This window comes from Arvicanthis niloticus, chromosome 30 (assembly GCF_011762505.2).
Source record: "Arvicanthis niloticus isolate mArvNil1 chromosome 30, mArvNil1.pat.X, whole genome shotgun sequence".
Taxonomy (NCBI): domain Eukaryota; kingdom Metazoa; phylum Chordata; class Mammalia; order Rodentia; family Muridae; genus Arvicanthis; species Arvicanthis niloticus.
In genome coordinates, this window is record NC_133438.1 from 11,013,813 (window position 1) to 11,085,901 (window position 72,089).

The 72,089-nt window shown below is 41.6% G+C and overlaps 1 protein-coding gene and 1 long non-coding RNA gene across 3 annotated transcripts; both read right to left on the reverse strand.

The window, feature by feature from the left end:
* Nucleotides 1–436: 436 nt before the first annotated feature.
* On the reverse strand, nucleotides 437–3,025 carry LOC143440691 (vomeronasal type-1 receptor 4-like). Its single transcript, XM_076927469.1, has one exon. It carries the CDS (start codon nucleotides 1,454–1,456, stop codon nucleotides 509–511), a length of 948 nt encoding a protein of 315 aa, XP_076783584.1. The 5' UTR covers nucleotides 1,457–3,025; the 3' UTR covers nucleotides 437–508.
* Nucleotides 3,026–31,882: 28,857 nt separating this feature from the next.
* Nucleotides 31,883–51,298, reverse strand: LOC143440960 (uncharacterized). 2 transcript variants are annotated; one of them, XR_013108247.1, is made up of 7 exons: nucleotides 51,209–51,298; nucleotides 46,160–46,343; nucleotides 45,901–45,971; nucleotides 43,337–43,386; nucleotides 42,376–42,524; nucleotides 40,250–40,482; nucleotides 31,883–34,919 (listed from the first exon to the last, which is right to left on the reverse strand). It is a non-coding gene; the product is annotated as an uncharacterized LOC143440960 (long non-coding RNA). The 2 variants fall into 2 exon arrangements; XR_013108248.1 differs by lacking the exon at nucleotides 51,209–51,298 and adding an exon at nucleotides 50,020–50,479.
* Between the last annotated feature and the right edge of the window lie 20,791 nt (nucleotides 51,299–72,089).

Consider the following 72,089-nt stretch of genomic DNA (forward strand, 5'->3'; position numbering starts at 1 on the left):
AAAATAATTATTGGTGACTCAAAGCCAGCTATGATAAAAGGACAGTCATTAAATAACTGCCGTTTGTTCTATATAAAAGTCTTACCTACAGCAGCATTCGTGGTCCTTGGTAGTTAAGAAACAGAAATTCATTTGTTCAATGTTTCAAAGGTGTTCCTTAGAACAGAAAACACTGTAAAACGCATAACCCAAGCTCCAAATTGTATTTCAAAATTTTGATTAGAAGTATTTTAATAGCCAAAAATCAGAAAATGAATATTGTTCAAAATATTTAAAATATGTTTATTTTGGACAAAGTGTCATAGTTTGAGTGGGTAATAAATATTAAAATTATTAAAATTATGTACATGGAGTTGTATTCAAAAAATGTTCACTACCTGAATTTTTAATAGTATACAGAATGTCTCAATTGTAACTAATGTCATTTCAGGCATTCAAGACCACGTTCAAATTCTGTATTCCATGAAATCAGACACTGTTTTAACACCAATAAAGTGTGGGTTTCAGTTTAGCCATGAAGTGAACTTTGAAAACAGGACATTTTCAGTACAGAAAATGAAGAAGTGCATTGCAAAATAACTTTATTATTCTTCATGAGTAAAAAAGGGCAGATGGTTGGGTAACATGTTGACAAAATCGCATTAATTGACTCCAGTCTTGGAATTTTATCATTAGTATAAAAACCATAAAGGGTCACGGAGTTGTTCAACCAATAAATGAACACAAAGCAGCTCAGCAGAGACAGGATGCTGTGAGTGGCTTTGCGCTCAGGAGATGACTGGGAGGAGAGACTTGGGCTGTGGAGATGCTGGGCTCTCTTGCGGTGTCTGTAGAGGAAGATCACCATATAGAGGCTGGCCCACATCATGACGGCCACGTAGAAGAGATCATAAGTGATGATGAGGCTAAAAAATGACCCTGAATGTTTTTTCCCAAAGTGCGTGTTTTGACAGTAACCATCTGAATATCCATGGCCAACATGGGAATTATTGGTTTTGGCCATTACCAGGTCAATCATATACCCATAGATAAGAAGATTAATGAGCCAGGAAAAAAGTAAGGAATAAAAAATCCATTTAGAGAGTCTAGGCTTAAGCCAAGCCCACTTAGAATTACTGGGAGTGATGGTGATGACTTGAAATGTGCTTAGAACAGAGGTGGTGCAGATGGACAGACCACGGCTGACTCTGAATGAAAACAAAATTGCCTTACAACTGGCATTGTCCAAAAACTTGGGTACTCCAAAGGATAACATGATATCTTTTATCAATGTGAATATGATTGTCAACATATTAACTATTGTCAGGTGCATGAAAACTAAATCTATCAACTTTTTAAAATGAGACTTGAAGAAAAAACTGTATATATATAACATTAACAGTGCTGAGTTCCCTGAGACACCAAGACAAAACTGGAATATGAGAAAAATCTGGAAGATGGCGTCACTTGGAAGCATGATGTTAAAGGGGGTCAGGATTTTTAGGTCTATAGTGCCAAATAAATGGATTGTATTTTAAAACAATTTTAAAATTGGCGTTTGTAGAAAAATATAATGAATGACAGCAAAGGAGCAAGAAAAGTGATGAAATGTCCAACTCTTTTCTTTCCTTTCTTCCTCCTCTTCCTCCTCCTCTTCCTTCTTCTCTTCCTATTTGTCTTTTTCCTCCTCCTCCTCCTCTTTCTCTGTGCTATTTCTTTTGCTTTTGCAAGTCAGGGACTCTCTGTTTTGCCCTGTGTGGAACTTTCTCTGTACATCAGGCTGGCCTCAAACTCACAGAGATCCAAATACCTCTACCTCCCAAGTGCTGATAACTAAGTTGTGGACCACCACCTTCTGGAAAAATGTACAACTCCTTTCAATGTTAGATCCAGAGATGACACTTTAGCAACTTCATTCCTGAGATTTTTGACCATTTTAGAGGACAGAATAAAGTATTGAGAATAATAAAATGCCAACTCCACCCAAAGATCCTGAATTCTGTTACGTCAGACAGAAGGATATGTTAACCTATGTGAAAGCCAAAATTGAATGTTATGAGGAATGTAAAAATTATTTATTTTATGTGTACCAGTGTTTTGCCTGCATGTCTGTGCATTAAAAACATGACTCAGGATCAAACCCTGGATCTCTGGAAGAGCAGCTAATGGTCTTTAACTGTTGAGCCATCCCTCCAGCTCTAATGAATTTCTATTCATCAGTCAACATTATTTTTTTAACTTAAGTATTAATGTTTTCATGTTTGCAACAATATTTGCTTTTATCACATATATAGTAATGTGTGTACTTAGCCTTTACTATTTGGGCTGCACATACATTTCTGTCAGCTTAGTGATGACTAAATTCTTAGACTTGCCATGTGAGACTCTGCCTCTCATTCTACTCTACAGGTTAATCAGCAATGTTCTGAGGCATTTCATTTTATCTACTTATGTTGCTCACAACTTAGAGCTGAACAGATGAGAGTCAGAACACAAAGGCCAGGATGAGACTACATATCCCACAGTATTGAGCACATCTTCACAGATTGTGTTTTCTGTGATATTTGGTGACCAGATCAACCATGCTGGTTTTGATTGATAAACCCACTCTAACAAAGACTTGTATATTTCATTATTTTACCATCTGGATTCAATTCCACTTGAAGGTTCTTTTCTATTTGTGTTATAGTGGCAGAGTTCTCAAAGTCACGGTTACAGAGAGAACAACAATGACACAAGATTCATGAACCTTGACCTTGAACTTCACAACATTGCTATGCCACCCATGTTCTGTGAATTTCGATGTATGTGTGTGTATGGTTGAAGTATATTAACTTTAGACTCATTCCTTCACTGATCTAATTATTTGTGTTACCTGAAATACAAATCTTTACTTCTTGGAGGATATCTATGGATTCCTCAACAGTCTACTTTATCTTGACACGGTCTATTAGACTATTCCTCATGTGCTAATCTGAAACTTCCTTAAAGACCATGACTCACTACTTAGGCAGGAGTCCTTAGTACAGTCAGGATATTCTAGTGTGAGTGAAATACATTTGAATTAAAGAGTGAATTATATAGGCACAATGCCTTTCTAAGAGTAACAAAATTATTTTCAAATTTTGTACCAATATACAAAGATTTATTCCAATGAAAACTTTAAACTTATATCAATATGTAAATTTTGGACCAATGTAAGAAAATATAATTTCAATTTATATCAAAATTTAGAGATTTTTATCAGTGTAAGATTATGGCTATAAAATATTTTCTTTAAGAGTAAATTTTGTAATTCATTACCACAACTCATTCAAGCAAACAAGGCTTAAACACAGTCCTTCTAATATCTTCTATTACAAACTGTTTAAGACAATTACATAATACAAGTTAAAGGTCAGATAACAAACTCATGGTAATATAAGACTCGGATTTAATTACAATAAAGTGTTTTCAATACTACTGAAAGACTAAATATCTAAGAGTAATCAATATTATACTTGACAATTCAGTTATCATATCTATGTAGAGAGATGGCTTTCAAAAATATCAGTGATCCACACAGTACAACATTTATAATCATTTCTCTATTAATAAATTTCTTGACCAGGAGTCAGTTCAGCTCCTGAAAGGACACACATTGTACTCCAGAGAAGATATTGAACATCATTATCTTTATATAGAGTTGCTTAATTGTGACAAGCTAAGCAATGTGCAAAAATTGCCATAATTCATCTATAGACAAAATATACTGTCCAGGAAACAACATACAATGCGGGCTAGTCAACCACTTAGCTCTGCCAATACATGGTAAAATAGTCCTTCAACTCCTACTTCTTTTATTGTCTGTCACATGGTCTGAGCCAGAAGACTACACATAGATGATGTAACTCTCTGAGAAATATAGGAGACTGTCAAGGCAGTCAACTGTTTAAGTTGGAAGCTATGTCTTTGGGCTTCATACGTAGGTAATATTTATTGTCTTCTCAAATTTCTGAAGGGGTTGAGAACTAGTTATAGTCTCATAATAAAGTTAACTCATTTAGCATTAAAAAAGATGTTTTAGATTTGAAAGAATGGTTTTCAGATGGTAATACAAGTTAAAAATCAACATAATTCAGACACAAAATTATAAACTGATTAAGTTAGGATAAATGGTAAAGTACTATATTTAAATAGACACAATTTATAGATTAGGTGTTAAATATATACCATACCTTATGATTTACAAAATTGTCATAGTTATGTTCAATTCATATCTGAGAGCAAAGAGCCTTTTAAAATGGACTACACTTCAGAAATGTAGTGGTTTTGTCTAATGCTGTTCATATTGTATTAATTTTGGTCTCCAACATTGTTTGCACAGAATCTGCAAGTCCATGTGTAAGACCTTGAAGGACCCTGTCCCCAGGTAGGTCTGATTGGTAAACCAAGTTGCTAGCAACCAATGGCTGAGCAGGACAGACAGAGGCAAGAATCTAGAATTCCTGGGCTATGGACAGTTAGAAAAGAGGAGGAAGAAGGAGATCCACTATGCAGGGAGTAGGAATTTAAAGGCACTGTGCCTGTGAAGATACCGGACAAAGATCATAACAGTCATATAGGAGCAGGGGGAGAGTAGCTCCAAGAGGGCAGGGCAGGGCAGCAAAGATGGAATATAGAATTTAGTAAGTAATAACTTGGGAATATCAGAGGGTGGTGGAGTAGCCACATGGAGGTTAGGAAGGAGCCCAGCCATTGAGCTTTAGAGGCATATTAAAATATAAAGGCTGTTTCTGTGTCTTTCATTCAGGAACCCAGAACTTTGGGGCAGGTAGTAAGGAATATGCCTCTGGAGGGCTTGATTTGAGTAATTGATCGGGTACTGGTACAATACCTTATCTATTCAACAGTAGCCACCAAACTCTAAGCTTTGAACACACATCTCACCACCCGTTGCCTTATGGATTTTTTTAGACTCACATTTATTTCATTGGTATCACTCACACCTTCCCATGTTTTACCCAAAACTGATGGTTACTCTCCTCACTGTACAACAGAAATTTGTTTTTACGCATCTGTTCTCCTTGTTCTGTATCTACCCTTAGATTCCTCAACTTTTCATACTTTTGTCTCCTAGTACAGTACTGAAAACTCCCTCCACTAGCTGTGTCTTTCATTTTTACTCTTACAAAGAATAAGAGTTCTTGAATAAAATACCAGACTATCATCTCAACAAAAATGGAACAGACTCACTCTATGACTAGCACAGAAGATACCATCAACGAACAATGAAAGCCCAAAGGGTAGCATGCACTATTTTGACATTCAAGAGAATGGAATTTAAATACTGATAAACAGATATAGTAAAATAAAAAAGAAATGAAAAGAAAAGAACTGGCTTTCCACATGTCAAAAAGTGATGAATTCAAATAAATATCATTATATTTGATTGTATACATGTGTGAAATCCTCAAGCATAAAGAAAAATCACAAAAATTTAAGCCATAGCCAATATACAGATGTGTTCCAAAAATTGAGCAATGAGCCATCAAGTTGTACAAAAATACATCTAAGTAATGGAAAATAAGAATGATAATTTTAACTCAATCACATACACAGTCCACAAAATACAGATGACACATATTATTTAGGACAAGCTATTTAAATTTTACTCAGAACCAAGTTGAAAATGTTCCTTTTTCCCGTGAATGAAACTATCTGCATGTTGGCATGTTGGAGAAAGAAGGAAAAAAATCCACAGTCTAGGTAATTGCTAAAAGTCTCAGTGCTTTAGACCACTTGAAACACATGTAGAATTAAGAGAGGGAAAGGTCCCTTTTATACATGATGATCAGCATACAACTGGAGTGTTCTAATGTATATCAGAAAAATTACTCCACTGCACTGTGTATGTATGAGATTCAACTCTCAGGAAGATGTAGAACAAATCAAGATAAAAAAAAAGATGGAGGAAGAATTTTAAGTTAACTAACAAAAAAATTTCACCTCAAACAGTATATATTTCACAAAAGAAATGTTACAGAAACACATTTCCTGCATGTTAACAACCCTTTTTCTGCAGCAACATAAAATTAAACTTGAGGATACAAAATAATGTAATATCTATATATAATCAGGCTCAGAATATGATAGGATGTATAACAATCACAACCAATGTGATGGGTTCGTATTTTTTTTTTTTTTTTTTTTTGGTTTTTTGAGACAGCGTTTCTCTGCGTAACCCTTGGCTGTTCTGGAATTCACTCTGTAGACCAGGCTGGCCTCGAACTTAGAAATCTGCCTGCCTCTGCCTCCCAAGTGCTGGGATTAAAAGCATGCTCCACCACTGCCCAGCGTGATGGGATTTTTTTGAGACAGTTTTTTTTTTTTTTTTTTTTTACTATGTATGTAGCTTTGGCTGTCCTGGAACTAACTATATAATCCATTCTGGCCTTGAACTCACAGACATCTGCCCACATCTACGTACCTGATGTTGCAAGTGAAGGTGTGTGCTGAAATGCCCACCTTGATGGAAAGTCTTAACAAAGCCATCTAGCATTTCAGCAACCAACAGAGAAAAGAGAAAATGGGTCTAACAAATAGAGCTAGATAGAGCCCCAGTGTAATGAAATGATACACAGTCACACTAAAGCAGAAACCCTTTGCCATCAGGTACATGTGCATTAAGGAATAAATGGGCTGTGTAAGCAACATTAAAGATAGGATCATCAATGGTTTAGTTTGCTTTTAGATAAAATCTATGTTCATAATATTGTGTTATAAAAGGAACATAATGGGGCTGGAAAGACAACTTTGAGAATAAAGTGCTCATCATGCAAGCCTCAGAAACTGAGTTCAGCTATCAAGCCTCAATGTAAAGGTTGAAGGTGGTGGGTTGGGCAGGGTAGTGACAGCCCACAGACCAGCTCCAGGTTGAGTGAGTAATCATGTCTCAAACAATTTGGAGGAGACAGTAGAAGACACATGTTGCCAATGTCTACCCTTACACATACATGAACAAGTGAGCATACTCATACATGAACATGCTTCTCTCAAAAGAAACTGAATACCCACCTGATTCACAGCATGTTATATTGAATGCAAGTTTTGGCAATCACATGATAAAAATATCCATTAATTACATAAACTGCAGTGTGTCTCCTGTGAAAATGTGTTTGTGAAGTAGATAAGAGATGTGAGAAGACAACAGCATATTTAACAGGAAACTTAAAATGAAATCTAAGATAAAGAAGTCAAACATATAAAAGCAGAACACTAGCAAACAACAAAAAAGCCAACGCCACTGTCTTGTAGAGCATATGCTGACATTCCTCAGTGAGACTGTGTTGTTTTCTAGAAGAAAAGACACAGCACCAAAATTTAATGTTGTGTATAGCACCTGGGAAAGTCCTAATGCCTGTTAAAAGACTACATTATGACTACTTAAGCCAAAATGGGGCTTTAAGAGAAATGTGCAACGTTCTACAAGAAAAAAACCTCTTTCAAAGATTTTAGAATTATAAAAATTCAGATGGGTTTTGTTCTCATGAGATTGAATCTTTGGATCAAATGCCAAAGTATTAACAAAGAAAAAAATGGGTGCTTGAGATGGCTCACTGCTTAAAAGCACTGGCTGTTCTTCCAGAGAGCCTGAGTTCAGTTCCCATCAACCTAGGGAGGCTCTTACCTGTCTGTAAGACCACTTCCAGAGGATAGGACACTTGCTGGTTTCCTGGAGAACTGCATGCATGTGTTTTACAGACATGCATGTAGGAAAACCAATATACACAAAATTACATGAATAAAAAATTAAAGGAGAAAATACATTTCTGAAGACCAAGAGCAATACTGTACAGAAAAATAAGAAAGGGAATGTCGTAGGTTGACAGAAAAATTGGAGAAACGCATATCTGAAAAGCAAAACAAAATCCCCACTGTGTAAGGTAGTGTAAGGTATTATAAATGGAATGGTAGACTAGGGGATAAGAACAGTGGAGAGACTGCCATACCTCCTCTTACCCTGAGTGCAGCCTGCTACAGACTCTTGTTCATGGCAGTGTGCATCCCACAGACATGAAGCATCACAGGCATGAAGTGTCTTGGGAAGGCTGCCTCACAGGAGCCACGACTAAATAAGGTACAGGATAGGAGGACTCTCCCTCCCATGCTGTCAACGACCTTGTTTACTGTGCATCATTTTAATGCACTCCAAGGAGAACATTACTCCAGATACAATTTGATCCCCGTGGTAATTGATTAAGCCAAGTAAATAAGAGCTCAGTCTCTGTCTGAAGATGTGCATTTTCCCAGGTGAACTACATCAGAAAGGAAACTTTACTATCTAGGAAATCATTCAAAGTTTCCAAGCAGATATGGAAATTATCACATTATCATCTGAGGCCAGAAATGTCTACATTTCCCTGTTCTGTTCTGCAATGATCCACTGTTCATTTAAAGTTGTAGTGTTCAGTCTTCAAATCTTTGTGCAGAGTCTGTTGCTACTTATTTCTGGTTTTCTTATACTATTTTATAATAAGGTACAAGTGGTTACACTGGTTCTTTTGACTTTATATTATTAATAGTAGCATTAGTAATATTATTACTATTATTATTGTGTGTGTTTGCTTAAGTGTTGCCAGCATGTTACCTGTCCACCACATGCATGCGGTGCTCATAACGTTCAGATGAGGGTTTTGGATTCTCTAGAAGTTGTAGCACATGCTTGTGAGCCACCCTGTGGGTTCTTGGAGTTAATCAAACCATGGTCCTCTGGAAGAGCAGCCAACTTTGTTACCCATTGGGCCATGTCTCCAGCCTCCACATATCTAATTTTATTAATTTGGATATCTTCTCTTTACATTTGTTCATTAATTTTCATTAAAGTTTGTTCATCTTAGCCAGACAATGGTGAAACCCGCCTTTTACCCCAGCACTCAGGAGGCAGAGGCAGGTGGATCTCTGAGTTGGAGACCAGCATGGTCTACAGAGCTAGTTCTAGGAGAACAAAGTCTAGCTAGCCTCTCAAACTTTTAATATTTTTCATTTATTTTGCACACTTAGTATTTTGAGTATGTCCTGAAAACTTTTTGAGAAATTTTGAGAATTTCTTTTCTGGTCCTATATATTTGGAGTTTTGTGCTTCTTGTATCTTGATAGAAACTTTCTTCTTTAGACTAGGAAAACTTTTTTATGGTTTTGTTAAAAATATTTTCCATAATGTTGAGTTGTGTTTCTTCTCCTTTCCTATCTTGATCATTCACAGATTTTGTTTTCTTTTTTAATGGTGTCCTGATTTCCTCAATATTTTATGCCTGCATTTTTCCTTTAACTAAGTTATTTATTCATTTCACACCCTGGCCCCTCCTCACACAATCCTTTCCCCTCCCAATCTCCTTCTCCTATGTGAATGTGGGGACCCCTCTTCATATCTCCCCATCCTGGCACATCACGTCTCTGCAGGTTTAACACCTGTATTTTTAAAATACTTAACTTTTTTTTTGTTTTTTTTTTTTTCGAGACAGAGTTTCTCTGTGTAGCCCTGGCTATCCTGGAACTCACTCTGTAGACCAGGCTGGCCTCGAACTCAGAAATCTGCCTGCCTCTGCCTCCCAAGTGCTGGGATTAATGTCGTGTGCCACCACTGCCCGGCAACTTAACATTTTTTTGATTGAGATATCCATTTTTTCTGTCTTCAACTCCCAGGATTCTCTCTTCTCTGCTCTGTACTCTCTTGGTGAGATTAACCTTTGAGGTTTTTGTTTGAAATCCTAAATTTTTCATTTACACTTTTTTTTTTCAGTTTAGATTTTCTTTACTGATCTATTTCTACCTTTACATCTTGAAATGCTTTCATTATTTTACTCAACTATTTCTTTGGTTTTCACAGACTTCATTAAGGGATTTATTCATACTCTCTTCAAATTCTTTGAACATATTCATAATAGATATTTTGAAGTCCTTGTCTACTGCTTCCACTATATTGCAAATCTCAGAGCCTACTATCATACAGATAGTGGTTTATGGTGGAAACATATTGTTTTGCTTATTCTTTTTTTTTTTTTTTGTATTTTTGAGCATGTGGAGTTATGATGCTTGAGGTCTTTCTTGATGTTGATAACTGGTCTTGTCTTTGTTGGGCGAGAGTTCTGTTCTTTGATTTCTGTTGCCCTCTCTGGACCTTAGGCAGCTGGAGCAGCTCTGGAGTCCTTGGTAGAGAATGCTTCTGTAGGTCATTGGGTGTCAGAAAGGAAGGGAGGTGGTTTAGGAGGAAATACAAAGAAGGGATTTAGGAAAGAGGTAGGGGTCAAGTCTGCACCACCGAGAAGTGGAGTACTCAGAGAGTGGACATGTGGTGGGAAGAGGGGGTCCTGCAAGCAGTCTGCTACAGGATTTATAGTAAGTTGGGAGACAGTGTAATGGAGAATGGAGAGAATAGTGAGCATCTCCTACCTAAATCCCAGCCCTGTGTGGCCCTGGGTATGTCTGAAAGTGTTTCTGCACATCTGTGGCTGACAGGAAGAAATGAAGATGGCAGGAAGGCAAGGCTGAGAGGCTCAGCAGGAAAGACCTAAGGTGGGACTGCCAGGCATTTTAGTTTTAGATTATCAAGATTGGGAGTTTTTTCCTGGCTCATTCCTGAGCATGCTCATTATTACTGCATATAAAAGTTACTAACTTTTGTTTCTTGATATTGTACCTTGCTACCTTTATTAAAGTTATCAAAAATAAGTTTTCTAGTAACTTCATTAAAGGATTTAAATTAAATATTCATGTCACATGTAAACAGGCCTAATTTGTCTTCTTTTGAATTGCGTCTCTTATTTTTTCCTCATTTCTTATAAATTTGTCTAAGACTTCAAGTATTACAACCAGTAAGAACTGAACAGTAACGCTTGACTCATTCTGATGCTATTATTATTTTATTTCTATTTTTATTTATTAATCATTCCATTTGTATACATCTCAAACGATATTCCACTTCCCAGTTACTCATACACAAACATCCATCCAACATCTGCCCTCTCCTCCCTCCCCTTTGCCTGTATGATGGTGCTCCTCCAGATACCTACCCTCTCCAGCCCCACCACTCCAGCATCTACTTACACTGGGGCATCAAACCTCCACAGGACCAACGGCCTCCTCTCCTATTGCTATAAGGCAAGGCCATCTTCTGTTACATATGTATAAGCAGTCATCGATCCCTCACTATAAATTACTTGGTTGGTGGTCTAGTTTTTGGAAACACTGTGTGGTCTAGCCAGCCCATGTTGTTCTTCCTATGAGGTTACAATCCCCCTCAGATCCTCCAGTCCTTCTGCCAGCTCCTCTATTGGGGTCCCTGAGCTCAGTCTGATGATTGGCTAAAAGCATTCACATTCACATTGACTGGCTGGCACTCCCAAAACCCAGCCACAGCATGTTCCTGTCAGCAAGTGTCTCTTGGCAAAGGCAACAGTGGAAGGTTTGGTGTCTGCAAACAGGATAGAGATCCAGGTGGGGCAGTACCCAGATGATTCTTTTTTCAGTCTCTGCTCCAATTTTTGTTCCTGTTCTTCTTTGGACAGGTACATTTCTGGGTTAAACACTTTGAAATGGGAGGGTTGCCCCATCCCACCACAGGGGCAGTGCCTATCTCCTAGAGGCAGTCTCTATCTCCCACTTCTCTGTGCAATTTGACAAAAGTCATCCCCTTTTGTGTCCTGGGATGCCCTTGTTTCCCGTGTATCTGGGACCCTCCAGTGCCTATCTCCAGTTTGCCATCCTCCATGTTACACATTTGTATTCAACTTCCGGACCCTTAGTACCTCTCTCACATCCCCTCCAGTAAGTGATACTGCCCCCTTATTTTCTCCTCCTCTTCTCTCCCTCCCACATCCCGCCTCCCTCCACCTCTCAGGATTATCCTCTTCCCCCTTAATGCAGGACTAAAGCATCCACATCCTGGTCTTCCTTCCTACTAAGCTACATATGGTCTGTGGGTTGTATTATGGGCATTGTGAGGTTTTGGGCTAATATCCACTGATCAGGGAATACACATACCACTTCTTTTTAACTGAGTTGCCTCACTCAGGATATTTTCTTGTTCCATCCATTTGCCTGCAAATTTCATGAAATCACTGTTTTTAATTGTTGAGTAGTATTTCATTTGTACCACATTTTCTGTATTCATTTCTCTGATGAGGGACATCTGGGTATTTTTCACCATCTGCCTATCATAACTAAGGCAAAGAATGTAGTGGAGTATGTATCCTTGTTATATGTTTAAACATTATTTTTGGTATATGCCTAATAGTGCCATAGCTGGGTCTTCATGTAGAACTATTTCCAAGTTTCTCAGAAACCACCAGAATTATTTGCAAAATTAGTTGTACCAGCTTGTAGTTCCAACAGCAATGAAAAGTGCTCCTCTTTCTTCACATCCTCTCCAACATCTGCTTTCATCTTAGTTGTTTATCTTAGCCATTCTGATTGGTGAGAGATGTTGTGATTTGCATTTCCATGATGACTAAGGATGTTGAATATTTCTTTTAGTGCTTCTCAGCCATTCAAAATTCCTCTGTTGAGAAATCTTTGGTTGGCTCTGTACTCCACTTTTTATTAGGGTTATTTGGTTCTCTGGAGTCAAACTTTTTGAGTTCGTTCTATATTTTGGATATTAGCTCTCTATTGGATGTAGGGTTGGTAAAGATCTTTTCCCAATATGTGGGTGGGTTGTCATTTTGTCCTATTGACAGTGTCCTTTGCTTTACAGAAGCTCTGCAATTTTATAAGGTCCCATTTGTGGATTGTTGACCTCAGAGCATAAGCCATTGGTGTTCTGTTCAGGAAGTCTTTCCCTGTGTCCAAGTATTTGAGACTCTTCTACACATTTTATTTCTATTAGATGCAGTGTATCTGGTTGTATGTGGAGGTCCTTGAACAATTGGACTTGAGCTTTGTACAGGGAGAGAAGAATAGACTAATTTGCACTCTTTTACAGGCAGACTGCCTGTTGAACCAGCACCATTTGTTGAAAATGGTGTCTTTTTTTCCATTGGATGGCTTTAGCTGCTTTGTCATAGATCAAGTGACCATAGGTGTGTGGGTTCACTTCTCAGTCTTCAATTCTATTCCATTGATCTACCTGCTTGTCTCTGTGTCAATCCCATGCAGTTTTTATCACTATTGCTCTGTAGTATAGCTTGAGATCATGAATGGTGATTCCCCCAAAAGTTCTTTTATTGTTGAGAATGGTTTTTGATATCCTGGGTTTTTTATTACTCCAAATGAATTTGAGAATTCCTCTTTCTCGCTCTATGCAGAATTGAGTATTTTGATGGAGATTGCATTGAATCTGTAGATTGCTTTATGTAAGATGGTCGTTTTTCTGGATTAATCCTGCGAATTCATGTGCATGGGAGATCTATCCATCTTTTGAGGTCTTATTTGATTTCATTCTTCAGGGCTTTGATATTCTTGTTATACAGATCTGTCACTTGTTTGGTTACTGTCACACATAGATATTTTATATTATTTGTGACTATTGTGAAGAGTGTTGTTTCCCTAATTTCTTTCTCAATCTATTTATCCTTTGAGTAGAGAAAGGCTACTGATTTGTTTGAGTTAATTTATATCCAGCCACTTTGCTGAAGTTGTTTGTTAGCTGTAGGAGCTCTCTGGTAGAATTTTAGGGGTTGATTATGTATACTATCATATCATCTGCAAAACGTGATACCTTGACTTCTTTGTCATCAGTATTTATCCCCCTTGATCTCTATTTGCTTTTGTTGTCTAATTGCTCTGGCTCGAACTTTTCTTATGGAATGCTTATTAACTTGACAATAACCTATTATTATCACTCCCTTTAGGTTATGTTTACATAATGATAAAACAGTCACAGCATCAGTAACCATAAAAAAAAAACACTCCGTTAAAATAAAATAATCACTTTACAGAGATATTTTTGAGAAATTGTTTTTTAATAAGACTTTTAAAATTTTTATTTTATATGTATTTTATTGGATATTTTATTTACATTTCAGATGTTACCTTATTACACCATTCCCCCCCCCCACCCAGTAACCCCCTAACCCACAACAGCAGTGGCCGCTCCAGCCGCTGCAACAGAAATAGCAGTAACAATGGCAACTGTTATACCAAAATCTCTCTTGGCTCGAAACTGTGCCAAAGTATTAGGGGCATCCAGTGGGATAGGGACCCATCGAGGTAGATGGGCAACCACAGCAATGGTAAACTTACCACTCTCCCAGCACATGCTATAAAAGCAATCAAGATTACTACAAACTAATTGGCTCCTATAAGGCTGAGTAGAATTACTAACAATAAACACAAAAGGTGCCCAAACACAAACAGGAGTAGGACTAAAGGTAATATTTTTTCCAAACCCCTTTCCTTCAACTTTCTCATAAAAGGATGGTTCATAATCAATGCCTTCATTGATCCCCTGTACATCCAGGGAGGTGGAATAAGAAAACTTTTGTACTCCATGAGATCCTCCCCCAATCATAACAAAGGGTGACAGATCTGTGCAGCTACCATTCACTCCACAAAGCAGCCACACCTCAAAAGGATTAGCAGGCATAGCTATCCTGCCAAGTAAAATTAAGGCCAGCATAGCTGGCATTAAAACTAGTACCAATATCTGGTGAAAAGGTAAAAAAAAAATTCTTTTTTGTTTTATGCTAATACGTATGACGCTCCGCAGCAGAGCGACCTGTTACATCAAGTTGTAAAATATTTAAAGTAAAAAGAGCAAAAGAAATACGTTCTCTCGGGGTGTGGCTATAGCCAATTCCCCCTTTTTGTTTTAATAAACATTCTTTAAGAGTATGATGGGCTCTTTCCACCATACCCTGACCTTGTGGATTATTTGGTAATCTATGTTTTATAGACACTTGCATTTGTTGACAAAAAATTTAAAGGAAGCAGCTGTATAGCCAGGGCCATTATCAGTTTATATTGCTTGGGGTTTTCCCCTCACTGCTCATGCATCTAAGCAATGAAGAATGACATTCTTTGCTTTTTCCTCTGACAAGGGGGAAGCAAAAATAAGATCTGAACAAGTATCCACAGATACATGAACATATTTTAATTTTCCAAATTCTGAAAAATGTGTTACATCCATTTGCCATAACCATAAAGGCAGCAATCCATTTGGATTCACTCCCACCCCAAGGGGGTGAGTATAAATGTTACAATCTGGGCAATGGACCACTATTTGTCTAGCTATTTCTTTGGAAATTTTATACTTCATTTGCAATGTTTTGGCATTAACATGAAAAGTCTTATGAAATTGGGTGGCCAGCGCTACTGGGGAATCAAGAATACTAGTAAAAATAAACTCTGTGCGTAGCCATATCAACTTCATTATTAGCAGCACTAACAGGCCCAGGCAAGCCTGTATGGGCTCTTACATGCTGCACAAAGAAAGAAAATTTACATTCCCATATCAATTTTTGCAATATTGTTAACAAATTATAAACAGGACTGGTTAATTTTGCCTTACCAGTAGCTTCTAACATCTTTAAAACATTTACTACATACAGAGAATCTGATACTAAATTAAGAGGTTCTTTAAATTTATCAAAAACGTCTATTACAATTTTTAATTCTATAATTTGAGGAGAGGCAGGAGCAAATTGAATCACCACAGGATAAATTTATATGATCCACATCCAGTTTTAGAACCATCAGTATATATAACAGCAGCACCAATTAAAGGGCTACTTTTAGTCATTTTTGGAAAAACAATAGGATGGGATTCAAAAAATTGTATTAATGAATGCTGAGGATAATGATTATCAAAATTTCCAGCATATCTACATTTTAATACTGCCTAATCGTCTATGGCAGCACACAGATCCTGCAATTGATTATTATTAAAAGGTATTATAATTTTAGATAGCTCCATACCAAAATATTGCAAACACTGTTGCACACCTTCCAAAGCTAATATTGCAACAGCTGTAGGATAATATTCAATAGTTCTGGTTATTGATATTTTAGGATGAATCCATTTTAATGGCCCATGCTGCCACAACACAGCAGTGAGTTGAAATTTTGTCTTAAAAATTATTAGCTCCTTTTCTACTATCTTTAAGGCTTCTTACCCCTTGAGGGTTAACTCTCTGGTCAAAAAGACTCTCTATACCCTCCTCCCCCACCTCTTCCTCCACAAGGCTCAAGACAGCTGCAGCAGAGCAGGAGGGGTGATTGGGGGCAGAGTTTTACTCACCAAAGGCACAGCCTCCTCTTTCTTCTTATTCCCTCCCCCTTTCTTCTTTCTGTTTTAAACTGTTAATGATTCCATTTTGGCTAACAAAGCTTCCAAATGTTCTATTTTTTTTTCTATCTCCTCTTCTGACTCAGAGCTACTCTAATTCCAAGCAAAATCTAGATCTTTTCCCAATTTGTCCCAGCTCACCAGTGTTAAATGACCTGAGTCTGCAAATCAGGGAGCAATCCTATCTACTTGTTGCAAAAAGGTTGTAAACACTCCCCTCTTCTCATTTAACACCTTCATCTCCAGCAACTCCTGAAGAGCTACGAGAAGCAGCTGAGACTGAGAATTTCCTATGCTTTTCACTTTAACTATTTTATTTTATTGTTTCGTTCCCCCGGAAACTTTTTTCTCCCCGTTGCTTTTTGTGATGGATAGATCCGGACTTTTAAATTGCCTCTTTACCGAGGACTTTTGAATCGCCGCTATACCTCGGACTTTTGAATCCACTCTTTCCAAGGACCTTTTCTTATTGTCCCATTTAACCTGGGAACTTACCCGGTACCACCACTTCTAAGGTGAAGAGTTCTGGATCCGCGAGAATTTCTCCTCGGGTCACCTGTTTTTCGGGTTTCAGCACCACTTGTTGTGCCCCACTCGACCAGCAAGGAAGATGCGAACAACGGGATCCTTCTCAACAGCCTTTATTGCAGAAGCGCTTCATCAATCTTGCAGGAGGACCCCGAGTGCCCAGGGCGAGCTGCTTATATACCCTCAGCCCTGGGCGGGGAATGCACATGGAGGTGTGCGATTTGTCAGAAATGCAGTGCCTCATTAGCATACCCTGCTGGGGAGAAGGTAATGGATCAGGATTGCAGTGCCTCATTAGTATATCCCGCTCGGAAGGGGTTGGCGCAAAAACTGAGTTGGCCCAAGGATGATCGCATGCGCAGTGCACTTGTTTACCAGTAGATCACACCAGAAGCCGGCGCCATCTTGACCAGCCAAGTTGGGTCGGCGGCCTACACTTCCTCAGGAGGGAATGCCTTCTGACAAGCTCACAATACTCAGGTGATATCATCTAAATCTTTTGACCATTTTTACTGGTCAAATAAAGACTTGAGCCTGTAATTGGGCAGGGGAAGTAAAAGTTGGGATGGGAAGTCTTAAGAAGAGAGTTGGAGGAAGAGAATATGGAGCAGAACCACATGGCCAGGACAAATTGCAAGTAGCAAGGGTATCGTAGCTAGGGGATAGGCTGGTCTGATGATAGGGCTCCCCAATCTAGGCTTATAGCTTCTAAATATAATAACTGGAGTGTGTGTTATAATATGGGTTTATTGGGGGTGAGAAATTATTGCAGGAGAATCATAGAATTAGATATAACCCAATTCCCTTATATTGAAATTCACTTCAAATGACTTAAAGACTTAAATGTGTAAATTGAAACATTGCATCTGCTAGAAGAAAACATAGGTTGTACCCAAAATGATATTGTTGTGGATACGGACTTTCTGAAGATAATGCAATTTGTCCAGGAATTGAGAATAATTGACCAGTGAGATTTCCTGAAACCTAAAAGCTTCTGAACAGCTGAAGAAACACTTGAGTAAAGAATGAAGCCCCAGAGTGGGAGAAAACCTTGACAATGTGTGCATCTAACAGGAGATGAATATTCAGAATATATAAAAATATTTAAAACAAGTAGTCAAAACACTCATGATATACTGAACCAAAGACCTGCAATCTGAGCAGATACTTCATATATAAACAAGGACTAATAAATATCTCAAAAATCCATTACCATACTTAATAGTTAGGGGAATTCTAATCAAACCAACTTTGAGATTACAACTTACTTCAGTCATAATGTAAAAAACAGTAAACACAAACATACAAACAAAAATAATTCACAACAAATGCCAAAGCAGAAGTGGAAAAAGGGAACCTGTATTTACTGTTCATGTTACTCTACACTGTTCCAATCACTATGGAAATTAAGGTGGAGAATTCTCAAAAATTCTTTCATATGACCAACGTTATCACGTGTTAACTTACACCTCCGGTTTCTATCCTCTTATACCTGCTCGGCTACATTCACTGCTACTCTATGCACAATATCCTGAACCTGGCAACAGTCTACATATACTTCAAATGGCAAAGGAATGGTAAAAATTGGTATACACACAATATGGAACATTGAGTTGTAATGAGAAATAGAACCTTAAGAATTAAAGGGAAATAGAACTAGAAAGTCTATTGAGTGAGACTTGGAAGGACAAAAGCTGCACATTTTTTCTCAAGTGAGGCTTTTAGCTATGAGTATTCAGATCTGAGATTTGAACATGAAATAAGCACAAAACAAGGAAATAAAACAAATACAATGTGTTGCAAGGTTTAGAAGTATATTATAGAGGGTAGCAGCAAGAAAAACAGGTAAAGAAGGTAGAAGTGAGAAAAATGTTGAATTTTGTATTTCTTTCCATTGGTGACAATAGGGTGTTACAGTCTTCCACTCTTAATGTTTTTTTTTTTTTTCCTAATGTAGATGCCTTTGCATCTTGGGCACTGATGTTCAAAGGAATGTCATCTTGGTGCATTTCTTCTTGGATAAGTATGAAGTGTCCTTCTGGATCTCTTTTGAGAAATTTTGCTTGAAAGTAAATTTTGGTAGATATTAGAATGGCTACTCCACCTTGCTTTTTGGATCTGTGTTCCTTGAAAACTTTTTCTCCAAACTTTTTCTCTGAAGTAATGTCTATTTTTATGGCTGAGATTTTTAGTTGTGGTGGTGTTGGTGTTGTTGCTGCTACTGATGTTGTTTTATTTTGCTTTTTGGTTGTTATTTATCTACTTATTTATTTATGCAGCAGAATGATGGATCCTGTTTATGCATCCATTTTCCTATCCTGTGTGTTTTTAATGGGAATTGAGTTCATTGCTGTTGAGATACATATTAATGACCAATGATTAGTAGTTCTTTTTATTTTGATGGTGGCAGTGTTAGTCTGTGTGTGTGTTTGTGTGGGGGTGTATTTCCCTATTTTTCTTTTTGGTATTGTAGAAATTACTTGCTGAATTTTCTTGGGTGCAGTTAATCTTCTTAGGTAGAAGATTTTTTTTCTAGAATTTTCTGAGGGCTAGATTTCTGGGTAGATATTGCTTAAATTTGGTTTTTTCATGGAATATTTTGATTTCTCTAACTATGGTGATTGGGAGCTTTGCTGGATATAGTAGTTTAGGTTAGTTAATCTGTGGATCTTACAGGCTGTAGGACTTCCCAGGCCCTTGTACCTTTTAGAGTCTCTGCTGAGAAGTTGAATGTAATTCTGAGAGATCTGCATTTGTATGTTGCCTGCCTTTTATCTCTGGCTGCATTTAAATATTCTTTCTCTTTTCTATAGATTTTGTATTTTGATTATTATACTGCAGGAAGATTTTCTTTTCTGGACAAGCCTAATTGGTGTTCTATAAACTTCTTGTATGTTTGTAGGCATGCCTTTCTTTAGGTTGAGAAAGTTTTCTTCTATGATTTTGTTGAAAATATTTTCTGGGCCTTGGAGCTTGGACTCTTCACCTTCTTTTATTTCTATTATTCTTAGGTAAGGTCTTTTTATGATATCCCAGATTTCTTCAATGTTTTGTATCAAGAATTTTTTAAATTTAACATTTTGTGACTGATATATCAATTAATCTATTGTAAGGGAGAGATTCGTAATAAATTTTACAGTCAAGAGGTTAAAACACACAATATGTAAATCAAAAATTCCCTAGAGAGTTGACTCAGTAGACAAAAACACTACTTACTCCATCAAAGGTCCCAAATTCAATTCTCAGCACTAAGAACAAGACACAGAATGTGTACTGGATGCAGCTGGAGATGATCATATTTCAAAACTACAATATAAAAAGTATAATATGATTATTTTATGGCATACCTATGATTGAGATATTTTACATATCAGATTATCACATATGTATAGGTAAAATATTAGAACTGAGAAGACCCCATTGAATGAGAGGGTTGACAGGAGTGGAGAGTCCAGGGAAATGGGAGGATTTGAGAAAAAACAGAAATGGCTATTGTATATACTGGTATTACAATGTCTCCATTAAATCCAGTAATTATTCACTTGGAACATATATTGAAAAAGAAAACCCCTTGTCATTTAGTACCCTGACGGGAATTCCCTAACTCCATGCAAAGGAAAGATATCTTCAAAGTAGACAAAATGAAGATTAATCTTACATTAGAATTCCTTTTACATGCTATGTATACATCATACCATATGTAGTCCATGCTGTATGTATATCACAGTGAATTAAATTTTACTTTTCTTTTTTAAGAATCATCTTATTCATTTACATTTCAAAAGATATCCCCCTTCCTGGTTACCCCTCCACCAACCACCCCAACCCATCCCTGCTCTCCCCACTCATTGCCTCTATGAGGGTGTTCCTCGACCCATTTTACACAAACCTGCCTCACCCCACTAGCATCCCCCTATGCTGGGACATCAAGCTTCTCTCTCCTCCCCTTGTGTCATATAAGGCCATCCTCTGCTACATATGTATCTGGAGTCATAGCTCCCTCCATGTATACTATTTGGTTGGTAGTTTAGTCCCTGGGAAATCTGAGTGGTCAAGTTAGCTGATACTGTTTTTCTTATGGGGTTGCAATTCCCTTCAGCTCCTCAGTCCTTCCCCTAGCTCTTGCATTGAGGTTCCTGGTTGGCTGTGAGTATCTGCATCTGTATTTGGTCAGGTGCTGGGAGGGCCTCTCAGGGGACACCTATATTAGGCTCCTGTCTGTAAGTGCTTCTTGGCAACAGCAATAATGTGAGGGTTTGGTGTCTGCAGCTGGGATGGATTCCTAGGTGGGGCCATCTCTGGATGGCCTTTACTTCGGTCTCTGTTCCATTTTTATTTTATTTTATTTTTTGTCACTGTCTTTCCTTTCAACAGGAACACTTTTGGATTAAATATTTTGAGATACAGGGGTTGCTCCATCCCTCAACTGGGTGCCAAGCCTATCTGCTGGATGTGGTCTCTACAGGTTCTCTCTCCCCTTTGTTGCATATTTCTGCTAAAGTCATCACCATTGGATCCTGGGAGCCTCTCTCTTTCCTGGAGCCTGGGACTTTCTAGTGGCTACCCCCAGTTCCCCATCCCACTTGCTCCATGTTTCTATTCAATTTCCTGATCCTCTGTCCTTCTCTCTTGTCCCTTCCAATACTTGTTCCTGTCACTCATTTCTTCAGGTCTCTTTCTTCCTTTAGCTTCTGTGATTATTTTGTTCCCCATTCTATGTAGGACTTAAGCTTCTATACTTTGTCTTCCTTCTTCTTAAGCTGCAAATGGTTAGTAGGATGTACTGTAGGTATTCTGAACTTTTGGGCTCAACAACTGACAACTGGGATCTCATCAAACTGATAAACTTCTGTAAGGCAAAGGACTAACAGCAACCCACAGATTTGGAAAAGATCTTTACCAACTCTACATTCCACAGAGGGCTAATATCCAAAATATACAAAGAACTCAAGAAGTCACACTCCAGAGAACCAAATAACCTTATTAAAAAGTGGAACACAGAGATAAACAAAGAATTCTCAACTGAGGAATCTTGGATGGCTGAGAAGCACCTAAAGAAATGTTCAACATCTTTAGTCATCAGGGAAATCCAAATCAAAACAACCCTGAGATTCTATTTCACACCAATCAGAATGGCTAATATCAAAAACTCAGGTGACAGCAGATGCTGGCAAGGATGTGAAGAAAAAAGGACACTACTCCATTTTTGGTGGGATTGCAAGCTGGTATTGGCTTTGGTGGTATTGACTTTAGAAGTCAGTCTGGCGGTTCCTCAGAAAATTTGAAATAGTTCTATCTAACGACCCAGATATAACACTACTGGGGATATAACCAGAAGATGCTCTAACGTATAACACCAAGACATGATCCACTGCATTCATAGTACCCTTATTTATACTAGCCAGAAGCTGGAAACAACCCAGATGTCCCTCAACAGAAAAATGGATACAGAATATGTGGTACATTTACACAATGGAGTACCACTAAGCTATTAAATGCAATGACTTCATGAAATTTGCAGGCAAATGGATGGAACTAGAAAATATCATCCTGAGTTAGGTAACCTGGACACAAAAGAACACACATGGAGTGTACTCACTGATAAGAGGATTTTAGCCCAAACACTCAAAAATTTTACTTTTCAAATTGTAATGATTTCAAATACAATAAATGTTTCCTGGTAATATAGAGTAACTTTGAGTAATCTAGACCTGTAGGTAGACATACTTGAGATACTTATCACAGTCTCTCCCATTGTGCCAGTGCCCCATGTTTGAGTGGAACATACCTTAATTTGTTTCATTATGCTATTTATTTATTTACTACACATCCTGATCTTATCTCTCCCTACTGCCCTCATCTCTTACCAGTCCCACCTTCACAAATCCCTCCCCCATTATCTGCTCCGTTTCTCTTCAGAGAAGGGGAGGTTCACTTTGGGTACCACCATGCCATGGGATATCAAGTCACAGCAGGACTAAGGGCATAGTCTCCCACTGAGGCCTGACCAGGCAGTCCAGCTAGAGGAATGGGATCCATTGTCTGGCAACAGAGTCAGAAAGAGTCCCTGATCCAATTGTTAGTGGGGCCCACATGAATACCAAGCTTTCCTTCCCAGATGCACCTCCCTGCAAAAGGTATTTAATCTTGGGTCTACCGTGAGAGGTTAGGTATGCACCCATTTTCCACCATGAACAGTCAATAGATAGTTTAGAACCATGGATTGTCTATTTTATCCACCATTCCACAAATGTGTAGGGTGTCTAGGTCCAGCCCCTGCATGCTCTTCGGTTGGTGCTTCTGTTTCTGTGAGCCCCCTTGGATCTAATTTAGTTGACACTATAGATCTTGTGTTGCTCTTGACCCTCCTGTGTTCCTCAATCCCATCCCCTACTCTTCCAAAAGATTCCCAGAAACTATGCCTGATGTTTGGCTGTGGTTTGCTGCATCTGTTTCGATCAGCTGCTGGATGACACCTCTCAGGAGACAGTTGACAGTTATGCTGGGTTCCTGTATGCAAGAATAGCAGAGTATTATTAGTAATGCCAGGCATTGTCTCTCTGCCATGGGATGGTGTGGAATGGTAAAATCATGTCAAGAAGATTAGTGGGTAGAGCGGGTTGAGACCTGGAGATTGAGCACTTACCTGAGAAGTGGGTGACCTCCATGCCAGATTCCTGGCCTGGAACACATGCCACACTCCCCACGTAAGGAAATGGGAGAGTTCCTCCTGGAACCCAGATGAAGAAGTACACAGGTTACTGTCACTGCTGGTAGCACTGCAGACATGGCCCTGCCACCTTTTTTCCGTCTAGAGCCATCAGGTGTGAAAATAAAATTTGATAGCAGTGTTGAAACAATAACAAAAAATTCATCATCAGCAAAGACCACCAACAATTTGTTAAATTTAGTCATAATAAAATATTAAGTCCCTGCAGGGGCAGGGTGATCAAAAATAAAGGCATGCAAGGGCATGCCCAGACAAGTCCAAACAAGCCCAAGTGAGCAATGGGCTATCTGGTGTTTACTTCTCTCTCCCTCCCTTTCTGGGAGGTCCGAGGTTCTGCAAGTTCTGCCAGTTCTGCAAGTTGCTGATGTTTGAAATATCCAGTCATGTGTAGCCTCCCGAAAGTGCAACCAATCATATGTAACCACGCCAAATTTTCCCGCTCTCCCCAATCCCTAAATATATCCCAAGTTTCCTGGGTTTCGGGTTGGAACCTCTATCTCCTGCGTGAGATATGTTCCGGCCCGAGGGCCCTCGTCATTAAACCTCCTCTGCAATTGCATCAAGATGGTTTCTCGTGTGTCCTTGGGTTCGTGCAGGTCTGGACTTGGGTGAGGGTCGCCTTTTGGGGGTCTTTCATTTTGGTGCATTGGCCGGGAAGTGTGCGACCCCAGGACCCACGACAACCCCTTGGAGGTAGGTCTGTATGAGTGGAGAGTGTGTCTGAGTGTAGCGCTGCTGTCTTTGTCTCTGTGTTTTGTTTTCTGTGTCTGTGTCTTGGTTTTGGTATGGGGCAGCTGTCACTATAGGCCGTGAGGACTTGGTGACGTGCGGAAGTGGATGCGAGTATCGGGCTGCAGGCTGCAACCCTAGGGGACACCCTAGGAATTTGTGGGGAAGACAAGAGGCCTTCCAGAAGGTCAGGGGATCTGACCATCAGGTTTCAGGAGATGAAGTGCTCCTACTTGGGGAGAAGATGTGGAATCCTTCTCCATCTGGGGTCTCGACCAAATGTGGTTAAGTGTTATTTGTGTCACCCGTGGCAGGGGTGAGCTATCTGTGTTTTATGTGCCACCCGTGAGAGGGGTGAGCTGTTTGTGCTGTTTTTTTATATGTGTGTGTCTTTTCTTGGCAAATCATCTGTGTGTTAGCTGTTAATCTCCTGTGTTAAACATCTTGAGTTAAAAATAGGTAACATGATCGCCGGCAGAGAAAGCCACCGGTGCAAGAATACAGCTGCAGAAGGGCGGGCAGATCCTTTAATAAAGGGCATCCACCGCAGTCCGTGTTCACGGTTTGTGTTCCGACAGCCCACCTACTGCATGTAGGGTATGCTCTAGGTAACAGTACATGGAGGGCGCCCTCGCCCAGCCCGCACTTGGCTGGCGACAACTCGTGGTTCCCCAGCACATCTACAGCGTGCGACAGCTACCTAGTTTGGTGTATGTGGCTGTACTAGGTACCTCGGGGTCACTACTGTAACAAATCGGCGGTTTTCCACCTGCTGCCTATGAAGGTAGAGAGAGCCCAGGTGATAAAAAAAAAAACCTGGCAGGGGAGCCAGGGCAGCTGGACAAACAGCCCCAGCAAGATTATTCACCGGAGAGTTATAATTATATATTTTTTAAAGTGGTGAGTGAATAGCGCTGAGATTTTTAAGAAGGGAAAAGTGAATAAGTATCGCTGAGACAAGTCACGTGACGTGACTCTGGCTTAAAAGTGCTGAACCAACAAACCTGCCTGCAGACAGGTCAGACAGGTCAGACAGGTCAGACAGGTTGCCTGCTACAAGAAGTTAAGACTGTCCTGTGTCAGAGAGCCAAAAGAATAGGCCTCCATTTTTGGTACAGATACAAAGTTATAGTAAAAAGTAAGTTAATAATTAAAGAAATAGATAGTCCAGGATCCCTCAGGCACCTAGATCTAGTGCCCAATATAGTCACTAGATAAATCTAGTGGAGGAATACTCTTCCCCCCATAAAAGCCTTTCTTTCACAAGACCCTTGCAGGTTCTGGTCTTCAGAAGTGAAGAATAAGAGGGGACACCGGAAAAAGAATGTTCCCTCAGACATGGAGACATTGGGGACCCCATCAATTGATCAGGCTGTGGTCAGCAGCAGGTTAATTCGGACCAGATGTGACTGAGACCTTCATGTGACAGAAGGTAAGGGACACCCAAAGGCCCATGCCAGATCCCGCTGATAGATCTTGAGAGAGAGGGTTACATGAGACCCCACTAATTTTGATCAAGACACATGAGGTTAAGTAGAGATCAGATAAGTTACCCACAGCCTTTCTAGACTAGCTCATAGAGACATTCTGTCAGTGTAGACAAGGCTTCAGAGGCTACAGAGACTACAAGATAAGTCATTGAAATATTTAGGAAGTATACTTATATCAGGGAGAAAAGAAAGATAAGAGAGATGGGATCATAGACAGGATTAAAATTATTGATGGTAATAGCAAGTGAGAGAAGGTTTAGCCTAAAAGAAAGGAATAGAGAAGAGGAGTAGAGAGGGTTTGATGTAGGTCTAGAAGAAAAGAGTAGAGAAGAAGAATAGAGATAAGTTGCTTGGAAAGTCTAGAGGAAAGGAGTGGAAAAGATAAAGGTTTAGTGTAAGATGGGAGGTTTACTATAAGTTGCTATGGAAGTCTGGAGGAAAAGAGTGGAGAAGATAGAAAGTCTAGAGAGAGGTGAAGAAAAAAAAGGTGACAGGAAAAGAATTTACAGAAAGCAGAAACGAGGGACTTCAAAGAGAGATAAGAAACTCCTTGAAAAAAGACCAGTGTGCACATTGCAAGTAAAGGGGCCAGCTTTGGGGTCCAAGAGGGCCCTAACAAGTAGAAGCCAGGGCCAGAAAATCCCAGGCCTTGAAAAACACCCCAAGTGGCGAAGATAACAGCTCTGTGTGAAGACGGAGATGGAGCGGCTTGGAACCACCCAACTGTTGATAGACACAGGGTCTCCCTCCAGGCCAATGGGCCAAAATGTATTCATGGACTACCCGAAAATGGTAGACTAAGAGATGGGCTGGGTATCCCATTCATTTATGGTCATCCTACACTGCTCCTATCCCCTGAGAGACTTACTCCCTAGAATAGACATCCAGATACAACACTTCCTACCCGGGCTGCAACTAGCTGACAAGAATTCATCAGGTAGAGGACTGACTCCAGCCAGGAGCCGAGGTAACCTGCTTTACAGACGGGAGCAGTTTTCTCCATGCTGGTCAGAGACAAGCCAGCGCTACTGTGGTGGACACATGTCATCTGGACTGACTCCCCACCCCTGAGGTCATCGGTGCAGAGAGCAACCTTGGAGCCTGGGGCTGACAAGCAGGTATGCTTTTGCCACAGTCCATGCCCGCAAGGCTATATGCCAAGAGAGGAAACCCTGATGAAACCGGAAGCTGTAAATATTTGTTGCCCAGGACACCAAGGGAGGAGACTCCAGCCTGAGGCAATAACCAGACAGATCAAGTGGCTTGATACAGGAGCCCTTCCCAGTTTGGGGCCTAAAAGAGACAATGGTGCACACAAGAAGGGAGAACTATACTCCCCAGAAAACAAAAGACTTACCAAGCTAAATGCACAGATGGACTCTTAAGATATGAGTGCAACCAAGCAGTCAAGAGATTTAAAGTGTATAAGGGACCTCAGGTTTTGAGCCAGAGAAATAATAAGACTTAGAATAAAGAAGAAATACCTAGGAGAAAACAGACTAGAATAGGGACCTTCCCGAGGTTTCAAGTGTCCTAGGTAATTAGATCAGATAACAGTTTTAAGGTAAGTCAGGAATTGTCAGAGATATTAGAAGCTCCACTGTTTATACTGTCTCCAAAGCTCAGGACAGGTAGAGAGAATATACAGAACCCTAAAACTAAACTACCCTCGGGAGCTGGCGTTGGCTAGAGTGTCCCTTGTCCTTGTTCCACACCCAGAATGTCCCTTTTGTGTGAGAAATGATTTTGCAGGCTACTAAGAGACTTCCTGGTGCTGCTGACCATCCGACATCCTTGAAATCCACCAACACGTGCCTGAACATCCAGACACCAGAGCAACCTCCTGCTGTTTAGCTCAAGGTCACCTACTATGACTCCTGAGACATCCCACCCTAGAGGCACAGGGGAAATGCTGCCTTAGAGGATGGGACTTAGGGTGTGTACACCCAAGGTTAAATGACAGCTTGTGATTCCAAGATTGAAATTGAAATGTGAACCTAGAGTTATACAGATTTGTTCCTTTTTGCAATTTCTCTCAGAGGAAGTCAGAGGATCAGAGTTCAATGTCAACCTCATCTTTGGGAACTCAAGGATAGCCTGGGCTACATGAGCCCTTTCAGGGGAAAACCTTGTTAGGGGCTGGGGACATGGCTCAATGTGCCAAGTACTATGCCAGACAAACATGAAGACACAAGTTTAGATCCCTGATCACCCACATAAAAAAAAAAAAAAAAACTTGGCTCAGAAGCAGCTCGGTAAACACAGGGCTGAGGAGGGAGAGATTGGGGGATCCTTGGAGCTTACTGGTCTGGCCTGACATTCTAGCCAGTGAGTCCCAGGTTCAGCAAAAGACCTTGTTCAAAATTAAGATTAAAAAAAAGTACGTGATGAAGATACCCAGGGTCAGTCTCTGGGCTCCACACATGTGTACACACGCTTCCCCACATGTACTCACACATGTGTATGTACATGGATATTATATATACATTGGTGGGGGGGGAGCTCTTAGGTGACCAGTTCAAGGTTTCTTAAGAGCTCCTTTTTTAACAGCCCTGACAGGCTCACACTGGCAAATGTCTGCACATCTACAGTGTGGCCTGTCTGCAAGTCTGTGTGACTGGCTGTGTGGGTTAGCATTGTCTCTCTGTGAGAATGTGAGCCACACATCTAAAGTAGCTAAGGTATATGTGCCCTTCCCCCAGGCCTGAGCAGGCCTGCAAGTCATTTACCACAATAGACCAAGCAATAGTAGGACCTAGGAAAGGCATTGCATTACCAGCCTTGGTGCCTTGGAGCCTGCTACCTGAGCTAAGAAGAATGGACTGCCTGCTGAGCTAGCCTTGACACCTTCTGGACTACTATCTCCTAGCTCAGCCCCTGGGCTGAAGAGAAGAGACTCTGGGTGGGGGGGGGCTTCCCTTTTATATGTGAAAGCAAATTATTAAACTTTGGGCCTTGATCAGAATACTTTGTCTTGGCCTCACATTTCTCTCGTCCTCCAGGCTTCCTCTCAGGAGAACCCGGTTACTCATGGCTGCAGGCAGCTACAGGTATACAAGGATTTCTTTTCTTTTCTTTTCTTTTCTTTTCTTTTCTTTTTTTTTTTTTTGTTTTTCGAGACAGGGTTTCTCTGTGTAGCCCTGGCTGTCCTGGAACTCACTCTGTAGACCAGGTTGGCCTCGAACTCAGAAATCCACCTGCCTCTGCCTCCCAAGTGCGGGGATTAAAGGCGTGTGCCACCACCGCCCAGCACAAGGATTTCTATAATGTGTATTCCAGTCCTTTAAACTCACAGCAACCCTGAGAGGGAGGGATTACTGTGCTAGCATTGCAAGTGCAGGAACTGAGGCAGAGAAAGTGATTTGCCTGTGGCCTTAACTCTACTCCCTAATGTTCTTCCTAAATGATTAAACCACAGTGGCCTTATTAGTGTGTAAGGCTCGTGCCTGAGTATGACTTCCTTCAGTGTGTGGAAGAAAAGAACCGTGTATATGGTCACAGTAGGGATCGCCCTGCTTGTGATGCAGGGTGTGAGATACAAGGAGCTGCAGAGAAGCAAGCAAGGAAGCTTGATTTGCAATGAACTTGTCATCAAAAAGAGCCCAGCCCACTAAACATTTACTTGCTTTGAAGGATTGACCTGGTTATGAATTGTAGCTAAACTTGATCTTGAAATTAAAAATTTCCTTTCTATAATAATAAAAGAGACCATTCATCAGGTACTTCTGTCTCTTATGCTGTAAGAAGTTATGGAAAGTATGCAATGTATAATGTCTGGGATAGGGTAAGGATGCATTGCAGTTACTGTGAAGGACTGGGCTTAGTGTTAAGAGCAGGGCATAATCTTACCCTCAAAATTCACCAGCTGGACAACCGTGGGTCACAGACATACCTTACTCGAGCCTCACTTCTCCCTTCTATGACAGGGAGATAAGAATATTTTAAAATATTGTAAAAGTGCCCGGCAGAGTGTCACATGCACATTCCCAGCACTCCAGTGGCAGAGGCAGAGGGAGCTCTGTAAGTCTGAAGCCAGCATGGTCTGTAGAGTAAGTTCCAGAACCACCAGAGCAACACAATGAGTCTCTGAATGCAAAACCATACTGTAAACAAAACTTAAATGAGATGACAGAGTGTCCCCGGGAGCGTGCCCAGGGCACAGCAAATGTCCAGGAAAAGGCAAAGTTTATTCTAATGCTTCAGATACATTTCTCCTGGGCCCTGATGCCACCCATGTGATGGGATATTTCTTTCATTTTTAAAGATCTAATTGTATGTGTGTGTGAATGGGTGGGTGCCATATGTATGTAGGTAGCCAGGAAGGCCAGGAGAGGATATTGGATCCCTGGAGCTGGAGCTATAGGTAGTTGGAAGGTACTCGCTGTGGGTGCTGGAAACTGAACTCTGGCTCCCTGCAAGAGTAGAAAGTGCCTCTAACCACTGGTTCATCTATCCAGCCTCATGTTTTGGTATTCTAACCTTGGCTTTCTTTGTGTGCCAACTTTATACCTGTGTCAGTTGCCTGCCCTCTCCCATCCCATGAGCTGCTTGATTTAAGTCTTTCTACAAAACAGTGTAGGACATTGACATAGGGACCATCAAGGAAAACAGCTGGAAGGAAAAGGCCTTACCATAGAAGAAAGCAATTGGATTTCAAATGTGCAACTAACCTTGACTTTTGGACAGTTCTGTGTTTTTCGTTGAGTGACATTTTTTTTTTTTTTTTACTCAGAGTGTCAGCTATCCTGCACTCACAGTGAGAGGGTAGCCTGGATGTGCTATGACGTCATGTCATGAGAGTCTGGTTAACTAAATGTGCTCAGGAGTCAGACAGGATGAGGTGAAGTCTTGGACTCTGAGAGGCCATGAGAAGGGATTTTGGATGCTGGAGTTGAAGTTATGGAGGTGCGATTGTAAAGACCCAAAGGCAGTGACTTGGAGGGATTTGTGATACACTTCCTTGGGGTGAATGATTTTATCCATGTGAGACTGCATGGGAATCAGAGGAAGTGGGCAGGCGAACTTACAGCGGTGGGTATGTATAAGCATCAAACTCTATGAATGGATGATGTTCATGATGTGAGTGTGAGGCCATGAAAATTAGAGCAGCCGCATGATGAGGAACTGAGCATGCGAGTGGCTGGAAGGGTGCGTGGGGGCTTATCTGAGAATGTGCGTCGAGAGGTGGAACACTCGTGAAGAACTGTGCGCTCATGAAACGGAGGGGAGGGGAGGTGGAGGAGTCTGTGAGGCAGGTCTCAGGAAGAGCTTGGGCTACAGATGAGCTGCTCCCCCCCCCCCACCAAACCCTCTGACAGATTTGTGGGCATCTCTGTGATCTGGGATGACCTACACACTATTTCCACCACAGTGGATGCTTCTCAGCTAGAATAGCAGGAGTCTCTTCTGAGGAAAGGCTGGGTGACCAGAAGTGGCCCTGTTTAGTGGGACTTTCTCCTCTTTGGCCAGGAGACTCCAAAATAGTGACAAGACGGGGACCGACACACAAGGATGAAGATGCTGCCGCTGAAGCAGAGTTCCTCCCTCTCCTGAAGCCATGGGAGGGGAAGCAGGAGGGGCCGTGCCCTCCCGAGAATGTTTATGTGTTGATGTAGACAGCACAGACATAAGTATGTCACGTTTGTGTGCAAGGCTCTCTGAGATCCTCAGAGTCACATCCACACCTAGAAACTAACCTAAAGCGTCAGCTTCGGTTGCTGCCGCTTTCTCTTTAATCTAAGAAGAGTGTACAAGACAGCGATGCCCTCTTTGGATGGGTGGACAGGAATACAGCGCCCTAAGATGCTTTTCAGGACAGCTTGATGATATGGGCCCCAATATAAAAATGTCTATTTTCTTTCAATATCATACTTTCACTTCTAAGAATTTATCTCAAAAAGATAGTTGCATGAATGCAAAAATAACTGTTTACATACACACTCGTCTTGGGGTATTTAACAGTGTAAAGCTGGAAGCAACCCAAACGTATTTGGGTAAGTAGGTGAAATGGTGATCCAGAATAAAACTACTAAACTCACAGCGCTCTGTGCTTGTGGAGCTGGAGCGGTTTCCTGATGTGCTACTGATTAAATGTTTGAATGGAAAAGAACACGGAGCTTGGCTCTCTTTACGTCTCGCACCTGTATTTATTTAAAGGCAGAGAGAAGCCAGGCATGGCGGCTCTTCCCTTTAGTCTCCTCAGACTTGGCAGGTGGAAGCAGGAGGCTCACAACTTCACAAACAGTCTCAGCTGTTTATCTGGGCCACAAGAGAATTTATCTCAAAACAAGCAAATATATAAATAAAGAGAGAGTTATCTGATAGTATAATCTTTCAAATGGCAACAGCGATTAGGTGACCGTGGTGGGATCTGTTTCTGTTGTTCATTGGGTTTCTTTGTTTTTCTATTTTTGAAGGGAACATGCATCTCCTTTAAAGATAGTAGGGAGAAAGATGCTTGGCATGGAGCAAACTATTTAGGGACTATTTAAGATGAAACTTCCACATGAAGGTGTTGGGAAGGACGTAGATTTAATAGTGACATCCCAACTACATGCTTCTACAGGTGATGTTACATGCCCCCTTCTCTTACCCAGAGTGCCTTGCCTCATCCCTCCCACCCCCCAACTTTGAGCTATAGGAAGAAGATGTGACTTGGAGAAACCCTGGTCTTCAAATTAAGAAAAAAGAGACATCTAGGTAATGCTATGTCAGCTTTAGAGACCCCTGAGTCTTGGTTCCCGTGGTGTGTGTGTGTGTGTGTGTGTGTGTGTGTAAGGGGGGACGGGGATACAGGAGAGGCATGACCTAGGACTCCCTCTGCGCTTGGTACCCCACTCCTTAGCAAGGGTTCCCTGCTCATATCCAGCAGAATAACATTTTACATGTGTGCCCAACAACAACAACAATAATTAAATTTAAAAGAAAAAAGTGAAAGGGCAATAGAAGAAGCCCCTCAATGTACACACAAAGTACTACACACACAAAGTAGGAGCTTTAATCCCGACATTTGGGAGGGCAGAGGCAGACAGATCTGTAAGTTCGAAGCCAGTCTAGTTTACAGAGCAAGCTCCAGTATAACTAGGGATACACACAGAAGCCCTGTTGAGGGCTAGGGGGGTGGGGGGTGTTGGAAGAGGGACCATAGCAACTCCCATGAGGTTACATGGGAGATGGGGCTTGATCCCAGGCCTGTGTGTTTGGTGCCTGGTCAGTGTGGTGAGTCTCAGTCTGACTAAAAAAGTGAAGGCATTGACATGTACATGGATGCACTCCCTCTAACCAGCTGACCTAGCCCAGCCCCTTCTCCATCTAACAAATGAGAGGCTGTGGTTCAAGAAAAGGAGAAATTTGTCCAGAGTCACTTACAGAGCAATGGGAACCCACTGGGTTGTATGGGAACTTGTATTGCGGATTTCACGGATGCCTGGGGAGTTAGACCCTGTCTCTGTTAATGTCCTTTGGATGTCTGAAATTCAGAGGCTCCAATATAGGCTCAACTGGATATCCATCTCAGTGATAGTAATGTGACTTCTATGTGATCCTCTACTGCCACCTGCTGGCCATGTTTGAACGTGCAGGTGCAGTCATTTCCCTCACCAGCTAGAGAAGAGCAGGCTTTGAGAGTCCAATGGTAGTGGGCACCTGGGGAGTATCCTCCTATCCTTCCCCACCGCTGAGTATCCCAGGCCCCTCTCTACCCAGGACAGGGGCTTCATCATGACCTTCAACACATCCTTGCATTGCTCGTGGTGGATGGAGAATGGTCCAGGCTGCCTGGTGACTCCTGTTCTGAACTCCCGCCTGGCCCTGGAGGACCACCATGTCCTCTCAGTCACTGGCTTCCTACTTGATTATCCTTACATTGAAGTCCTCAGTAGTGCCCTGCAGATCTTCCTAGCTGTGAGTCCTATTCATCACCTAATCCCATATTCCAGGAAGTGCAGATTCCAGGTCATCCACTCTTCATCCCCATTTAAGAGATGACAGGCCAGATATGGTGGCATAGACCCACAATTCCAGGAGGCAAGAGGCAAAGGCAGGAGGACCAGGATTATAAGTTTGAAATCAGCCTAGATTACATAGTGAGCTCCACACCCTATACCTGCCCTAAAAAGAGAAAGAAAAAGAAAGATAAACCTGTGCACTTCAGCCTTCATTTCTGGTTCCTGTAATGCCTTCTCCTCCTTCCACCCATCTCCCATCATCATGAAGGGCACGAGCAGTTTTCATGAACGGGATGAGCCATCATCTTAGAAATCTAATCTAATAAACCCCTGGGACCTTGGACAAGTCATTTGCACTTTCTAAGGCCCCTCATCTCTTCATTGACTCTCTGCTGAATGAAGAAAACCCCAGCAAGGCTTACAGGTGCAACTCCAAGGAAGCCTTTGAGAAAGGGCTCTGCTGGAGTTGCAGAAAGAATAGCTGTAACAACACGTGGGCTGTGGGATCAACAAGGGCAGAACCAAGAGAAGCAGCAAGAATAATCGTGACCAGTTCAGGGCTTCCATGTTCCTTACTTGAAACACAGAAATATTACAGGTTGAGCATCTCCAACCCCAAAATCTAAATTCCCAGATATTCCAAAATCTCAGTCTTTTTTAATACTAAAATGATGGCACACGTGGGAAGTTTCACGCCAGGATCTGAGGTGATGGATTCTAGTTAAAATGCACAGTCATTGAAAAGGTTCAAATTACCTTCAGACTGTGTATAAGAGGACTGTGAAATACATATCTCTTATATACCTCATTATATTTGTGTAACTATTTTAAGATTTAAAAAAAGTCCAAACATTCCATTCCCAAGTGTGCAAGTGTGATTGGTACTCAACAAGTTCCTCTGTGTGGCCGTGAAAGAATATTCATTTTTGGAATAACTGACTAGATCCCACAGGATTGAAAAGGAGAGTTCCTAACATTCCACCTGCATGTTGAAGGCTCCTGAAAGACCCCCCCCCAGGCACTGACAGAAGCCCGAGTGAAACAGGCAGGAGAACATTCAGCTCCATTACTTTTTCTGAGTCTCTCCGGCTTTCACTCGGATCTTCTGGATGACGAAGCCGGGGCTGCTCCACCAGTCGGACCAGCGGAAGTAGAAGTCGTTCTTCCACCTCAGCTTCATCATCAGCAATTCTCCGATGTCCACCTCCGTGTAAATCAAGAAGGGGTAGGCTTTATTTGGAGCGACCTCAGGCCTGAGTGAAAATTCCACAGAGTCGGTTACTTCTGGAAAGCTGACTTTTTTTTCCCTCTCTAAACGTAAACAGCTTTACTGTTTGGATGATATTTTAAAAATGCAAAACATGTTCAAGATGAATGTCAGCGACGTTTGGTTGCTTGACATCCTGCACTCCCGTTTCTTCCTAACACTATAAAAGAGTACAGTTCTTAAGGGGAACAGGCCATTAGACAGTTTTCAACTCCTGTATTCTTTTTTAATGTATACATGTGTTCCCTTGACTATAAAGTACATATATATATATATATATATATATATATATATATATATATATATATATATTCAGTCCTCTTCTTCACCCTAGGTTCATCATGTTTACCTACTCCTCAAGAACTCTAATTTTTAGAAGCTGTATTAACTTTATTGACGTCATGAACCATAACTCACATGACCTTTTTCTCAATGTTAATTAACACTCAGTTTGTGGTATACATCCCATGATAACAGGTATAACACTTAAATTTTTTAAAAAAACATTCCATCGAGTATTTCTTCAGAAAACATTGTAAAAGAAACCTATTCCTTATAATCATAGCTTTGGAGAATTATTTCCCTGTTCTCTTCCTTGCATGGAAAGTTCTTGCAACCAGTGATACAACCAGAAGAGGTGTGTTCTACTCCGTCACTTTATAGTGCATTATAAAACGTGTTTATTTAGGAATTATTGAAAGGTAGTATGACATTTTTTCTAATCAAAACTGAGGAATACTTTGCTATGTGCATTTTATTTCTGTTCTTTTCTCTATTTCTCTATCTATCCATCTATCTATCTATCTATCTATCTATCTATCTATCTATCTATCTATCTATGTATCTATTATCTATCTATCTATCTATCTATCATCTATGTATCTATCTATGTATCTATGTATCTATCTATGTATCTATCTATGTATCTATGTATCTATCTATCTATCTATGTATCTATCTATGTATCTATCCATGTATCTATGTATCTATCTATGTATCTATGTATCTATCTATGTATCTATTATCTATCTATCTATGTATCTATCTATGTATCTATCTATGTATCTATTGTCTATCTATCTATCTATCTATCTATCTATCTATCTATCTATCTATCTATGTGTACATGCTAGTCAATTGACTTCCTGTTACAATTTTTTTTTGTTTTCTTGGTGATACTAGGACCACATCCAAATGATAGGTAAGTGTTCTACACCCCAGCCACATCCCCACTTCATAATGTTAACTCTTTTGGGGGGAACTTATCTACTTTATCATTGCTTCTTAAAAAAAAAAAAAAGACCTGAAACATTGGAGGAAAATACAAAGCATAGAATATACAAATATAAAAGAGATTAGAAAGCAGTGTTTTCTCACACAAAATGGTTCAAGATCTCCAATTTTGAATTCGCATTTCTTTTTCTTCTCTTGGTATTTTGAATCAGGGTCTCTCTACATAGACCAGGCTGGCCTTGAACTCACAGAGATCTACCTGTCTATGCCTCCTAAGTGTTGGGATTTTAGGCTTTGATCTACCATACCCAGCTAAATTCTAATTTCTTTAAACTAGAATTTCTTTTCATGGGGAGGTCAGGAGTAGTGTGCACTTCTGTTTCCCAGATCAAGGACTCTGGCAAGGAGCAAGACTGTGACCTAACCACAGTTTGAAGACAGGCTCAGAGATACTCACAGGGTGAAGGGAATGTTCTCACTCTCTGCAACTGTGCCGTACAGAGAAATCTCGAAGGCTTGGTTGTATTGCTTGTCATTCTCAGTCCCAGAAAAGTGAATCCTGACTTGGTAATGGAATACTGAAGGGGAGGACATTGGAACAGGGCATGTAGTTTTCATGGAAGCATTATAGTTTAAACGATCAAGCAGTTCAGACTCATAGAACATGTCTTCTCAGCACCCAAACAAGTGCACATATTGCACCATCTGAATGGCTTGGAAACAGTTTCTGTTGAAAGCAGTGCAGACCTCATGTGCTTTTCAGTGTGGCTACAGTGCACAGGAGAAACCCAACTTGTATTGGAATTGCCAACCTGGGAGAGACTACCAAACACACCCAGAAAGCTCTCTGTGACCTCCACTTACCTTGGCCACCTTATATTTCTACATCTATGCCAAACATATTTGGTAATTGCTACTGTGTTACTGTTACTGTGTGTGTGTGACCTTGTTTCTTTCCATTTCCTGGGTACGTTGTGCTACCCCCATCCCTTCTCAGTCTGTTTCCCCACCAACCACACAGTGAGGCGTGTGGCACATACAGTACAGTGAATTACTGTGAACCACCAGAAAAGCCCTGAGGTCTGTCTTAAAAAGCCAGGTCCCAAATTGTCTGACTTAGGAAATCCACTAGGAACCAGGAACCTGAACTTCCATATCTCTTCCCTGTTCTTCCCAATTTATCTGCCAAAACCCTGAGTGTGACACAGTAACTGTGACCACGATGGGGACCATTCTGATGCCTCTCTTCTGTAACCCAAGATTCCTATGCATATTTTTATTATACTGCTATCTAATAAATTCAATTTCTCTTACGCTGAGATCCAGCATCTTTAACACTAATGGTAAAGAGTGTGTCAAAACTGGATTTGGATATTAATTTTCCTAAAAACTCCTTCAGTATATTTACTTGTGGTTTCTTGTGATAATCTTTATTAAGTTTAGCTATTTGTTTTGTTTTAAGAGATGTTGTGTGTTCATGTAATCCCTGCTGGCCTTAAACTCACTGTGTAGTTGAAGATGACCTTGAACTCCTGATCTTCCTGCCTCTACCTCCCAAGAGCTATGTATTAGAGTCATGCATAACTATGCCAACCTCATAGCTCATTTTGTAATGAAAGTAAATGGCCAGGTAAGCAAAAACAGAAAAAACAAACAAACAAACAAAAACACAAACCCCAGGATTATTCAAAAGTAAAGATAAATCATCTTGTCTCTGAAAGCAGTGTTGTAGGTCACTTCACGAGAGGCTGGTGTTAGGGATTGTCTATGTGTCTCTAGGAAGTCCAGACAGAAGCCGGGGTGACCTTGTGTAAGCCTCTCCCTGGTTTTAGAGTTTGGTCTCTTCCATACCACACACCTGGTTCTAGGGTTGGAGAAAATGAGAGTTCTCCCACAGCCTTCAAGCTTTCTTTGAATACCATATGCTCCAATATCTGGGCCACCTAGTATATCTACCAACAGACATATTTTATCTGGGGAAGCTATTGAATACTTGCCCTTCCTTCAGACTTCAACCAGGACTGTGCCAAAAGGCAATTTGTCCAAAACCAGTCTCTGACACTAGATGTATCTTACAATACATCCTTCTTTCTCCATGTATGTCTTTTGCTCTTGCTCTAAGCAAGAGCCCGAGATTTAAGTTCAAGGTTGAAATGAGTTCCTGGCCAGATGGACATATAACTTGGCATTTTTGCTTCCCTAATGTGCTGGCTAGTTTTATGTCATCTTGACACAAGCTACAGCCGTCTTAGAGGAGAAAACACAATTGAGAAAATGCTTTCAGAAGATCAGTCTGCAGGCAAGCCTGTGGAGTATTTTCTTAATGATTGATGGGGGAGAGCACAGTCCGTTGTGGGTGGTGCCACCTCTGGGCTGGTGGTCCTGGTTCTACAAGAAAGCAGGCTGAGTAAACCATAAAGTGTAAACCATTAAGCATTATGCCTCCATGGCCTCTGCATCAGCTCCTGTCTTCAGGTTCCTGTTCTGCTTGAGTTCCAGTCCTAACGTCCTTTGATGATGAACAGTGATGTGGAAGTGTGAGCAGAATAAACTCTTTGCTCTCCTCCAAGCTTCTTTGGTCATGGTGTTTCATCACAGCAATAGGAACCCCAACTAAGACACCTGGAATATTTGAATATTTGTGGCTCTTGACTTCACGTAAAGCAAATTTTCAAAGTGACAAATGTTCTATGAAGTTACAGAGAGTAATTTAGCCTTTGTGGGCTATGCGGTCTTTGTCTCAATTACTTGAGCCTGCCTTTGTGGCAGTGTTAGATACTACGGAAATGAATGTGTCTGGCCATGTTCTAATAAAACTTTATTTACAAAAGCAAGTAATAGACTGAATTGGGCCAGATCTCAAAATCTCAAAGTGATGGTTTCAAGTTAGCTCTATCACAGTTGTAATGGCTGGTCACAGCTACAGAGAAGGCTGGCTGCATATTCAAGGCTGAGCACTGGAATCTTGCCGGTGTGGGAATCAAGAGTTAGATGAAGTGGACTAATGGAGACCCTTCTGTATCAACAGAGGCAAAAGTGAGGCTTCAGGACTTGGTAACATCACTTCATTAACTATTCTAATAGACAGACTTGGCCCATAACAGAGATGGCACTAACCAACTTCCCCCTCTTCCCACAGCTTCTGGCTTATCTTTGTGAGACATCTGAGAGCGAGTCTTCGGGTACACCTTGCTGCTTCTCTTGGCTCTGACCTTGGTGATCCCACAGCCCACGTTGTTACAGCTATTCTTTCTGCAACTCCAGCAGCGCCCTTTCTCAAGGGCTTCCTTGGGGTTGCACCTGTAAGCCTTGCTGGGGTTTTCTTCATTCAGCAGAGAGTCAATGAAGAGATGAATGGAGTCCTCATGCGGGCAGTTCACTAGCTGGTCCACATGTGGGCAAAGAGACATGGGAAACTGCAGTTCTCCAGAAACTGCCTTGCACGAGGGTAGACGCGGTGCCAGGCTCTGCTTTAGGATGTGTTCTTGGTGGCAGCTGCTCACCTCCCTCCTTATCTTTCCAGTTGACCATCAAAAGTTGACGAGAACTTTTGACCCTTGTCATTTTGTATTTATGAATGTTTATGGAAGCCATAATAGACAACACCTGACAGAGAAGTTGATTCCTTTAGCTTAACATAAATCCCATGTCTACCCCTTCTAGGTGCTCTCATAAGCACAGTTCTAAAAACCACACCATAAAGGGGATAATTGTTAAACTAGTAGCTGAGAGGTCAGAAGTCAAACATGGTCTTTGCCTTCCACCTTGTCTGACATAAGGTCTCTTTTTTGTAACTAGGCTAACTGGCCTGCAAGCTTTTAGGGAATCTCTTATCTGCCTCCCACCTCACTGTGTGACTGCTGGGGTTACAGACCAACATTGGTCTATCTGGCTTTTATGTGGGTTCTGTTCTGTGATCTAAATTTAGGTCCTTACACATGCACGTCAAGTGCTTTACCCACAGAGCCATGTTCCCTCCCCACAAGTGTGTATAATGAAACCACATACTGTAGAGATAGAAAACAGGATATAAGGTCATTGAGACATAAGCCTCAAAATTTAAATGACTTGTAGTTTTCTCACCTCCAAGTCCCCTCTCTTCAGTCACATGAATGGCTTCTCCAACGTTGCATCCTGGCTGGCAAGTTCCTCCATTGGGATAAATGTCAACATGCCCTACTGGTTTCTGGATCCCAATACTTCCGCCAGGTGACCCATCTGGTAAATGTGTGTAAGACATCTACAAAATCCATCATCAGGAGACAGGCGACTAGGGGCTTCTACATACTCCAAGTTCGGCCCAGCTGGATCCAAGCCTTGGGAAAGAAAGGAGTCCCGTGTATTCTTACAGTCTGCAGTAAGTTCAATCCCCGCATCAGCATCTGCTCTTCTGAGTGTAACTGGAAGTCTTTACATTCCTATCAGCTCATTGTCTTCACAGTGCTCTTAACTGCTGAGCCATCCCTCCAGCCAGGAATTATCTTAATAATAGTTAATATGACAGATATTCTACTATGGAGGAAACCATTCCGTAGGCAGGGTGTCCTGACCTATGTGTGAAACAGTGAAGATACTGAGCATTCGGATTTCTCTGCTCTTAACCATGGATGTGAAGTGACTAGCTATTTAAAGTTCTTGCCTTGAGTTTCTTACAATGATAGACTGTAATCTGAAATTATAAACAGAAACACACCCCCTCTCCTCTAAGGTGCTTTTTTGGTCAGGGTGTTGTCATAGCAATAAACATGGAAGCAGGACAGAGAAGCATTTGCTGAACATGGCTGCCAAGCACCTGGGCTTGGCTAATGAAACTGAAGGACTTAATTTCAAATTCCAATTTAATCAACTTGAATTTAAATATAGGGCAATGTGCCTAACAGTTACCATATTCAAGGGACATTTCATTTGTTCAGTTACAGTAGTTCCAACATGTGTCGCACATTATGAAGTAAACTGGCTTTCTTGTTAAAACATCAAGTTCCATCTTAAGCACAAAGCTTTATGAAAATGCAGGGTGCACTGGCTAGGCAGCACCCACAGACAGTGCCACACAGTGTGCGTGCTTCTAACTCGTGGATGAAGACAGCCGCTTTGCGTCTGCTCTTCTCAAAAAGGTCAAGTCTACACCACAAGCCGTGCAGCATAACTGCTACTGTGGGTTGTTAATTCAGACTATGAGCTTGGGAGCTATCATTTCTGAACCTAACAAACCACTCAACTTTCCCGTGCCTCAGCACCATGGCGAGGCTCAAACCAGAGAGGATTTCCAAAGCACTCCTAACATGCTACTACAGTGAGTTGCTTTCTAAAATAATGTATAAAAGTAGCTTTTAAAAAAATAAAATGTAAAGACGGGCAGTGGTGGCGCACGCCTTTAATCCCAGCACTTGGGCGGCAGAGGCAGGCGGATTTCTGAGTTCGAGGCCAGCCAGGGCTACACAGAGAAATCCTGTCTTGAAAAACCAAATTAATAATAATAATAATAATAATAATTATTATTATTATAAACAAAAGGGCCTGATGGTAGAGGAATTCTGCCGAGCTCCACCCCAGCACACTCAGCCTTGCTGCACTGTGACCTTACTCAGGCCCAGGAAAAGCAAGCTGCTTCTTACTCATGCTAGAGTCAAACATCTCAGAAGTCTGTCGCCTTTACATCTATGCTCTTCACTGCAAGTTTAACTGTTTACTATAACTATGACTGGCTTGTAAGAAGAAAATCCAAGTAGCTTACCTTAGAAACAAATGCTTCATAACTAAAACAGTGCTTTGAAAACAGCAGACACTCAATTACTCCTCACAAATGAAAATTTAAAATTCAAATTACAAAAGAAAATTGCTTTTCTTACCAAAAGCGGTAAGAAAAAGTGGTAAGAATTAGAAATCATCTTTAACTGAAAACGGTGTTTGGGTGTAAGGATCTAGTTAAGGTGAACCTCAAGGCTCAAGCTCTGCCCTATCATGGGCTAATAAGCTGGTTTATAATAGAAAAAGGCACTTGGCACCAAGCCTGATTACACGGGTTCCCTAGGACCTACATAGTAGGGGAGAACTAACTCTGGCCAAGTTGTTCTCTGACCTCTACATGCACACTCCCCGACCCCATACACGTGAATAAATATTAATATAAATAAACCCACTCTCACAAATAAAAAGCCCTAACAGTTGATTGTAACTTAAGTCTAGTACAATCAAAGCTGCACACTTACTGTCCTTGGGCATGCTGAGAATAGGGATTGAGGTGATAGAGCCGTTTCTACCTTCCACTTGACCACGTTCATAGATCGTGGCTAAATCAGTATACAGTGTAGCCTGGAAAGCCTTGCCGACCAGGAACCTCTTCCCTGGCAGCTGAAATCTGATAACAAATTAAGGAAGGAGAATGTCAGGACATGTCAGAGTAAGAAAAAAAGTCTGCTTAGAAGGTCTGCTTGAATGTGCCCAACAAAGTATTAACTTGTTTGTAAAGCAAGAATGCTGAAAATGAAAAATGAAAATGAATCAAACAGCCAGGTGGTGGTGGCGCAAGCCTTTAATCCCAGCACTTGGGAGGCAGAGGCAGGCAGATTTCTGAGTTCGAGGCCAGCCTGGTCTACAGAGTGAGTTCCAGGACAGCCAGGGTTACACAGAGAAACCCTGTCTCAAAAAACCAAAAAAAGAAAAAAAAAAAAAAAAAAAAAGAATCAAACAGACATTCAGTTGGAGCTGGAAGGGTTCATGCTACTCCAGATTCTATTCTTACAGTCATTTCCTCGATTTTAAGTTTGCTAAGGACTATACTTTTCTCAACTCTGAATAGATAGTAATCTTTGGAGTTTAGGGACACAAAAATATTCTGCTTTTTTCAATAAGGCTTCACTTCTGTGTTTAAAAAGAAATAAATAAATTAATAAAATAATAATGACAATAATAAACACTATGTGGATAAATAAATCCTGAAAGAAATTTAGTTGGGTGTGGTGGTATACACCTGTAATCCCAGCACTGGGGAGGCTAAGGCAAGAGGTCTCTATAAGTTCAAAGACAGCCTGGACCACACTGAGACCCAGTCAAGTAGAGTTAATTCCAAGCCTAAATTTTCAATTTGTTAATTGAATTTGTTTCATATTGCAAAACAATCCATTTTTTATGTAAAACAGTCCCAATAAGGTCAAAATGAGGAGCACCTACCAAGAATCAATCACTTGTTACATCACTTGTTGTCGGTCAGATCTTCACAACTGCCAAACAAGAAAGTTTATCTCAAATTTGCAGCCAGAACTGAGCTTCAGTTACGTTTCTCAAGATCGAAAAGGCAGAACCCAGTGGCACAGGTTAAGAATCCCAACACTTCGGAGAGGCACGGAGATAGAAGTTTAAGGTCAGTCTCAGCTACACAGTAAGTTTTCAAGGCCAGACTGGGCAATATACACACCTGATCAGAGAGCCAGAAATCTACTCCACCACTCAAAATATAATTAAAGGTCTTCCGTAGAGACATGCTTATGAGAATAGGTACTTGTATGACTCTACCGTTGAGGTAATATTTTAAAATGGTGGCTCCCAATCTGGCTTGTTCTCTCTCTCTCTCTCTCTCTCTCTCTCTCTCTCTCTCTCTCTCTTTGTCTTTTTTTTATTGGATATTATATTTACATTTCAGATTTTATCCCCTTACTCCCATTCCCCCCACCACCCAGGAACCTCCTATCCCATCCCCCCTCCTCATGCTTCTATGAAGATGTGACCCCACCTACCCCCCCACTCCCACCTCTCCACCCTCGAATTCCCCCCACACACACACTCGGTGTTCAGCCTTCATGGAACCAAGGATCTCCTCTCCCACCTATGCCCGACAAGGCCATCCTCCCCTACATGTACAGCTGGAGCCATGGGTCCCTTATATGTGCTCCCAGGCTGGTGGTTTAGACCCTGGGGAGCTCTGGCTAGTTGGTATTGTTGCTCTCCTCATGGGGTCACCAACCTTTTCTGCTCCTTCAGTCTTCTCTCTAACTTCTCCATTGGGAAACCCTTGATCAGATCAGTGGTTAGCTGTGACTATCTGCCTCTGAATATGTCAGACTCTGGCAGACCTCTAAGGAGACAGGTATATTGTCAGCATGCACTTCCTGACATCCACATCAGTGGGATGGATACTCAGGTGGAATGGTCTATCTGGCTTGTTCTTAATCAGCTGCCATCTTCTTAGCCTAGCCTAGCCTAGCCTAGCCTAGCCTAGGCCTGAGAATACGAGCTGTGTTGTGTTCCCCCTGCTACTGTTGCTCAGGCCACCGGCCCTGCCACCAAGACACCAACGTGGGAGATGGCTCTGCCAATTTTCTACACTGTCTCCACAAGGCTGGGCTGGGCCACCAACCACGTGGTACCCAGTAGGAATGAGACTCTAATGTTTAAAGATTATCCAATGGCTTTATATGTTTGGTTATGCTCAATAACAAGATGCCCAGACAATTAGAGGTGTGACCCAATAGCCAACCTAGATGTATCAACTACCTTTGACTGCTAGAGACATTTGAACATCCACTGCCATGTTCCCCTCTTTCTGTTCCTCTCCCTCCTCCTCTTCCTTCTCCTCTTCCTCTCCTTACTCCTCCCACCTTAGCTCCTCCCACCTTGCGGGGAAAATATGCCACTACACTCTACCATCACAAGAGCCTCAGAGGATTACCAATGTAGGTTCTTGCAATGTTACTCAAAGTGTGAACCACAGACCTGTGTTCATCAATGCACAATCATGGCAATCTGAGACGTGGATGCTACAGAATCTAACATGAAGTAAACCTAGGTCTGTAAACTGTTTATCTTTAAAATATCTTTCTCTTAGCTCATTTTTGTTTTTCTTAACAAAGGTGTGGATCTGCTTCAATGAAGGGAAGACTCTAGTCTTTCACAGAGTCAACATAAACATTGTGACAGTGTGGTAATGGACTTGGGGACTTTAAAATACGGGTCATTAGAGAGCACATTTCCTCAGTCTTTTCATGTACCCAAGAGTTAACTTATTAAGAAAACCAGGAACTTGTCTTAAAATACCCTAACACACACAAGTTTTAGGGTATTTTAAGACAAGTTCCTGGTATTTTAAATCAGACCTGAGAGGCTAGAGATGGCTCAGGAGGTTAAGAGCCTTTGCTGAGGTCCTGGGCAGTTTCAAGCACCCATCCTGGGATCCTCATATCATTCCCTTTCAGGCAATCGAGGCCATCTTCTGGCCTCTGTGAGAACATACATACACTCAGACAGACACAAATGTACACACACACATATATTTTTTTTTAAATTAGGAATTTGGAAAGGGTTAACACAGAGTTTGGTCAGGAGTTCCTGGGAATATAACACTCACTACCCCAAGCTTGTGGTGCTTTCTTATTTCTTCAGCCCTTGGGGCAGTGACAGTATGATAAGCTGCTATTAATTTTAATCTCAGCCTCTACTATTTCCAAGTTGACAGAGACAAAAGACTCGGTACTAACTGTTTTGATGAAGATAATCTACAAATCAATCAGCAAGCTAAAAAATGTGATTAAAGAAAAACAGAAATTTACAAAAGATCAAGATATCCCTTCGACTTGACACATTTTGTTTGAGGGAAAAAAAAATAAAGGAAGGAACAAAAAGTTACTTCATTGACAACTATGGCTCAGAGTCTCATGGTTAAAATTCAAACTCATTATACACTATGAAGTTTTGCCAGTCACAAGAAAAACCCTTGACTAAGAAAAAGAAGCACTAGTCACAGCTTTTCCTGGAAACAGCGGAGTTGGGATCCACTAGAGAAGACAAGGCTTAGACGTCCTGAGTTCAAACCCTGGAACAGTAAATAGGAAAAAAAAAAATCAAATTTCAAAACGAATTCTAGATTTGCAACAATTAATATATAGCCTTTGAAAAGCCAATAAGCAAAACACTAGAAATTTACTAGTTAACAGCAACTGCTTCATTATTCCTGGTTTTAGAAGAGAAAAATTCTTTTTAAGATAATCCATGCACCTGTACCTGAAGCCTGTGTCCAGCCACTTGGGTGAAATCCTTAAACTGAACCAGCAGTATGTTTGAAGGCTTTCAGAGACCAGCACCTTTATTTCTAGGAACCGCACACTGAGGCTAGGCATGGCAGCACATTCCTGTCATCTTAGCACTTAGACTGTAGTTCAAGGGCAGCTGAAGCCACTATGATCTGCTGTCTCAAAAAAAAAAAAAAAAGAGTTATGTAGCAAAACTACCTACACTTTCAGCTATCTATAGTGCAGGATGTTTTTACAGTGCTGTGGGGCAGGCAGTTTCCCCGTGTCTACATTCTGTCACTGCTGCAAGGCTAACCTTATAGCTGCTAGAAAATAGTGGCCCCAAGCTCAGTCTGGGTGGCTATTGAACTCATTACTGATAAATCAAGCAGAGACTATCTGACAGAGAAGATGCAGTTGTCCCTTACTGGTAATCTGAAGAACACAGGGCACCTAGTAAGGAGTGCTAGATTGTTCTACAGAGCCAACTGCCAATTAGGACATTGCCAGACTTCATTTCCCCAAAGGGAACAGAGTCTTCCCAAGACCCCACCAGACCCAGTATGGCAGCCACAGTGCTTGTATATGTGCCCTGTACATTCTGTCCCTCTTCCAGCTCCTTCCAGGGGCATCTTGAGCTGTTAGGAGTTTGCAAACTCTGCTTTGCCATGTACTAGAAGCACTAATGCATCCACTGTCTAGGGAGGCCAAGTGCCCAGAGCTCCAGTCCTGCAATCTCATTCAAAACCAGCTGGGGCCACTGCAGCTGGAGTCAAGGGGTAGGGTGGAGTGGGAGTAGGGGGAAGGGCAGGGCCCTCACATTCCTTATACACTGTAGAAAATAAAACCCAGGACTCAGAAAGGTTAAACAAGGTTAAGTCACACCAGGACTGTGGTTGAAACACAGATCTCTCTGATCTCCAGTTAAGCCCTCAGGACACAAACAAAAGAAAACAAAAACAAAACCCAACAGGCAACTGTATCTAAGTCTGTAAACTCTGTAAACTGTGCCAGCATCAGGGCTCTGCAGGAACACGGGACTGCAAATGATGAGGTCACTATGGGAGAAGGACACTTCTTACTGTCTGCCTCTTTTCTCCAATCTGTCTTTTTTTTTTTTTTTTTAAGAAAAGAAACATTATTATCTAAGCTACCCCCTGTCCCTCTGCCCACACCTGCTTACAGTGAGTGACACATGGACCTCGCAAGGCTACTTTGCAAAGCCACAATTTCAAATGGACAGCAGAGCCTTTCCCTATGCCAAAGGTCACTCCAAGCAGGCAAATAAGACATACAAGCATCCTCGGGCTCTTCTGGTACCAGTGGAATTTGGAAGGAGCTTAAGGTGGATGGATGCGCTCTCTGGGAATGTAGCTCTTTGTATCAAATTTCAGAGAGATTGTTACAAAGCTAGAATGAGCAGGTAACCACAGAGAGACACCATAGGTTACTCTATCTAGCTCATATCACATGACCCCGACAGTCACCAATGACACAAGGAATTGAAGGGATTTGTATTGAATCTATAAAGTGATTAAATATGCTAGAATGCCTGGCCCCAGAGAATCCCTTGGTCACCAACTCTACCATCTATCTAGTATGTAGACCTTGAACAGGGCCTCTGTCTGTGTCAGAGGTCAGGAGCTTCTAGAGGTGCTGGTCGGGCCAAGCCTGTAGCCAGCCTCTCCCAGTCCTTGCTTCTCTGCTCCACCCCACCAAGCTCTGAATCTCTTCATTCAGATGGAGCCACAAGACCTTCAATAATCACAGAGCCCTGCTTGAAACACACACACACACACACACACACACACACACACACACACACACACACACTTACTGTCCCTTCCTTATCCCCAGACATAAAAGGGAACAGTTCCTGGCATGTGCTGGGGACAGGTGGACACAGGCTTTTTGGCCATCCCATGGCTGCCAGGCTGTCTTCTGCTGATTGATTAGGAAGAGAAAAGCAGCCTAGAAGATTTGCAAAGCAGGCGCTTGAGTGCATGGACCTGTGCCAGACCCAGCAGAAGACAGGCAGACAAAAGCATTAGGCATGGCAAAGTGTGGGTAGAGAAAGGGTCAGGTGGGTCTGCTTCACACAGATATCATATCCACCTGCATGTGGTCACATTGTCCCTGAGCCCATGTCCTTAGCCTGTAAGCAAAGGTTTTTCCCTGAGGCCCATCCAAGGCTTCGTAGAGAAACCCACAGAGCAAGATACACAGGTGAGAGCCACTCAGAAGCACCTGTAGTAGGTGGCCATTCCATGCACATGGAGATTCAGGTCCAAGGTCTACCTTTGCCCTGTGGCTCATCTGATCTTGGCCAGGTGGGCTCTGCTGCCACAGGGCTTCCCTTGAAGCACTCTCTCTGTCTCAGCCTCTACTCATCTGCAGAAAACAGCAGGCCGTCCTCCCTGACCAGCCTTTCTTCCAAAAGATGCCCCAGCCACTCCTGTCCCTCTTTTCCTAAGACCTTCCCAGACTACTTACTTCAGATCACAAAGTGGACTGTAGCGAGGGGTCCTCTGCTCACCCCCAGCGGGACACAGCTGTGGAGGCCACAGATATCAGCCCTGCAATATGAGCCCGGTCAACAGCATTGTCCCTCTGCACCATCACCAGTGAGCTGCAGACACCGGCCCTCCGTGCACAGTGAACACACATATGACTACACAACTTCCACCATCAGCAGGCCCATCATCTCCCGGCAGCAGACAACAGTTCTGTATCACCAACATGAATAAAACTGTACAACCAGCACCAGCATCCTGTCCCCACCAATGAGGCTGCAAGTACCATTTCTGCATTATAAGCGCCATTGCGACCACCACTCCAGCCAAAAAGTGCCACTGCTAGCACAGCATCAGCGCTGCTGATACTGCAGAGGACATCTCTGCCTCACCAGCTCCAACACAGCGTAGCGACTGACAACCACATCCCCACAACCACAGCCATCTCCATCAGTACCCGCACCACACTTTGTTATTCCTGTATGTTCTTCCACACACCAACTCTGTGATGACTGACCCCATCCTACAGCTCACAACTGGCGTGGTCACCTTCGGTGGCTTGCCCAAAGTCACAAGAACGCAGGTGAGGAACCAACTCCTGAGTCCAGGCTGGATGATCTCTGAGTTGACCATCCAGGACCTCCTGAGCTTCCATGGAATTCTCTGGACACCACATGACAGCCCTTTCTGCAGCAATGCATATCTATTGCGTGTGACTCACACAGATGGCTGGTGCTCCCCTCTTCCAGAAGTGATCCCTAGATATATGCAGGGTAAGTCTCTGCTTTTGCCTTTCAAGTCTCCCATGCATCTCATTGCACCAGTTTGCCTTTTTGTGCCCCGAGGAAGTGAACTTAGGGAGTAGGGTGCTGCTTGCCAGCTGCAGAGGTCATGTACTAACCCCAAGTTCAGGGCCTGAGGAGTGTTAGGTATCCCTTGACTTAACCTGAACCCCCAAATGCTCCCATACTTTTGTGCCTTACATGAGAGCTCTTTTGCCTGGAACTGAGAGACCGTTACTTCCTGGAGAGAGTAAGGACTCTAGGCAGTTAACGGGACTGAGGTAAAGAGTCTGCACAAATCCATACACACTTGCCTCTTTACCTGGGAGTGAATTAAGCCGGGTATCATTAAGGTCTTCACACCCCTCCCCGGAGGTCTCAACAGCGTTCAAATCGCGTCCAAAGAGGAAAATGGTCCCTGTGTTCTGCATCTGACAGAAGAGCCTGTCATCCACCGTGGGTCAAGATCACTCTAGTGCGAGTGAAACCAACCACACCTGCCCTTGGCTCCTCGATCTGTGTGGCTGAGCAGCTGGAGATACAGGAATCATACCTACCATCTGAATTGCTGCTTTTTCTCCATTAAGTCCAAAGGACCTGAGAGGCCCAGGGGGGCATTCATTACGGGCGATGTAATGGAATCGCGGCCACATTATCTCCATAGAACAAAGAATATCATCGCTGTTTTTAGAACAATGGAAAAGGCTCTGAGATAAACCTTTAAGAATTAAAAATGGGAAGGGAAAGGGCTTGCCCCTGCTCACTCCTCCATGCAAAGGGAACGCACCTCCCTCCCTGCGGAGTCCTCAAGCTGCGCCCAACAGCTCCGCCCTGGTTCGGCTGGGGGGGCTACCCGCAGCTTGCAGCCTGTGGGCTCTAGTACTCTGCCCCAGGCTAGGAGAGGGAGGGCCGGGTCGGGAGCTTTCTTGGGCCAGCCTCAGAATGGCATCCAATTCTTAGGACCGCAGCTCCGAAATGCACTTGCAGCCCGCAGGAGGCAAAAGTCAGCTAGCAAAGTTTCTGTCCCTCCCCGCCCCCCGGGCAAGTTCCCCGCGCAAGGCGATGGTTCGGTGGCCTCGTAGCAGCCGGTCGCCAGCCCCGGTTCATCGCAGAGATTACTTCGGCGTGGCAGCGAGCAGGCCAACGGACCGATCGGCCAAGAGAGGGGTTCGGGCCACTCGGTCTCCGCCCAGGGTCGCTGCAGGAGTTGCCGCTGAACCGTGCAGAGGCTCCGCAGCGAGCCGGAGTCAACCGGCGGAGCCGCCTGAGGACCGCACAGAGACCGTGCGGGGACAGCGCCGATGTCCAGAACCAGTCCCCAGGCTCAGTGCCTCGCGCTCCCGCTGCGCCCTTCTCCCGATCCCTCTCTAAGTCGGGAGGACCGGTCAGATGCGGCTGCTAAGCAACGCGCCCCTCAGTCGCCTCCGCCTCCCACCGCAGCCCAGCTCCATGGCACCCACGGGACCCGGGCAAGCGCCCCGCGCAGCCTACCCAACCCGCGGGGCTGGAACTCGGGATGCGAGGCTGCCGGACGGTGGAGGCGAGTACTTCACTACGGAGGGCGGCCCCAGAGCGCAGATCAGGCTATGAGATGGTACCGGGGGTCCCGCCGGCTCATCCCCGCTGCTCCCTGCTCCGGAAGCGGGCGGCTTTGCACAGCTCGGGCGGCGGGTTGAGAAGACCGGGAGAGACCAGCGAGTCCCGCGGGTTCCCAGACCGCCCGCGAAAGGAGAGGCGACAACTTACCCGGAGCGCGCCGAGAGCCGGGGCAGCAGCAGCACCGAGCCCGTGGTCATCGTCCCCGCACTCGCCGCTCGGGCTCCGGGAGCCAGGCCAAGTGGGCAGCGGCGCACCGCCTCCAGCCCGCGTGTGCGGCGGCCCCGCCCCTCCGCCCGGGTCTGATGCTGGCCTTAAAGGAGTCGCTCCCGCGCCCAGTCGCTCGGCCGCCTGGCCTGGTTGCTCGCTGGCCCGGGCGCCTCAGTCCCGGGGGACAACTAGAGGTCCATTTGGGCAGAAGCAGCCCAGGACACTCAGTTACTAGGAGCAAAGGAGGTGTGGACTGAAGAAGACTGTAGTCTCTGCCCAACAAGTTAGATGTCTTTTGTAGATCGTGGGACCCCTCCTCGTGATCACACTGTGATCTTAGTTAGGTCAACTTCTTTTCAGAGACCCACAGTGGAGAGAGGACACTTCATTTAGTCCTATGTCATCTAACTCTCTGGAAACAGGCCTTTGTTTCTTTGTAAACACAACGATGATGATAGTTTTTATCATCACCATTTACTTGATTGATTCCTACCCTGATACTCTTATTCAAAACATCTGCTCAAATCTTCCTCTGAAATTTCCCCTGTAGCACAATAATATAAAAATCGATCAATAACAGGGTTTTATGATCAAATCAAATAGAGGAATAGGACTGCTCTCATGCCCTTCTGAGAGTCACGCATCGTTCTAATGTGTGACAAACCTGAAGATATATATGACAAAATGGCCTTAACAATATTTAATGCCAAAATTTTCTAGAAAAAAAATTAACAATATAAATATTTCAGTTCCAAAGGACCCGAGTTTAGCACACAAGCTTTTCTATGGCTTGCTCCATGAGGGGTTTCTGTAAGCCAACTCTATACTTTCTGCAAATTTAAGAGATGCGTTTTACTTCCTTATTACTGTTTTGTATAAGAAACGGTTGCACATAAACGTAAATCTATAAACATTACAGGAATAAATTCACCCGCATTTCCTCTTCTGCTGTTAATTTCCTCAGAAGTAATGTTATGAGACAGCAAAATGTGCAGAAACATTGCTTGGCACACGCGTGGTAGGCAGGGAGGACACACACATGTCAACAATATGTATCTGGCCCAGAAAGGACAAATACAAATAATTGGAGTCAAATAACCATGGACTATGAGTAGGTTCTCTTGAACCATAATGTCAAGAATATAGGATTTCAGTTACATATAGATAGGTAGATAGATCATTTTCCAATCATCAACGACACTGTTCAGTAAGTACTATTATTGTCCTTATTTTCAGAGAGAAGATGCAGCACTGGTTGTTTAAAAATGACATCTGTAGTCACCTACCTGAGAAAGAATAGAGAATTTGAGTTCAGATAGTCTGGCTCCACAGACTGCCCTCTCAAATCCCCTCAGCAGTACCCTTCTTTATTGCTAAGGCAATGCTATAAATATATTTATTTGCTTGAAAGCAAATAAATTATTTGAAAAAAGTTTGACCTTGCTGTAAATTCCTTAGGGCCATCCCTGTGATTGTCTTTTTAGGGCAGGCCACAGTTTATTACTGCATTCCCTTTGGTCACAGTGACTTTATCTAGGTCAAAGGGTTAAGTGGTATTAAATTCTAAATACCTGGAATTACCATGGTCCAATGTGATTGTTAAAAATGCTTTGTAAGTCAAGTATTAAAACTGTTTCCAAAATAATATTATTCTACACGCTTACACCACACATAGTACCATAAGATTAACTCATGTTGTTTTTTCATAATAAACATTTTAAGTATTGTCTGCATGGTGATAATCTTAAATCTCTATCTTTAATTTAAAAACTTAATTCAATGAGGATATATCTTTCAAGAGACAATTTATCCTTTTGTTGAAGAGAGAAATAAAGAAATGGTTATTATTTAGTTTGCATGTATCACACAAAGAGGGATTATTTCCAGCACAGAATTTAATGAAATGTTATTTTTATTTCATTTTTTACAGTGCATTTTCCTAGGGAACCTATAAGCAGTACATAAAATGAGAATTTCTTTCATACAGGCAGATTACTTGAAGCCTCCTTCTTCAAGACTGAGAAAAATCTTGACATTTTGAATTTTGAGAATAATGTCTAGCCCTTTAAAACGTTTTCATTTTTTTAAAAAAATGTAATTACTTTTTACCTCACAGACCCTATAATTTTTTCATAAAGAATCTGAGCATTGAGAAAAATAACCAAACTATTAATTAATTGATTGTATTATTTCAGTTCATATATGCATATTCCTTTTTTTAGTTATGGTGTGGTTGTCTTAGTTATGGTGTGGTTGTGTGTGTGTAGATGTATGTATATATCTGGTTTTTGTATTGTGTATGTGGACATATATTTTTGTTAGTATGTGTGTCTTGGTATGGAAGTATTGGGTGTTTTTCCTGGATTGTGTTTTGTATTTTTGAGATACATGGTCTCTCACAGATTGTCTGGAATTTGTTCTATTATGAACATAGATATACAAATTTTTCTGTATATGTATATGGTGTCCTTTGGTTATAAGCCCAGCATTGGTACAGCTGTATCATATTATATTCTTAGTCTTTTGAGAATCATTTACACTGATTTGTATAGTGACTACACTAGTTGACATTCCCATTAACAGTATGTAAATATTTTATTTCCCTATATCCTGGGAAGTAGTTGATATTTGGTCTCTCAATAGGAGACATTTAGAGTGAAATTAGATACATATTCCTGATGGAAAACAACGTTGAAAATTTTCACAGATTGTTGGGGGCCGACTTTTAGCAGAAAGCGGCTATCAGCTTTGCAGCCATCTTGAGCCATATACCCTGACATGAGACTTGGATTACAGTGGCCTGCAACAACTGAGCACACTCCAATAATCTTGGTTTAGATACCTTGAGATTAAAGGTGTGTGAAATTAAAGGTGTGTGAGATTAAAGGTGTGTGAGATTAAAGGTGTGTGACTTAAGAGTATGACTTAGAAGTATAGAGATCAGAGTTAGAGACAAGACCTAAGGGCATGATTAAAGGTGTAACTTAGAGGCGTGGCTTAGAAGTAAGACATATAAAAGGCAGAGGCAGACATTAGGGAGAGACTATAGAGGGAGAATCAGACAGGAGACACTTAGAGGAAGAGAGACTGAAGAATAAGAATAAGAATATTCTTTGAGTCTTCCCTCACCCTTGCTCTTGCTGAATCCCGATCCGCAGACCAGAGCAGCAGCTTGGGCCGGGATACAGTGGCCGCCCAAACGTGGGTCGGCCCGGGCCTCAACATTTTGCCTGGGCTGCAACATTTATTTTGGCCGCCCCAACGTGGGGCTAGTGTGGACCTCAACATTATTTTGGTGCCTGAACAGGGACTCGAGCTTGGGCCTCAACAACAGATGTTTATTAGCTATCAGCACCCATAGCAAACACAAATCAGCCTGGAGTCAAGTAAATCTGTGATTTCCTATGGAAGTCAGAGCAGTTTTGTGTGGTCACTGCTTTTTTAATGTCATAATTATTTTTCATCGGAATCATCACACACATTGAGAGAACTTCAGGCTCTTTATTCTGATATTTTAAAAGGCTTATTTTCATTTTGTCTCATAAATACCAAATCACCACTTCCTTTTCCTCATTTTTTTTTCAATTTGTGGGATTAAATTTACTCAGGACCTTACATGTCCTTACTCCACACTATCCTAGTGAGCTAAACTCCCAGCTGTACCACATAAATAGTAAAAGAGCATTGTCATTAGAAATGAAATATATGAAGGTATATATCCAGGTGTCTTTAGAATTAAGCATGAATTATTTAGGAATGGAGATATGTTCTTTGAGTAGAACATATGCCATACACCTGAGATTGATGTCAAGCACCAACTTGTAAGGCAGACATGGTGGCACACTGTAATTTCTACACTGAAAAGTCAGAGACAGGCAGAACCCTGGGACTGCTGGTCAGCAGACAGACTTATCTAATCAGTGAGCTCCTTGTCTCAGTGAAAGACCTAATATCAAAAAACAAGGTAGGGACTTCCTGAAAAGTGAATCCTGGAAGAACGGGCGAGAGAGAGAATAGACTCAAGGAAGCAAATGCTTGTCAAGAGTCATATATTTGGGCACCAAGTGCTTATTTATAATACATTTTGCAAAGGGAGGGGTAAGAGGGATCCAGGTGATGGGAAAATACAGAATCTTCTTGGCCTGTGCCCTGAAACAATGGCGGTCTAACTGCCTACTTCAAAAGATACGGTACACTGCTTTACATCTAAAAATCTATTTGTAACTATTAAGCAGAACCTTGTGGTTGCTAGGGAGATGAAGCTGCAGGGGACATTGTGCAGGTGGGGAGAAGTAGGGGGTGAGGGTAAGAGGCAAGGGTCCTGGCTTCTGACAACACCCGAAGTTGGTCCCTGTTCTCTGTACACTCATACACATGGACACACACACCTAGATATGCCTACACAACATACATGAATATACACACATTCAGATGAAATAACACTATAGAACATGTTATTAGAAATATATATCTTGGAGAAAACTGTTAGCAGATTGGGATTATATCAGTTGTGCGAGGGGGCCGTGTTCTAGGATAGGGTTCTCCGGGCTTCCTATCACACTACTTTGTTCAAAACTTGAGACTTGGCTTCTCATGTGTTACTGGGCTTTAAAATTTAAATGTATATCTGGGATGCCCTTTTTATATGCTAATGAGAGATGTCACCAACTAGTTTTATAATCTTTAAAATGGAAGACAATATGCAATCTAGCTGCTTCTTAGAGATACGATTAAATTAAAGAAGGTCAAATTAAAAATATGAAATGGATACAGTGATAAAGGGATGATAAACAGGCTGAAGAGCAGCCTTGTGCTCTGCGGGTCCTAAACTACTGGTTCCCACCAAGGTCCGGAGCCCCAGTGGGGATCCTACTGGGTTTACCTTAAAGATACTACAACTTTTCAACATCACTACACTGAGGATCGAGCTTCCAACATAAGAAGTCCTTAGGGTATAAATCATATCCAAACCACAGCAAGATTCATACTCTATCTCTAACATTCACAGGGGTTGTATAGCAAAAAAAAAAAAAGGTGGTTTGCACATCACTTGAAAGACACATGGGTGTGTGAGAGAATGTAGAAAGCATTTTCTTGCCCACCTCCAGCAAGAAGACAGGACATCAAATGAGGGAGGGGGTTGCCATCCCACAGTCAAAACTCTCACCCACAATTGTTCCTGTTTGAAAGAACTACAGGGATGTAAATGGAGAGGAGCCTGAGGAAAAGAAGGTCCATTGATTTGCTCAAAGTGGGATCCAGCACAAGGGGAGGCCCCAAGGCCTGACTCTATTTCTGAGGCTGTGAAGTGCTCACAAAAAGGGACCTATCATGACTGCCCTCTGGAAGACCCAACAAGCAGGTGAAAGGGTCAGATGCAGAAATTTGCACCCAACCAATGGACAGAAGTGGCTGACCCCTGTGGTTGAATTAGGGAAAGGCTGAAAGAAGTTGAGATGGAGGGAGACCCTGCAGGAGGACCAGCAGTCTCAATTAATCTGGACACCCAAGATCTCTCAAACACTGGACCACCAAACAGGCAGTATACACCATCTGATATGAGGCCCCCAACACATATACAGCATACACCTGCTAGGTCTGTGTCCAATCAGAGAGGATGCACCCAACACTCAAGAGACATGGAGGCCTCAGGGAGTTTAGAGGTCAGGCGGGGTGGCAAGTGGGGATGAGACCAGCCTCATGGAGACAGGGGTATGGAGGAGGTATGGGATGTGGAACAGTCGGAGGGTTGACCGGGAGGGGGGAATAAAATCTGGAGTGTAAAAATAAATAAATAAATAAGAAAAAAAGGAGGAAGAAAAAAGAAAGAATTTTCTCTCATTATAGATGTCTCCCAGGAAACAGTGACACTCTTTTTTTTTTTCTATCAGTAATTTTTAGAAGAAACTAGATCATTTCCCTTCTTTTCTCTCCATCTACCAGATTGACAAGTACTCATTGTCTTGTGTTCTCTTGACCCTAAGACTTGTAGTGTAAACTGAAGGATGGTAGGTACCATCTCAAAGACACTTCTGGGGCCTCTAAGGATTTCTACGTCCAACTCTTAGGTACTTGGGATGTTCCCATCCCATCATAAATGGACTGAGGTACTTGATAAGTATGTGGATAATATTCTCTCCAAAGAAGTAACACAAATACTACCATAGAAAAACCTGCACATCCATGTTTACAGATCTACTATACATAATAGTCAAATAGAAACACCCTAGATACTCATCAACAGGTCAACAGGAAAAGAAAATCACGTACACAACAGACTTTTATTCATCTCTAGAAAATTAAATTATGATGCTGGGTAGTGGTGCTGCATGCCTGCAACCCCAGCACTCAGGAGGCAGAGGCACGTGAATGTCTGAGTTCAAGGTTAGCCTGGTCTACTTAGAATGCATTCTTAGAGAGAGTTCCAGGACAGCCATGACTACACACAGAATCCCTGTCACAAACAAACACACAAACAAACAAACAAACAAACAACGAAGGAATTAAATTGTGTCATATGCGGAAAATGGATGGTACTAGAGGTTATCATGCTATAAGCCAGACTGGGAAAGGCAAGTACTTCATGCTTCTCTGATATGGAGAATATATATATATATATATATATATATATATATATATATATATACACATATAGATAAAAGGGGCAGATAGAGTTGCAAACAATAAATGCAGAAATGGGACAGAGAAGAGGAAGAGATTCTTCAAGGGAGGCAGGAGAGAGGGTAATAGGAGGAGAAAAATTTTTTACATAGTTTCATATGTGAACTCTGTATTTAAATATACACGTATGTACACACACAAATGTTACATGAAAACAAAAAGAGCTATTTGCAGGACCAAAAAGGGAACGGGAAGAGCAAGGAAGATAGTGAAGGCATGACTGGGTGTGTCCACTACATTAGACACACACACACACATGCATATGCAAACACAAATGCACATATATACAAATACATATATACATACATTTGCACATGCATATATATACACAGGTACACATGCATACATATATTTGAAATATCAAAATGAAACTTAGTTATATGCTAACTCCCCTTATGTCCCCAGCTCCCACATTCAGCAGTTCACAGACACCTTCAATTCCAGTGCCAGGAGAGCCAACATTCTCTAGGCTCTGTGCGTATGTACTTATGTGCACGCATCACTCCCCCATGTATACATATAATTTAAAAACGAATCAATCCTTAAAAATAAGAAGTGATACACCTAGGAAGCTGAAATTTAGTAAAAATTAAGAGACACACTAATTTTCTATGTACAGCATTGATGCGTGCTACCAGAAATTGACAGCTAGGTGCCACCTAAATAAATCTTGCAACAAATTTAAAAGAGTCTTTTTTTTTTTTTTTTTTTTTTGGTTTTTTGGTTTTTTCGAGACAGGGTTTCTCTGTGTAGCCCTGGCTGTCCTGGAACTCACTCTGTAGACCAGGCTGGCCTCGAACTGAGAAATCCGCCTGCCTCTATTTTTTTTTTTTTTTACTTTTTTCTTTTTTTCCCATGAGACTCGGGCGGAGACGCACGGGACATAGTGGGATTCGAACGAGAGAGAGCAGAGGACCCGCGCCTTCTGTGCCACCGCCGGTTCGCTTAAAAGAGTCATTTTCAAATAGAGCACATGCTACATAAAATAAAACCTAAGAGGCAAAGATGACTCCGAACTGCTTTTGGCAAATGACAGGTTCGTTCTCTCTCTCTCTCTCTCTCTCTCTCTCTCTCTCTCTCTCTCTCTCTCTCTCTCTCTCTCTCTCTCTCTCTCTCTCGGCTTTGTAATGGTTAGTATTAATTGACACATTGACAAACGCTAGATAGTTGGGGAGAAGGGCCTCTGACCATGCCTGTGGGGAGATGACATAACTACCGTGAGGAGATCCACCCATGGGGGTGATACCTAGTCCTGCAACTGGGATCCTGAACTTTGGAAAATGGAGGAGCTGAGCTCCAAGGAGCTTGCACAGGGCTCTGTTTACTGACTCTGGGCAGAAGGTGCTGCTTCAAGCTCCTGCTGCTGAGTAGCCTGCTGTGGAGATTGAACTCTGAACTGTGAGTTAAAGCCTTTAAGTTGCTTTGTCTTCATCATGTAGGTCTTCCTCTGAGTGGTTTTTATTTTTTTTCTCCTGATTTTTCTTTTCCCATCTCATGTAGGCTTGTCTTTGGAGGTTTTATGTCTTTTTAAGATGCCAGTTTGTTACTAGAACTTGCTTTATTTCTTTTATCTCGTTCTACTGTGTTTTTGATGACTTCAGACACTGTTAATATTTTGATTTCTTGATCATGTTTATTCTCTCTTTTTTGTTTTTCATTTCATTGTTGTTTTGAGAAAGGTTTCCTCTGTGTAGCCTTGACTGTCCTACAACTCACTCTGCAGATCAGGTTTCCTTGAACTCAAAGATCTGCCAGTCTTTGCCTTTCAAGTGCTGGGACTGAAGGTATGTGCCACCACTGCCTGTCTTTTGAAAGCATGATCTTATGTGATATCTAGGTCACTTTCTCTGGGAACATTAACAGAGTTCTAATTTTTGGCAGGTATTTATTGTCTTGGTTAGTCATGATTATTGATTTATTTATTTTTCAATAGGGCCTAGGCTTCTGGAGTTTGGTTACTGGTATTGTTTCTCACTATGGCAATCTTGTCTTTCCTTTGTTGTGTGGGTATTTGAAGCTCAGTTGCTTGCTATCCTACTTGTCAAGTTGTAGACAAGCTTCATGGTGCTTAAGATTCATCTTGTGAAAATTCAGTGCTGATGTATCAGAGTATCAGAAGCAGTCCTGGTTCAGCTCAAGCTCAGTGAAGTTTCTAAGCTCAGAAGCACACCTTGTAGAGGTTAGATGTTCACAGTCAATTTTCAGGAGTTTAAGGTAGGTTCTCAGACTTCTAGGGCAGTGAGAACCAGTAAAGTTGTCCATGCAAGCCTAAGATCCTTACCTAAGGGTATAGGGGCAGAGGGGAAACCACAAGGCAGACAGGGATGCATGGTTCTCAGGCAGGTTATGTGCTAGCACTGGTGAGTACATCTGTCTGTCTGTGTCTGTCTGTCTGTCTGTCTGTCTGTCTCTGTCTCTCTCTGTCTCTGTCTCTCTCTGTCTCTGTCTCTCTCTCTCTCTCTCTCTCTCTCTCTCTCTCTCTCTCTCTCTCTCTCTCTCTCTCTCTGTGTGTGTGTGTGTGTGTGTGTGTAATTGTTAGTATGAACATAGGATCCATACCTGGAGGAGTGGTTTGAATAGCAGGTATAGGAAGAGTTAGTGGTATGAGTATAGGGTCCCTGCACAGAAATGGTTCCAGATGACCAGAGGAAGGATATAGATATAGGGTGTTTGGAACATTTGGGGTCCTTCCCTAAAGAGGAGGGATTGGAGGTTGGCCAGGAAGTCACAGGAGCCAATCACTTGGTAGATCTTCAGGTAAATCACAGGGTGGAGTTAGCAGTGAGAATCTAGGGTCCTTCTAGGGGAAGTTAGGCAGAGAACCAGTAGAGCTGGCAATAGGAGTCCTACACGAAGAGGGGGTAGTGGGTAGCTAAAAGGCAAACATGGGACACAAGATCCTCAGGTGATGGATGGAGGGGTGATTTGGATCTAGTGCCCCTGCCTAGAGACCAGAAACCTAGCCTCTTTTGTTGATTTTATGTCTGAGTAAAGAGAATCTGTTTTAGGGATGATCCTTAGTCTGTGATAAATGCCTACAATACAAATCGGAAGGAAAAGGTAGTGTATGCAAAAGAACATGCAAACACTTAGAAGCAAGGCTACCACTTTGAAAATAATTTTTTTTTGCAAAATATTTTAAAAATTTACTTATGTTTATTTTATGTGTATGGGTGTTTTGTCTGAATGTGTATCTGTGTACCATGTGTGTTAAGTGCGAGCAGAGACCAGAAGAGGGCATAGGATCCCCCAGAGCTGGAGTTACACTGGATTATGAGACACCATGTAGGTGCTGGTCACCAACCAAACCCCTCTGGAAGAGCAGCCAGTGCTTTTGGCCACTCAGACATTGCTCCAGCCCTGAAAAATAGTTTTTCTCTTGAATTCTATAAAATCTTTTTAAAATGTCAAGTTAACTTTTTAGAAGTCTTACACTGATTATTAAATACGATTTAAAGAATTTCTCACAACATTAACTCAAATTCACTATGCACCTATATCATAAATGACATTGATGAGCTGACATCTAAAATATACTACTACTTCGTTTTCTTGTTATACCCTTCTTTATACGAAATTAAACTTTTTACACCATCGAGGAAAGACTTTATAATTTCTGTGGGAAGAAAAAGGATTGACAAGGAGATATATAAAAAAATACAGCTGTAATAATTCTCCAGTGTCGCATGCTGCCAGTGTTTTGTATACTAATGATTAAATCAGTACTTACTTCCACTGAAAACCAATTTTTCTTTTGCCTTACTAGAAATGAGGCTGACATAGTAGTTGACCATATTAAAACTGAGGTAGATGTGACTGTTGGCTCATTCAGGAAATTTCTCTCTGTGAAATCTCACAGCAGTAATTAGATTTATAAATCTTCTAGATAAAACTTGATATAAAAATGGACTCCTTGAAGTAGGTTAAGAAAGACAACAGATACCTTTTATTTGAGCCTACTGTGGCAACAGTAACTAAGTAACTACGGCTTGTACTCTGTCTATCATATGCTTCATCTTACACCAGTGGTAACCAGCAGAGGCTCTCATTTGTTAGCTCCTGAGTTGATGCTGAAGGTTGACATTGCCTTTCTGCTGCCCTAGCAGACTGGGAGAGTAGCACCTATCTAACCTCACCAGGGGGGCAGCATCTGTTCATTAGACGAAGAAGACATGATCTATCTAGGGTGCAAGGAGTGTAGTGTCTGTCGCGAAACCGCTGTAAACTGTCGCAAAATCGCGACGACTACAGGGACGATGAAAGAGTCTTGAACCCGGGAGGAAAGGTCAATTTATTTATGAATGACAACAAACAAATAGCAAAATCGGATTGCAATCATTCGGACACACATACTCCAAACTAACCTCTGGCCTGGCCGGATGTTGGCTCTGCAGGGAAGGTTTGAGACGTGTGTCAGCCCACAGTTAGGGTTCGAGGGAGAATGGGTCCCGGAGACAACCTTGGCTCCTGCGGAAATTTGGTCCGCCAACAGCTGTACAGACCGACCGGAGCTTTAAGTCAGCAGCTGTGCAGACTGGCGGAATCTGGTCCGCGAAATGCGGGCTCTCTCGGTCAGCGGTGGCTCGTCTTAACACGTCTCACACAAGGGCATCTCCGTGGGACTCACGGGAACTTGCGTGGGCCAGGCCATAGGTTTTTAAGCTAATTTCAGCCAATCAGAATTGAGGCGGGAGTTTTTATTAGGCACCTACAGACAGCTTGGGCTCGGTTACCATGGTTACCTCTAAGCCAATTACAATTGAGGGGATACTGTTCCTTTGGGCTTACTGCTTAGCTTGACTTTACACTCACCCTCAGGCCTGGCTTCCAGGCCACACATTTTTTTTTTTTTTCTTTTAAATTAATTATCCATAATGGCGACTCTTATTCTGCTCTTTACACTAACAAAGCACTTTGGGCAGCATCTGACATCCAGACCAGGAAAACACAACCCATTCCAGAGAACCAAATGTCAACATCTGTCACCAGCTCGAAGGTAGTTTCCATCTACTAGAAACATGAGGGTAACATTTTTTTTTTTTTTTAGAGCCTACAATAAAAGACATAAAATGAATTTATTTGGTTTGTGGATTTGTTTACTATCTTAGCAATAATATTTAATTATTAAAATCCATTTATCTATAGCATGAAAGTGTAAATCCTTAAAAAACAAACTCATGAATAGATCAGCACAGAAACAGATTGCGAGTAGTTATAGTTGTACAGAACATTGAAAGATGGAAAACAGGTACTCCAGTGCTTTGATAATCTTAGAACAGCTTTACAGGCTGCAGGATTACAAATAGCACCAGAAAAGATACAATTACAAGATCCATATACTTATTTAGGATTTCAGATTAATGGTCCACATATTATTAATAGTAAGGCCACCTTGAGGACTGATTCCCTTAAGACACTTCAGAGAGTACAACTTGGCAGTACAACTTGGAACTAGGAAGTAGGTTAGAGAGTACAATTTAGAGTACAACTTGGAGTAGGAATTAGGCATTGAGGAAGAAGACACCTGGACTAGAGAACTCAGAAGAAGAATTATTAGGCATTAGGCACTTAGCACTTGGAAGAAGTAACCTGGAACTTGGAGGCACTAGGGACTAGGAACTAGGAACTTAAGACTAGGGACTTGGAGAGAAGAAGAGAGACTGAAGAATAAATGGGATTGAATCACACTCTGTCTGGTCTCCATTCCTCGAGTCTGTTCTCACTCTCTCTCTTGCTGAACCCTGACCGGCAGACCGGAGCAGCTTGGGGAAGTGCAGGTTCTAACAATTTAGCCCCCAAGGCTTTGGCAGTGTGGGTCCAACATTGACAGAGTGGTCTGAGACATTTTTGGCCCCCAAACGTGGGGCAGCCCAGGTCGCAACAGAGCCCCAGAGAAAAATTGACTCAACCATTGTCAGAGGCACTGATGCAGGGAATCTGAAAAGAAAACACCTTGACTGCCTCTTCTCCACTCTTCAGTCTTCTAAGGAAGCCTCCTCATTAGCTGGACCCAGGATGGGCCTTCAAGGAGTACAGCTGATACAGTTCACAGGAGCCAGCCTCCTGGGGCACAAGGAAGTTCATCCAAAGGCCAGAGTGGATCTGGAAAGTACTGCTTGGGTTTATGTGTTGTGGCAACTGGATTTAATCACCCTGGCAAGGCGTTTAGATAGACTTTTTAAAGCAGGTTTCTGCTTTTCAGTGCTAGACATTAAACCCAGAATCTCATGCACACTATGGAAGTGTTCTGTCTCTGACTCATACCCTGAGTTACCTAAGGAACATTCATTGTATAGTGTGCTTTCAAAAAACCATGGGAGTATACACAAAAGGCCAAAGTAAGCCAGAATCAGAGGCAGGGGTCATATGTAAGTGGGGGAATGACTGTGTTCTCTGAGGATAGTTTCTCATTTTTCCCCCTCAGGTAAGGAAACAAATGAGGGAACACAACAGCCAGTATGAAGACGCCTTAAAAATAAAATTTCCATATGATCCATTTAATTACCGAGTGAAATGAGATTTTGTTACGGAATATAACCAAATATGGGGGAAAAAGCATCATGCCAAAAAAATTTCCTTGTGTTCTCATGTTTATTACAGAACCATTCGAAATAGCTATGGTGTGGAATCAACCTAAATTCACACTAATGGATTAAACAGTAAAGAAAATGCAGCACATGAACGATTATTCAGCCACAAAGAGCCTGAAGTCCTGTCATTTGCATCAATAGGGATGAACCTGTAGACCACTAAGTGATGTGAAGAATGTCAAACACAGAGAAACACCACATGTTCTCACTCGTTTGTGAAAACAAAAAAAGCCTATCTTATAAAACAATGGGTAGAGTCCTGGATATGAGGGACTCTGCATATGAGGGACTGGGTAGTACAGAGGAAAAGGAATAAAGAGAATGTAAGGGACCCCCAAACAGAGACAGGGCACTCCTTCTGATTTCCTGTGACCACGGTGAAGTGCTGTTGGTTAAAACAATTTATGATGTATTCCAAAATATCTGGAGGAATAAAAATTCCCAACATATAAAATGATTAATATTTAGATATATGGGCATACTGACTTCTTGGATTTGACTAATATATATTATATACATGTATTAAATTATTATAACATACCCCATAAGGGTATATAAATAGAAAAGAATCATAAAAAGTTAAAATTGTAAATAGTTAAGCCCCATGAAAATAGTTGGTTGGAGTGGAGCGGGGGAGTATGGTACAGAACAGTTGTCACTTTGTACCACAAAACTAATCGTAAAATATACACCCATTTAACTTGTCCTGAAAATTTCATGATTAAAAGGTAAGTCATTTAAAAGATAAAAAAAGAAGAGGTTTAGAGAAAAGGGTTTTTTTCATTTCTCTTTTACTGTTTTTTAGTACTGGGTGTTGGAGCTGGGCCTCACAGATACTAGGCCAGTGTTCTACCAGCCCTCTTTTTACTGTTTTTCTTTCCCACTTCTGTTCAGTGTGTTTTGTTTATATGTGTAGCTCAAACTGGTCTTGAACTCACAGCAATCCTCTTGCCACAGCCTCCCTTGTGGTGAGATTAGAGACATGAGGCATCATATGTAAATTACCTTGTTGCTAGTATTGAGGAAAGGTGTCAATAAGTTGTATATGAACTCACTGTAGCCCAGGCAAGCCAAGAATACTTATGACCCTCTTGACCCAGCCTTGTTGAGGTAAGAGCCAGATAAAAGCATTTTCTAAGTAATTAATTTTAGAGCATAACTTTCAAGGGATGTCACTATATCTTAGGGGTAGAATTCTTACCTAACATGAGACCCTGAATTCAATCCTTAACACCACACACAAAAAAGGAATACTGGTAATAATTTTTGGTAAGTGAAAAAGAATCATGGCATATCGTGAACATTGTCATTCATATGTAAGAAGGCTGGGTCTGGCAGTGAATGCCTATAATCCTAGCATCCAGAAAGCAGAGGCAGGGGAGGCTATGAGTTTGAGCTCAGCCTGTTTACATAGCAAGTTACAGGTCAGCCAAGAATGGTGAGACCCTGTCTCAAAAAAAAAGTTTAAAAAATACAGTTGAAAGAGTTAACAGAACCAAGAGTGTACGTCAGCTTGGTCGTGAGCTCTGTGTTTCAGGAACTTGGCTGACTACAAGATAGATGGTTGGTTACAAATAGCCTCTTAGAGAATAGTCTATACAAAATGTTCCCCATGACTGTTCCTTGGACCCTGTCACAAACTGAATAATGGGCTGGGACTTTCCACAGGTACTCTCCAATAACCCTCCTTCACTCTCCCTGGGTTGTAGTTCCCCCCCTGAGTTGTGGTTTTTTGACTTTCAATTCTCTCTGTCTCCAAAGCCCCAGGGTCAGACCCCATTGCCCCTGCATGGGCTACAGGTCTTGACCTCAATATGTTGATCAAAATATACCTCTTGCTGATTACATCAAGTTTGGTATCTTGTGAGTTACTGGGTGGTTGTGAATTCCTGAGGCTTGGGTGAAGTCCTCCCTTCATGGGGGCCTTACAGAGTGAAACTTTATGCCTTTTAATTAGAGTAATTTCATAGGTTATGTACCTTAGGAAGCCACCTGTGAAACAAACAGCTACTTAGAGATTAGATTTAGGAACAGGAACTGGTAAAAAAGTAGGATTAAGCAGCATATGCATTGAACTGGGGGTCAATTAGGAGAGATGCATTAGCTTCTGGACTTGGGGTGGCCTTTATAGGCTACCAAATTAATGAAAGACAGCTAGACCCTCACAACTACAACGTGGAGTACACTATCTCTATAGATCACCATTGACCAGGCAGGGACCAATCATCAGCTATGAACTGTCATCAGCCAGTGCTCTGATAGCTGGGAGATGGGAGATAAGAGGCTCAATCCTGAGGGAGTGGTCAAGTAAAACACATAGTGCTACTGGGCTACCCAGTCCATTCTTGACATTGCTCAGATCCAATCTCTCTTGCAGAGTGCTCCCTCTGTAGCCAGGATTCTGTGGGAGTGTTGTTTCCCTGTAGAAATCCGGTACAGCTGGAACTCAGCAGGCTCTTCCTCCTCCAAAATTGTACTAGAACACCTTACTAACTATTCTACAAGCTAGAACTTTCACTAGTCTCGGTGGTCCTGAGAGATCTGAGTCTTCTATCACCTACTTCAGCCACAGAGATTTACTTGAATTAACATTAAAGTCAAAACCAAGAAAACCAATTTGTATGTAAACCATTCCTATATGTAGCTGCAGTACTATTTATCTATGAAGAAATAGGGTAGTTACTTTTGTTAAGACAGACAGAGAGTCCGCCTCTTCACTAGTTTCTTGAATTAAGATATTGATTAAATTTAGTATAATTTAATATTCCACTGGGGGCTCTTATGGGTTATCTGATGGAAACACGACACTGTTAAGGCTCAGATCCGTGAGTAGGGCATAAAAACCAAATACTCTAAGGGGTCTTGGGGTCAAGGAAACTATTTTTCGACTCTGGATTTCTAAACTCCTGTTCTATTTGAGAAATGCATTGTTGTGCTCTACACAATTTCCAGTGGTCTTTTAGTGTTTGAATATTTACAACTGAGTACACTTAACCTCAGTAATAAAAACCAACCTAAATATTACCTATTATAGTGGAGGTTTTGTATTTTTTCTTTTTGTATTGTTGAGAAAGAGCCTCACTTTATAGGCCAGGGTGACCTACATTCATCATGTAATCCAAACTGTACTTAGACTTCTACCTGTACTCCTGCTTCAGCTTCCAAAGTGCTGTCACTACAAGGGTAACTGCCACACTTGGCTTTATAGCGAAGTGTTCAAACTTGAAAAGTATGGTGTAACTTTCCTCTTAGCAGAGTTATATCTTATACCTTTGGATTTCCTTCTATTTCCTCTGGGTTAGATCATTTCAAAGCTAACCTCAGATATTATACCAGTGTAGCCTAATTTCAATGTAGCCTCATTTCAATGGTTCCCTTTTGTCTTACTTAGGGTTTTACTGCTGTGAACAGACACCATGACCAAAGCAAGTCTTATAAAGGACAACATTTAATTGGGGCTGGCTTACAGGTTCAGAGTTTCAGTCCATCATCAACAATGTGGGAGCATGGCAGTATCCAGTCAGGCATGGTGCAGGAGGAGCTGAGAGTTCTACATCTTCATCTGAAGGCTGCTAGTGGAAGAATGAATTTCAGGCAGCTAGGATGTGGGTCTTAAAGCCCACACCCACAGTGATACACCTACTCCAACAAGGCCACACCTTCTAATAGTACCACTCCCTAGGCCAAGCATATATAAACTATAACGTTCCACTTTCTGGCTCCCATAGGCTTGTTTAAACATTTGAGTCTATGGGGGCCACACCTAAACATAGCATAATACAAAATCCATTTAGTTCAACTTCCAGAGTCCCCATAGTCTATAGCATTCTCAATAATGTTAAAAGTTCAAAGTTCAAGGTCTCTTCTGAGATCCATCCTTTCTTTCTGAGACTGAGTCTTACTATGTCACCTTGGCTAGAAGGCAACTTTTTATGCTGTCCAGGCAGGTGGGTCTCTGTGAGTTCCAGGCCAGCCTGGTTTACAGAGCAAGTCCCTAAACAGGTAGGGCAACACAGAGAAAACCTGTCTCAAAAAAAAAAAAAAAGTACAAAACCAGAGATAATAAACATAAGCTGGGGAGATGGCTCAGTAGTTAAGAGCCCATACTGCACACCCTACTCAATTCTCAGCACTCACCTTGCTGGTTGCTTCAGCCTATACACCTCTTACCTCCTCAGGCACTGGAACTCATATGTACACACACACATGAACTCATATGTACACACACACATGAACTCATATGTACACACACACATGAACTCATATGTACACACACACACACACACACACACACACACACACACACACACACACACTTAAAAATAAAATGAAAAAAAATATTTTAGGCCTGGCGAGATGGCTCAGCGGTTAAGAGCACTGACTGCTCTTCCAGAGGTCATGAGTTCAGTTCCCAGAAAACACATGGTGGCTCACAACCATCTGTAATGGGATCTGATGCTCTCTTATGGTGTGTCTGAAGACAGCTACAGAGTACTCATATACATTAAATAAATAAATAGATAGATAGATAGATAGATAGATAGATAGATAGATAGATAGATAGATATTTTAAAAAATGTTCTAAATTTTAACCAAGAAAACTAAGGTGTAGAAAAGTCAAATGATTATTTATCAGACCAAACGTGTCTGCCCGAGACTATTTGCTGAGTACTGCCCAAGACACTGTTGAAATTCTGCCAAAAATTTAGGATTCCTCCTGGCAGGCAGAAGTGGCACATGCCTTTAATCCCAGCACTTGGGAGGCAAATGCAGGCAAATCTCTTGTGTTTGAGACCAGCCTGATCTACAGCGTGAGTTCCAGAATGGCCAGAGCTACACGGAGAAACCCTGTCTCGAACAAACGTAAATCAAACTAAAAAATAAAATAAAAAGCTTTGCATTTGGAATGTGAGAAACATCTATTAAATTCAACTGCTGTCAATATACGGGAACTATAAAAATGTTATTTGTTTGATTTAGATATTACCCACCTTTTTCCAGCTCCCAGAATGCAATCTTTCTATTCTATAACTTAATGATGCAAAAGGAAATCTTTCTCAGTGCTCAGCTGAAATGACTTCAGGATTTGTTCCTTCCGGGTTCAGTAATCTTCTGTTTTTATAATGATCCAAAGATTCAAGGATGAGAGCATCACCTACAGCCTTAAGATGTCTACAGTGTTTCCCTTGACAATGTGAAGACAAGGAAACTGTGACTAACAAATCACTTTACACACAAAAAAAGGATTCTCTACAACACAAAGTAACTATAGGACCATATGATTGTGTGTGTGGTTAGGAACATAGCACCTCCTGAATCTCTATGTAGTTAAAATAGACATTACTCCTAGCCTCAGATTTTCCAGAAGGGAGGCAAAAAGAAAAATATCCAATCCATGCAGAAAATATACGCATATTTATATACAAGTTTTTGAGGAATTTGTAAAAGAAAATAGCAATGCTTCCTGACAGCTGATCATCATTTTTTAAGGTTTACTTTTTAAATTTAAAAACCTATCTAAATTTAATTATGTGTATCTCTATTGTGGGTATGTAAAATTGAGTGTGAGTGTGAGTGTGAGTGATCGCCTGGATGCCCTAGAGCTGGAGTCATAGGCTGTGAGGCTCCTGATGCACATGTTAGGACCTTGCTTCTCAAGAACAATGCTCAATCTTCCCCCTAGAGCCATATGTCTCTCCAGAACAATCTATGTTTCATTTTTAGAGCAAGAGAAAACAAATATTTTACAGAAAGACTCCAACCCTATTGTACAGAACTCTTTAACGCTTCCAGGGGAAAAGATGTGCCATAAGTCAAATGAACTTCAAAAGTCAGATGAATCTTCCTTTAATATAAAACTGTATCCTCTATTCTCTGACATGTCCTTCAACCATGGGAATTTTTTTCTTTTAACAAAACCTTACAAAATTTAAAGTGAATATCAGGAGACAGGTACTAAGACAGAGGATAGTCTATGTGTGCACAGAATCCTCTGTTCAACCCTGGACATCTTGAGAACCCCACACTTTATCTTCAGTGCTGCTAGCTTTTCATGGTGAAAGCTTATAGTCCTGAAATGCAAACCAAAGGCTCCAGGGAAAATTAACTTGTTAAATTAGAAGAGGGAAAAGCCAGCTTGTCACTGGGAATAATGAATACCATAATTCAGTAGTTACATGAGATGTTCCAGACTTGAATATGCAAATACTCCCATTGGGTTTTCAATTTATCTTTGATATAACTGAATATTCTTCTCTCAAATAGAACTAAAAAATACAAGACAATTTTTCCTCTTTTTTCTCTTCGTCCTTCTCCTTTTCCTTTTCCTCCTCCCCCCTTTTCTTCTTCTGTCTCCCCTACACACAAACAATAACCCACAGATCTGCATATCTAAGCTCCAACTTACGCCAGTTTATTTATTTTGTGATATAGCTTAACTGTGGTTGTTATAATAAAAGTGGCCCCCTTAGGCCCAAAGGGAGTGGCACTATTAGGAAGTATGGTCTAGTTGGAGGTGTGACTTTTTTTGGAGGAAGTGTGTCACCAGAGGGTGAGCTTTGAGGTCTCAAATGCTCAGCTGTGCCCAGTGTGGCATTTTCTGTTGCCTTTAGATCCAGATGTAGAACCCTCAGCTTCCTCTCCAACACCATGTCTGCCTGCACACTGCCATGTTTCCAGTCATGATAATGATTGACCAAACCTCTAAACTATAGCCCCAATTAAATGGATTTTTAAAATTGGATGGTCATGGTGTGCCTTCACAGCAATAAAACCATAACAGAAAACTCTTCTGGAACCTCTTAGACAAGATCAAAGTCAATATTTCTCAATGGAGGACATTGTAGACACCTCTCTGAGGGTTAATCTTCTCCCAAACTGGGAAGTAGAAACTGGACCACTGGGTGGTTGTTTTCACACATTAGGCCATTGGGATAGGCTTGGTGAGGTCATTCTCTAAGTTGCTGGAGTAAAATGGTCTGTCCATCTTGCATGTCCATGGCGATAAAGTGAGATTCATTTACAAAATTAGAAACATTTGTCATCTGATTACCTGCTCCCCACTCCAACCACCCAGGGGTGAAATACTTCAGCATATTAGCAAACCTTCTCTTCCAGCCCACACAGTTGTTTCAGTCCTATATGGTCATCTGACTCCCAATCTCAAACAGCCTGTTTTAATTTTTACTCCATCTTAATATGCTATACTTATGTTCAGAAGAATATTCTAGCTAATCACAGTAGGACATACCTTTAATTCCAGCACTTGAGACAGAGGTAGGTGGATCTCTATGAATTTGAAGCCAAACTGGTCTACTTCGTGAGTTCTAAGCCAGCCAAGGCTACAGAGTGGGACCCTGACTATAATGATGATGATGATAAATTTAACTTACTTACAGTTTAAAAAATGTTAAAAAAAAAAAAAATTCCCAGCCTACAGAATGCAAATACATTCCAGGTATATAATGCTTCATATTTTAAATAAAAGTTATAGGTAGTATAACCCAGAGGTAATACAAGTGTTGATGTAATAATTCAATTATGTAAAGATA

Excerpts from the sequence above, each read along its gene's own strand:
- LOC143440691 (XM_076927469.1), bottom strand. The coding sequence starts at position 1,456 with ATGCTTCCAAGTGACGCCATCTTCCAGATTTTTCTCATATTCCAGTTT.